The following is a 72089-nucleotide window of genomic DNA, read 5'->3' on the forward strand; positions in this document are numbered from 1 at the left end:
TTCCACTGCAGAAACACCCTTTTACACATAGAAATGATAATATCTTTGATAACATAACATTTGCACAAACAAAATAATATGACAAAAACTATAACACTGCAAATTTTTAAAACGATAAAATACTTCAAAAACGTTAATGTGCTAATGTTGTTAACGATATTTATCAGGCTCTTTTTTTCTGCTTTGTGGCAGCGGTGATGGTGACAGGGGTGGCCTAGCGCCTTTTATGCTAACGGGCCTTAGGTCTAGTTTATACAAAACTATTTTAAAAATTAAGCACTTTTTTTCATTATGCTATTTTGACTGGAGTTCCTCTTTAAGGACCGGGGATGCTGGTACTAAATACTGCCGATGTCCTGGCGGACAGAATCGACATTGTCGCTGGACACTTCACGCCAGACACTTATTGTCTCAGCCCACGCGCTCTGCCGTCTCTTTGGAGGCAGAGCTCTGTGAGCCGGTCAGGAGCTGGTTTCATTGGCTCCTGACCCTGTGATCAATGTGAGCCAATCTCTGCACACGGCAACTTAACCATAATTTTGTGAACACACCCCATCATGCTAAAATCCAGTCCTGTTTTATGACAAGCTTCAATTGGTGTACATGAAAAAATATCCCTGCAAACAGGTTTTTAATTGCACAATTTGTGAGTAAAATCAACCACAGCCGTCCTTATCAAAGCATTGACTATTTGGGGAGCAATTTTATTTAGAAAGTCAGTTTTACTTTTTAAGAAACTGTGCTGATCAAAGTTGCTACTCTTTTCAGAAACAGGTATTGCTTTGCTTGCCTGTGGTCACCTAATTGCCCTGGCTTCTGCAGGTGCATTGCTGCTGTGTGTCCCAGGCTGCCTTCCCTTTCATCTCTTGTTTTCTTCCATGAACTTCTCATTCTCTCTCCGCACTGTTTGCTGTTTGTTTGTATAACATGCTGTTTATTGTGCACTAAACTCCATTGCTGAGCCAGCTGTCTACACATCCCACCTAGGGAGCTCCACATCCTGCAGACAAACAGATCGATTTCTCTACTCAGCAGCTTTTTGCATCAGATGATGCGGATCCCTTCAATTACTCTCAAAGCATCTTGTAGTGAAATTGGCATAAGGAACGCAGAGCACATCCTGTCATCTCCTCTGAAGTACGAATCCCGTTCCACCGGGGAGACCTGAAAGTGTTCTGATCTGAAGATCCCAAATCACTGCTGTGTGAATTGTTGCGTAAGTTCAGAGGAGGGGGCTCTCTTGAAAAAATAAGGGGGCTACCACAGCTCGAGCAATGAATCAGAAATATAGCCTGGAATACAAGTTCTTTACACTACGGCGTGTTCAATGACAAAATGTGAAAATCATTGTAAAACCTTGGAGGGAGGCCTTTGAAGAATGATCAATCCAACAAATAGGTCATGATTTATATATGCAGACCTAGGCCTTTTACAATAGGCACTGTTGTTTTTTCAGATTGCGATAACTATCAAATTTTCATTCTGTTTTGGCTCCGCAGAGATGTGCTATTTGGATTCTTGCTGCTGGATATATTCTGGAGCACCTTTATAAGTTGCTATCCTTCTTATATTCTCATCGTAGATTCATTACATTATTCTCGGAAAACAGGCTCAGGTAAACACTGCTCCTTGTAACAGTAAGCAGCTGCTATTTGTGTGAGCTGCAATGTGTCAAAGGCCTGTTAACCTTACAGCACAAATTTCATTCAATGAATAAGCTATTATCTAACAGTTCCTGTACCTGCACCGTACATGAGAGTTAGTCTGCTAACTGCAAACTTTTCTTTATGGGGCTTTAAGAGGTCACCTTAGGTAATGCCATTTAAAAAGGATTCTAAGACAGGGACCTTCTGACTTGGGTGGAACCTTGCTTTCTGATCTTTATATATATTTATACTGGTTTAAGTGGATCTGCAGGATATATGATCAGAAAAGTTAAGAATTATAGTCTTTAGAAATGATTGTATTTCAAAGCCCAATGTAGTGAGCAATGGATTATTATTTTGATGAAAAAAACAAAACAAAATACTAACTAACTTTTTGGTAACATATTTAGATTGTCATTACCAGTGGCGTGACTACAATTTATGGGGCCCACAGCGAAACTTTGATGAGGTCCCTCAATATTCACACCCCTTCCCTTGCCTCCTCTTAATGTTCTTCACAGCCTTGGGGCCCATCTCACAAGGGTCATAAATGAAGTGTGGCTATCAGGATCTTCACACCCATATCAAGTGTAGCCACAAAAACACCTGATCGGGAGTATGGTCCCCTGTTTTGAAGGAAAGGAATGTTAGTTGAGGCTTTCCAAAGCTATGTGCTGTCCTCTAGTTATGTCCCTGGCTATGACCAGAGAGGAGTGAGGTGTGAGATCAGTTTTTTTTAAAGGTGGGGGGGGGGGGCTGTGTAAGCATGGGTGTACTAGTCCAGGAGGCTGCTTCCTTCCATTGCCCTCCAGTCATGTTGGAATATTGGATATGTAATGTCAAGTAGCCTTCAGCCCCAGAGCACTCTGAAAGATCAGCTGGCATTCCTGCTCACTTCACAGAAGGGCAAAAAAAATCTCCAACACTCATTTGCATTACAAGCAGTAAAGTTGCTGGTATTACTGATAAAATTAAGAATGTAAATAAGGGTGAGGTGGGCGAACGTTGACTAAATAATTTATAAGTGGTTCTTGAAAAAATAAGCTATTTTATACGTTATATTTTGGAACCTTTCCATACAAGGCACTTTTGTGGCACATTTGAGATATGCCACAAAATTTTGTCACATGCACAAAATGACCACTTTTGACCACTTTCCTTATCCTCATTCCATCCAATTTGGAGGGACATCTGATCTGGGAAGGTTTTTAGTATTACAAAACATTTTGCCTCTTCTAAATAATAAACTTCTCGATGCTCCTATGGAATGGTAAAAGTCCATTATGAATTTTTTGTGTGTCTTTCTTCTTATTCATTAGTTTATCTCTGAGATCTTTTGACACTGCCTTGTTACCCATGGTTGATTGATTGCTTTCAGTAGCACAACCAACTACTGATTTACTCCTGCATTAGCTGATTTCATGCTGTACTAATCAAAATTATCCCAATGTATCACCTGTGGAATCAATTAGCTTGGTGTACAATTAGGAAGGTGATTAGTTACATTTAGCTGAGTTGACAAAAAAAATTCAGGAGAAGGTGATACGTTACCTCTTTCAGTTATTATGTTTTTTATTTTTCTATTTTTTGCTGATCTATTGCCATTATATCTTTTGCAGTGCAGTTAAATTTTTTAAAGAATAAGATAATGAATCATTTCTATACATCATGTAACAAATAAAACAGGGTATACAGTATACAGTGATTTATGGAAAGACTGGACTTGGAGTGACTAAAATTTGGTGGGGTAATACTTAGTGATCAAAATTAATTCAATTTTGAGTTGGGTTAAACATCTATTTGTCTCTACCCACTTTTAACCATAGTGCTTGTTTGACTTTATAGTCCCATTCCAGTGAGGCCTGCTTTTGAGCTTCAATGTGTGGTAGTATATCATTAGAATGTTTAACTGTTTTGTTAAATGCTAACTTTATGCATGTTTATTGATACAAACATCTTTATCCGTATCCCTCTTTTGTCCTCCTCTATGGTGTGGGAAAAGTTCCCAATCTTATTTTTTCTTTAATTCAGATGAATATACACATAGAAATCCAGATTTTAATTTTATATGTATAAGAATATTATCACAATCCCTTTCTATGAATTCTGGCAATGCTAAATTATCTGGTTATTCATGTATATTATCAAACACAAGATGATCTGCAACAGAGCTCTGTCCAGATGAATGCTAAAACGAATCATGTCAGATGTGCGCATTATACTTGCAGATTATAATTTGCATACCTTTTGTGTGTAGATGGTGAAATATAATAGTATAGTCAAGAAGCTCAAAGTTAAGAAAGTGGAAAAGATAAGGTCAATGGAAAAATGCAAATATACCCGGTTATTTTAAATGCATTTATTGATAGTGTTTGTTATAGTGCTTGCACATGGGTACTTTCTGCCACACTGACTTTAAAGAAAACCGGACATTCAAGACTTAAAAGGAAGACTATCATTGCTGACCACCTTCTCAAAGTTTTAGTTTGCAGATCCCCATAAGCTAATGCTACATGCATATGATGGATTACTTTTAACCTAAACAAGCATGCAGTGACATTTTTTTTTTCAAATTGACTATATAGACACAGCTCCATGCTCTGTCGAGCTACATGTTCTGCCTTAGGGAGAGGGGAAAGGTTAGTAAGAGATGTCCTGCTGTGACATGGAGCAGGACTACAATAGTCATTACTCAAGGTCAGCCAAGGATTTAGCAAGTTCATAGATCCCCAGAGTGGAGGCTGCTAAAATCAGGGGACATCTGTAGACATGGTAAATTGTCTAAAACAATATTGACCAACTGGTTGGAGTTAAGAAAATTTAGCTCATGCCAAAAGCATAACACATTGTTTAGTAAGGTTCCTGAAAATAGTATACTGATATGGAAAGTCTGGACTAAAAAAAAAAACAAAAAAAAAAGTGGCACCTTTCTTAGAAGGCTATCAAAGGATCTGTGCACATTGCAAAGATGATGTAGCAAACATTATTTCAGCTTTTGCACCTTTTTTTTGTAAGCATCCTTTCCATCAGAAACAGTCCCCTTTCCCCCAAAAGCGAATCAGCTAATTTTGGCGCTGCACTGATCATATGGGCACCACCATAGGCTGTAATTAAAATTGCGGCCATAACAATGCACAGTGACTAATTTTGGCACTGATGATAGGTAAAGCTCAATTAGAAAATAAAGAGGTAATTTGGCCGCCGGCAATAGTTGGTACCAGAATTGTGTATCTCCCCCAAGTTGCAACAATTTGAACAGATGTAAATAATGCACTGGCGAATTGATAGGGGGGGGGGGGGGGGGTCTGAGGGCAATCTGAGCGTGTAGGCGGGTGATTGGGTGCCTGCAAGGGGCAGATTATGGTCTGATCTGATGGGTAACAGTGACAGGTGGTGATAGGGGGTGATTGATGGGTGATTGATGGGTAATTAGTGGGTGTTTAGGGTAGAGAACAGATGTAAACAATGCACTTGGGAGGTGATCTGACGTCAGATCTGCGGGCGATATATTGGTGTGGGTGGGTGATCAGATTGCCCACAAGGGGCAGGTTAGGGGCTGATTGATGGGTGGCAGTGACAGAGGGTGATTGATGGGTGGCAGTGACAGGGGGTGATTGATGGGTGATTGACAGGTGATTGACAGGTGATCAGTGGGTTATTACAGGGAAGAACAGATGTAAATAATGCACTGGCAAATTGATAAGGGGGGTCTGAGGGCAATCTGAGCGTGTAGACGGGTGATTGGGTGCCCGCAAGGGGCAGATTAGGGTCTGATCTGATGGGTACCAGTGACAGGTGGTGATAGGGGGTGATTGATGGGTGATTGATGGGTAATTAGTGGGTGTTTAGGGTAGAGAACAGATGTAAACAATGCACTTGGGAAGTGATCTGACGTCGAATCTGCGGGCGATCTATTGGTGTGGGTGGGTGATCAGATTGCCCACAAGGGGCAGGTTAGGGGCTGATTAATGGGTGGCAGTGACAGGGGGGGATTGATGGGTGATTGACAGGTGATTGACAGGTGATCAGTGGGTTATTACAGGGGGGATAGATGCATACAGTACACAGGGGGGGGGGGTCTGGGGGGGGGGGTCTGGGGAGAATCTTAGGGGTGGGGGGATGATCAGGAGGGAGCAGGGGGCAGTTTAGGGAATAAAAAAAAATAGTGTCGACAGATAGTGACAGGGAGTGATTGATGGGTGATTAGGGTGGTGATTGGGTGCAAACAGGGGTCTGGGGGGTGGGCAGGGGGGGTGTCTGAGGGGTGCTGTGGGTGATCAGGGGGCAGGGGGGGGAGATCCGTGTGATTGGGTGCAGACTAGTGTAGCTGCAGCCTGCCCTGGTGGTCCCTCGGACACTGGGACCACCAGGGCAGGAGGCAGCCTGTATAATAGGCTTTGTATACATTGCAAAGCCTATTATACGCTTTGCATGCAGATATGTGTATTACTCCGACCGCCGGCGCTGCTAAGTGGCCAGCGAGCTTGAGGCTAAATCCCCGGCCATCGATCCCCGGCGGAGGATCGCGTCACAGATGACGCGATCGCTCCGCCCATGCCCGTACAAGGACGGTCCTTGCGGGATCCACTTTCCGGCCTCCCCTGTGCAGTGGGCGGTCGGTAAGTGGTTAAAGTGGAATATAACCCTGCATTTCATCTTTGCTCCAAAACATTATTTACAGCATATTATATGCAACCAGCATTTTTTTTTACTAGACCGGCATTCGAAGGGTTACACACAGAGCTTGAAAGTTGAGTGCAGTGAATTGCAGACGCATCCGAACTTTAGATAATGTTATCTTGTGTTTACTTAAATGTATCAAGTGAGGAATGTGACACATTCTCCGACTGTGGAGAAGCTGCTGGAGACAGAGAGACACTGAAAGCTTGTCTGCCTGTAAAACAGCAACAAATAAAACCAGTTATTAATAAAATACAAAGTCAGCTCACAAAGCAAAAAACTGTACTTTTGGAAACCTATAACTTCTAAATGAATAATAATACTTATGCACAAATGCAAATATAATAACCGTATGGCATATAAAAAGTAGGTAAACATGTTTTTATTGAATATTATGTCAGGGTTTTAAACGGCTTTAAGTTGTTTTCTTTTTCTTTCTCTTGTTTAACCTATCTTTCTACACTCTTTTTTTGTTGATCTGTAACTCCCATAACACTCTTATTAATGTGCAAGAGAACTAACATTTTACCAAAGTGAGAACTTTAATTAAAAAGAACTGAAATGGAGACACAATGCAAGTGCTCTCAAGGCACCTGAACTCCTGGAGTTGCTACATACAAGAATGCTAGCCTCTACTTAGAATTCTACATAAAGACCACTTCTGGAGCCAGTATTTTAAATTCATAGCATAGAAAATAATTTTGAATATTTTAAACATATATTTGTATAAAAAAAACTAGTTTTTATTTGGCAGTTATTGTATATTCTGGCATATAAGACTACTTTTTAACCCTTGAAAATCATCTGAAAAGTCAGGGGTCGTCTTATATGCTGGGTATCATTGATGCAGGGTGATACGCCCTATCCTGTTACCGCCTCTCAGATCTCGCTGCTGAGGACTGTTGTGAAGCGGTGCAGGCGCACATGTGCGGGATCTGAGAGGCAAAGAAGGAGGTAAATAGGTTACAAGCATGGGCCAGAAGGGTGAAAGAGGCGTGTTTTATGGGCACAATGCAATCTATTCTTCCATACCGCTCTTATAAACAGGGAGACAAGGAGAGCTGACAATCCACTTAGGGAGAGTTGACCAATTCAACTAGTCAATCGCCTATATACTGTTATATACTGGGTACCACATACAGTACAGCACCAGTATCTGTTCATACATAGCACCAGAATATGATTTTTTTAAATTATTTGGTATGCGTTGGAAGAGGGGTAGTCTTATATAGCAAGTATATCTCAAACTCTATATTTTAACTGGAAAAGTTGGGGGGTCGTCTTATATGCCCAGTCGTCTTATACGCCGGAATATACGGTAAGAAAAGGGAAATATGTGATGCAGATTTTCATTGATGTTGATCTCCTTGATGAGAATTTTTGTGTGTCTGCTCACTTTCTACTCTCCCTTCTAGCCATGCGGAGTCCATGCCTCATTTGCTCAGTCAGCAATAATGTTCCATGTAGCAAAGAGAAGGGTGTCCCTTTACCACGCCTTCACTCTGATTGGCAGTCTACATAATGACAGCCAAAATAACCTGCCCATGAATTAAGCCTTTAATGATATGAAGGAGAAGCCACTCAGTATCACAAGGCAGCATGGTACCATGGTGGTTAACACTGTTGCCTAACAATAGTCCCAGATTTTATTTCCGACCAGGACACTCTGTGTGTGGTGTTTGAATGTCCTCATTGGGTTTACTCCAAGCACTCCACTCTCTAATACTATATCAGAAATCTAAGATGATGTCCAAGGAGCACGCATACACACACATGCATATTATAGTAGTTAAAGTGGACCTGAACTTTTGCACAGGACAAAAGGAAAACATAGAGAAATGCACACTGTTTGCTTTTAGAGCGTTTAGCCTGTTTAATCCACCTGTATTTGTGTCTAATCACAAGTTGTAATTTGATCTCTCCCTGTGTCACAGGACTGCCATCGCAGAGAATGCAGATAAGCTCATTTGAAAGCACAGGATGGTAACAATATGTCTGCTTCCATGAATCAGGAAGTAGAAACAGTGCAGATTTAGTTTAGGATTTGTATCAGATGTAACAAAGAAATGTTTTTTTGTTTAAAGGTGGTTATGCTGTTGTGTATCTTATAGAGCGGAGCAGAAGTTCTGAGTTCAGGTCTGCTTTACATACAGTAAATGTGGTCTAACTAGCCACTGCCGTCCATAGCTGCCTATTTGCCTTGAGACCTACAGGAGCAAACATGCTTAATTGTTAGTTTTTTTCAAAGTGATTGATTGATTGATTGATTGATAGATTCATTCATTCATTCATTCATTCATTCATTCATTCATTCATTCATTCATTCATGCATTCATTCACTCATTCAGCCACTTCTGTAATGGTAGGTGCTAAAAGGTGCTGTAGTTGAGAATCTCTATGCCTCGTTAGTTGCCCTCCATTGTTTAGAGATACTGCATTTCTTGGTTTTGCCACTGAGTATTAACACTGGCCTAGGAAAATATCTGTGCATAGGCTTGGGCTTGAAGAATATATACATAAAAAAAACTATCTTACATCACATCTACTATACACTTATCAACAAAGATGTTTTCAGTCAGTCAGTGAAGGAAACATTTGTTTTATCTTAGACATATAGCGGTTGATGCACTAAAGTGCAGTAATATTTCTGCATGCAGACAGCCCATGCCACGACAATATTACCGCTACTACCGGCAGACTGTACCACGAGCTACGCAATTACAGTATAATCTCATTATAGTACACTCCAAGGGGCCGGGAAAACTGGTTTACTATATCAGAAGTATATTATATTAGAAATTGTCCTAGAAATGACCCAGCATGCCCTGGTACATTCTCTGCAGCAAAGGATTGACTCTGTCCTTTCGTTGGAGGCACAGTACAAGCTCTTGCATATTTGGTGGACTACAAGCTTAAGTATACCTTAGGGCTGCCTGGCCAGGCGGAATATATTGCCGGTACAGTATCCATGGCTCCTTAAAAATTACAGCCGCCATTGAAATGAAGTAGCCACTCGCTTCCTGTAAGGTGCGCTGATACCTCTGCAGCACTTACCTTGCAGCACCAGCCTGAAGAGAGCTGCCGACCTGGAGAGGTAGTTTACTGTGCCCAAATGTGTACTAATACTGAAATTTATTATAACAAGATTATACAGTACCATGATCTGCAGTACTTGAGTAGTGCAAACTTTTCTAAGTTATGCGCCTTACTAATAATAATGCTTGTTAGTAATGCCCGTCACTGTATCAACACCTGGTTGTAAAGAATTGCGGAGATGCCGCCACGCGGTCTGGCGGCGGGGCGGCTGTCTCCGCGTTCAGACCAGCAGTTTCCGCACAGCAGCATGCGTCTGATTTGTCTGAGCCTTCTAGTGCACACAGATGGAGAGCTACGTGCGCACGCGCTGGGAGGCAGGACCTTTATGCCAGGAGGAGAGGGATCAGGTTGGTCAGCTGATCCCAGCGCAGACTGTCATTGGCTGAGTAGCGCTGGGTGGCGCTGAGGAGCGCTGCACTATATATAGATCTCGCTGGTCAGTCTCAGGGGGCTGCCGTTGCGAATACATACGTGTGAGCACTCAGACCATAGTCAGATCCCAAAGTGTGTTAGAACCAGGTGGACCTGGGAATTCACACTTAGCCAGATTACGCTTGTGTCATTACTGTGTTATACTTTAGACCAGTTCCAGGGTGTTGTGACCAAGGACTTCACACCCAAGCTTAGAGATACTGTGTCATTGCTGTGTTATATTTTAGACCAGTTCCAGGGTGTTGTGACCAAGGACCTCACACCCAAGCTTAGGGATAATGTGTCATTGCTGTGTTATACTTTAGACCAGTTCCGGGGTGTTGTGACCAAGGACCTCACACCCAAGCTTAGGAATACTGCGTCATTGCTGTGTTATACTTTAGACCAGTTCCTGGGTGTTGAGACCACGGACCTCACACTCTAGACTAGGCCTCTGCTTTATTTGTTATGACCAATTGCTCTCTCGACCTCTCTCCTGCTTTCTGATTCGGTACCTATGCATATCTGCCTACCTGTTGCCAAACCCTGCCTGTACCTGGTTACCGAATCAGCCTTCTGTCTCTGTACCTTATCTGCTCGTGTGTTGCCGACCTGGCCTGGCCGACCCTTCTGGCTGTCACTCATACCTTGAGGGTTCAGTCTGTCTGTACTACCTGCGACACTACCCCGCCAAGTGTCAGGTAGCTGCAGAGACCTCCTGTTCCTCAGAGAGGCCTCTCTGCAGTACAGTCAGGGGCTCTATCCCTTAGGAGTCCTTTGGCTACAGTATAGTCTGATTCCCAGTATTGCAGGGAATCACTGGCTCGCAGGTTATCTCTATCCCATTTCCTAGGAGATAGTTCACACACAGCCAAGGGCCACCTGCTCCTCAGGTGGTCCATGCTCATTGTTATCAGCGTCTCCCACCCCACGGGAGACAGCCTACTGTTGCACCAAAACACTTACCCTTTATCAGGTGTCCAGAGGTTAGTCAAACTTGTATTATTGGCGATTCTGCAGATCATCAATAATCGGGTATATATCTGTATTGTTGGTGATACTGCAGATCACCAATAATTCGATTCTCTCTGTGTACTGACACCAATCGTTACACTGGTCTTCTCAAGTACCGTGGGCAGCACAAATATCATAACTTGGGGTACAATGCTGCTGGTAGTATGGTAATGGTAATATTGCCATGCGCTGTCTTAACACAGCAATATTACGCACTTTAGTGCATCAACCCTATTGTACCTTATGATTATTTGTCCACATAATTAAAGTGACGCTGAAGCCAAAGAAAAACTTATGATATAACGAATTATATGTGTAGTATGGATAATTAGTATTAAACATTAGTAGAAAAGAAAAGAGACTCATATTTTTATTTTAACCACTTAACGACCGCCCCCAGCCGATGGGCGGCGGCAAAGTCCGGGCCCAAACGACCGCAATACGCCCATCGGCGGGGGCGGCTGCGGGAGTGGCTATGCGGCGATCGCGTCATTCGTGACGCGATCAGCCGCCGGGGACTGGCTCCGCCCCCCGTTCGCCGTAACCCGCCGGCCGTTCGGAAGCGCCGGCGGGTTACTGGCATCCGGATCGCCGCTGCAACAGTGTATAATAGGCTTTGTAATGTATACAAAGCCTATTATACTGGCTGCCTCCTGCCCTGGTGGTCCCAGTGTCCGAGGGACCACCAGGGCAGGCTGCAGCCACCCTAGTCTGCACCAAACACACTGATTTCCCCCCCCCCTGCCCCCTGATCGCCCACAGCACCCCTCAGACCCCCCCCTGCCCACCCCCCAGACCACTGTTTGCACCCAGTCACCCTCCTAATCACCCATCAATCACTCCCTGTCACTATCTGTCAACGCTATTTTTTTTTTAAGTCCCTAATCTGCCCCCTACTCCCTCCTGATCACCCCCCCACCCCTCAGATTCTCCCCAGACCCCCCCCCAGACCCCCCCCCCCCCGTGTACTGTATGCATCTATCCCCCCTGATCACCTGTCAATCACCTGTCAATCACTCACTGCCACCCATCAATCAGCCCCTGATCTGCCCCTTGCGGGCAATCTGATCACCCCCCCACACCAATAGATCGCCCGCAGATCCGACATCAGATCACCTCCCAAATCCATTGTTTACATCTATTCTCTCCTCTAAACACCCACTAATTACCCATCAATCACCCCCTATCACCACCTGTCACTGTTACCCATCAGATTAGACCCTAATCTGCCCCTTGCGGGCACCCAATCACCTGCCCACACGCTCAGATTGCCCTCAGACCCCCCCCTTATCAATTCGCCCGTGCAATATTTACATCTGTTATTCCGGGTAATAACCCACTGATCACCTGTCAATCACCCATCAATCACCCCCTGTCACTGCCACCCATCAATCACCCCCTGTCACTGCCACCCATCAATCAGCCCCTAACCTGCCCCTTGCGGGCAATCTGATCACCCCCCCACACCAATAGATCGCCCGCAGATCCGACATCAGATCACCTCCCAAATCCATTGTTTACATCTATTCTCTCCTCTAAACACCCACTAATTACCCATCAATCACCCCCTATCACCACCTGTCACTGTTACCCATCAGATTAGACCCTAATCTGCCCCTTGCGGGCACCCAATCACCTGCCCACACGCTCAGATTGCCCTCAGACCCCCCCCTTATCAATTCGCCCGTGCAATATTTACATCTGTTATTCCGGGTAATAACCCACTGATCACCTGTCAATCACCCATCAATCACCCCCTGTCACTGCCACCCATCAATCACCCCCAGTCACTGCCACCCATCAATCAGCCCCTAACCTGCCCCTTGCGGGCAATCTGATCACCCACCCACACCAATAGATCGCCCGCAGATCCGACATCAGATCACCTCCCAAATCCATTGTTTACATCTATTCTCTCCTCTAAACACCCACTAATTACCCATCAATCACCCCCTATCACCACCTGTCACTGTTACCCATCAGATTAGACCCTAATCTGCCCCTTGCGGGCACCCAATCACCCGCCCACACGCTCAGATTGCCCTCAGACCCCCCCCCCTTATCAATTTGCCCGTGCAATATTTACATCTGTTATTCCGGGTAATAACCCACTGATCACCTGTCAATCACCCATCAATCACCCCCTGTCACTGCCACCCATCAATCACCCCCTGTCACTGCCACCCATCAATCAGCCCCTAACCTGCCCCTTGCGGGCAATCTGATCACCCACCCACACCAATAGATCGCCCGCAGATCCGACATCAGATCACCTCCCAAATCCATTGTTTACATCTATTCTCTCCTCTAAACACCCACTAATTACCCATCAATCACCCCCTATCACCACCTGTCACTGTTACCCATCAGATTAGACCCTAATCTGCCCCTTGCGGGCACCCAATCACCCGCCCACACCTCAGAACGCCCTCAGACCCCAGCCCTGATCACCTCGCCAGTGCATTGCTTGCATCTATTTCCCCCCTCTAATCACACCTTGAGACACCCATCAATCACCTCCTGTCACCCCCTAGCACACCTACCCATCAGATCAGGCCCTAATTTGCCCCGTGTGGGCTCCTGATCACTCGGCCAAACCCTCAGATCCCCCTCAGACCCCCTTCCGATCACCTCCCCAGTGCATTGATTGCATCTATTTTCCCCTCTAACCGCCCCCTGAGACACCCATCAATCACCTCCTGTCACCCCCCTAGCACTCCTATCCATCAGATCAGGCCCAATACATCCTGTCATCTAAGAGGCCACCCTGCTTATGACCGATTCCACAAAATTTGCCCCCTCATAGACCACCTGTCATCAAAATTTGCAGATGCTTATACCCCTGAACAGTCATTTTGAGAAATTTGGTTTCCAGACTACTCACAGTTTTGGGCCCGTAAAATGCCAGGGCAGTATAGGAACCCCACAAGTGACCCCATTTTAGAAAGAAGACACCCCAAGGTATTCTGTTAGGTGTATGATGGGTTCATAGAATATTTTATTTTTTGTCAAAAGTTAGCGGAAATTGGATTGTTATTGTTTTTTTCACAAAGTGTCATTTTTCACTAACTTGTGAGAAAAAATAAAATCTTCTATGAACTCACCATACCCCTAACGGAATACCTTGGGGTGTCTTCTTTCTAAAATGGGGTCACTTGTGGGGTTCCTATACTGCCCTGGCATTTTAGGGGCCCTAAACCGTGAGGAGTAGTCTAGAAAACAAATGCCTCAAAATGACCTGTGAATAGGACGTTGGGCCCCTTAGCGCACCTAGGCTGCAAAAAAGTGTCACACATGTGGTATCGCCATACTCAGGAGAAGTAGTATAATGTGTTTTGTGGTGTATTTTTACACATACCCATGCTGGGTGGGAGAAATCTCTCTGTAAATGGACAATTGTGTGTAAAACAAATAAAAAAATGTGTCATTTACAGAGATATTTCTCCCACCCAGCATGGTTATATGTAAAAATACACCACAAAACACATTATACTACTTCTTCTGAGTACGGCGATACCACATGTGTGACACTTTTTTGCAGCCTAACTGTGCTAAGGGGCCCAAAGTCCAATGAGTACCTTTAGGATTTCACAGGTCATTTTGAGACATTTGGGTTCAAGACTACTCCTCACGGTTTAGGGCCCCTAAAATGCCAGGGCAGTATAGGAACCCCACAAGTGACCCCATTTTAGAAAGAAGACACCCCAAGGTATTCTTTTAGGTGTATGATGAGTTCATAGAAGATTTTATTTTTTGTCACAAGTTAGCGGAAATTGATATGTATTGTTTTTTTTTTCACAAAGTGTCATTTTCCGCTAACTTGTGACAAAAAAAAAATCTTCTATGAACTCACCATACTCCTAACAGAATACCTTGGGGTGTCTTCTTTCTAAAATGGGGTCACTTGTGGGGTTCCTATACTGCCCTGGCATTTTAGGGGCCCTAAACCGTGAGAAGTAGTCTAGAATCCAAATGCCTCAAAATGACCTGTGAATAGGACGTTAGGCCCCTTAGCACACCTAGGTTGCAAAAAAGTGTCACACATGTGGTATCGCCGTACTCAGAAGAAGTAGTATAATGTGTTTTGGGGTGTATTTTTATACATACCCATGCTGGGTGGGAGAAATCTCTCTGTAAATGGACAATTGTGTGTAAAAAAAATCAAATAATTGTCATTTACAGAGATATTTCTCCCACCCAGCATGGGTATGTGTAAAAATACACCCCAAAACACATTATACTACTTCTCCTGAGTACGGCGGTACCACATGTGTGGCACTTTTTTGCACCCTAAGTGCGCTAAGGGGCCCAAAGTCCAATGAGTACCTTTAGGATTTCACAGGTCATTTTGCCACATTTGGTTTCAAGACTACTCCTCACGGTTTAGGGCCCCTAAAATACCAGGGCAGTATAGGAACCCCACAAATGACTCCATTTTAGAAAGAAGACACCCCAAGGTATTCCGTTAGGAGAATGGCGAGTTCATAGAAGATTTTATTTTTTGTCACAAGTTAGCGGAAAATGACACTTTGTGAAAAAAAACAATTAAAATCAATTTCCGCTAACTTGTGACAAAAAAAAAAAATCTTCTATGAACTCACCATACATCTAACGGAATACCTTGGGGTGTCTTCTTTCTAAAATGGGGTAATTTGTGGGGTTCCTATACTGTCCTGGCATTTTAGGGGCCCTAAACCGTGAGGAGTAGTCTTGAAACGAAATTTCTCAAAATGACCTGTGAAATCCTAAAGGTACTCATTGGACTTTGGGCCCCTTAGCGCAGTTAGGGTGCAAAAAAGTGCCACACATGTGGTATCGCCGTACTCAGGAGAAGTAGTATAATGTGTTTTGGGGTGTATTTTTCCACATACCCATGCTGAGTGGGAGAAATATCTCTATAAATAGACAATTGTGTGTAAAAAAAATAAAAAAATTGTCATTTACGGAGATATTTCTCCCACCCAGCATGTGTATGTGTAAAAATACACCCCAAAACACATTATACTACTTTTCCTGAGTACGGCAATACCACATGTGTGGCACTTTTTTGCGGCCTAACTGCGCTAAGGGGCCCAAAGTCCAATGAGCATCTTTAGGCTTTACAGGGGTGCTTACAATTAGGCACCCCCCAAATGCCAGGACAGTAAACACACCCCACAAATGACCCCATTCTGGAAAGTAGACACTTCAAGGTATTCAGAGAGGAGCATAGTGAGTCTGTGGCAGATTTCATTTTTTTTTGTCGCAAGTTAGAAGAAATGGAAACTTTTTTTTTTTTTTTTTTTGTCACAAACTGTCATTTTCCGCTAACTTGTGACAAAAAATAAAATCTTCTATGAACTCACCATGCCTCTCACTGAATACTTTGGGATGTCTTCTTTCCAAAATGGGGTCATTTGGGGGGTATTTGTACTATCCTGGAATTTTAGCCCCTCATGAAACATGACAGGTGCGCAGAAAAGTCAGAGATGCTTGAAAATGGGAAAATTCACTTTTGGCACCATAGTTTGTAAACGCTATAACTTTTACCCAATCCAATAAATATACACTGAATGTTTTTTTTTTTATCAAAGACATGTAGCAGAATAACTTTCGCGCTCAAATGTATAGGAAATTTTACTTTATTTGAAAAATGTCAGCACAGAAAGTTAAAAAAGTCATTTTTTTGACAAAATTCATGTCTTTTTTGATGAATATAATAAAAAGTAAAACTCGCAGCAGCAATCAAATAGCATCAAAAGAAAGCTGTATTAGTGACAAGAAAAGGAGGTAAAATTCATTTAGGTGGTAGGTTGTATGACCGAGCAATAAACCGTGAAAGCTGCAGTGGTCTGAATGGAGAAAAAGGCTCTGGTCCTTAAGGGGCGAAAAGACTGTGGTCCTGAAGTGGTTAAGTTATATATCTTTTTTTTTTATAACATTGCATCATTTTCTAATATTTGCAGTTTCAAAACTACACTCTGCATTTCAAACTAGGAAACAGAGCAGAGCTAATGACTCTTTGCAGTAAAGTCTTATCTTAAGTTGTCTTTTACTGTTTCTCTGATGTATAAGTGCTTCAGAAAATAGCACTGTTCTCTGACTAATTTAGTTGGAGAGCTCAGAGAAGTTCTTTTTATAACAAGTGAAGTTTCTTAAAGAGAGTCTGAAGTGAGAATAAATCTCGCTTCAGACCTCATAGATAGCAGGGGCACGTGTGCCCCTGCTAAACCGCCGCTATCGCGCCGCTAAACGGGGGTCCCTTCACCCCCATATCCCCTCGTTTCAGCGGGGGAGCGCTTCCTGGTTGGGGCAGGGCTAACCGCCGCAGCCCTGCCCCACGCGCTTCTGTCAGCGCGTATCTCCGCCTCTCCTCCGCCCCTCTCAGTCTTCCTTCACTGAGAGGGGCGGGGGAGAGGCGGCGATGCGCCGCTGATAGACGCGACTGGAGGCAGGGCTTCAGCCATTAGCCCTGCCTCCAGGAGCGACCAAGTCTGCGACCAAGTGTCGCAGTGGGGGGTTTGGGGGTGAAGGGACCCCCGTTTAGCGGCGCTATAGCGGCGGTTTAGCAGGGGCACATGTGCCCCTGCTAACTATGAGCTCTGAAGCGAGATTTATTCTCGCTTCAGAGTCTCTTTAACTCTTCCTGTACTGTAAACAATATGAGACTCATATATTGGCTACTAATGTTCTATTTCTTAGTTGTACTACACATACAATTCATTATATCATAAGTTTGTTTTCACTTCAGATTCCCTTTAAGTAGACTATTTGTCTGAATCCTTCATTTACATAGTTCCATATATGGTCATTAAAAAGGTTCCAGGAGGTGAAATGTCTGAAAACTGTTTATTGCTCTGCTGGATAGTGTACTGGTTAAGGGCTCTGCCTCTGACATAGGAGACCAAGGTTCAAATCTTTGCTCTGCCTGTTCAGTAAGCCAGCACCTATTCAGTAGGAGACCTTGGGCAAGACTTCCTAACACTGCTACTGCCTATAGAGCACGTCCTGGTGGCTGCAGCTCTGGCGCTTTGAGTCCGCCAGGAGAAAGGGGCAATATAAATGTTTTATGTCTGTCTGTCAATTATTTTAGGTACAGTATTCTCTGATGTAAACATAAGACTTTCCTTATCCCGCAGCAGCATCATAGCTCACGGGACATAACTGTGAGCTACACATTTTAGTTTAAATTATAGCTAATTTGTTTCAGATTGTCAAACTTTCACTAGATATGAGTGATTTGAATCTTAACTTTAAACTTCATCAAAAGCAATCAGCACTTTCATCTGCATATGTTTCTGGGATCAGTGGCTAAGTACTGCAAACCTTACAGCTTTAAAAACCTGCTCATTAATTGTAAGCATTGGAGCAAGTGGCACACTATCTTAAATATGTTCCATCTAATCCTGCTCTAAGTGATCACCTAGCATTGCTTCTATTATCCCAGAGCATCTCAATGTTAAAAGCACTCGGCCCAAAAAGGATTCATTATGCCACAGGAGTGTGAAATCCACTTTTTGTAAGCCAAAATACAGCCAGTCACTCTGACTTAGTGAAATAAATCCATTTTAAGCAGTATAGAAGTAATCTAATTACTATTGTCCAGCAATACTTATTGTGCCTTGGCATTACTGACTCTCCATCAATACAGCATAGTGCACCAATGTCAGATTACTATCTCTATGTTTCCCTGTACTACCCTATTAGTGTTTACTGTCAAACTGTATCCCAGCTGATATTGCTTTACTTGCTTAATTAAATTTGTGTGGTTCTGGTTCTCTGTGACTGTTCCTCTAGTTCATCTATAACACCTCTACCGTGTTGTCCTGCATGTGACATAAAGGGGCAGAGAGCTTCTTTAAAACCACTTCTAAATCAGCAACAGTATAGCTACGGCCCTTGAGACTTCATCTTAGCTCTAGGAGCGTAGATATACATAATCTGCTGCGATCACCTGCACATGCATTCATGATGCCACCCGCACAACCACTGGGAATGGGAACGTGTTCCCAAAGCCAATCAAAGTGCCTGACTGCTTGAATGACTACTGCCATTCTAATGGCAGTGTTCATTCATTCACAGAAAATTTGTAAATAAGAAACTTATTCTACTGTTGCCATGTCACCTCAGATCAACGATTCTGCTCATCTGAGATGACAGCAGCTTTCCTTGACTGTGAGACTGTGAGTTTCCTGGGGATTTCTCTGTTGATATTATTTTTTTTTTATTTTATCAAATAGACCTCCTAGCCCATTAGCCCCTTGATTCCCTTTGCCAAACCCATCAACCCCCTACACCAACTTTTGTCAACTTCTTCCCCATTGGCTACCTACATCATTTGTGTGTATTTTGTGGCTTACACACTGTTTTCCCCCTACCCTCATTTTCACCTTAAAAAAATTGTATATATATAATTTACCCACCTGCCTGTCTTAATATAGTAAAAGAGAGAGTAAAGGGTCTGTATAGGGTAGAAAAGGCGTGAGCTAATCTGAAGAACAGTAGTGAAGGGGAGGATTCTGATGTGGAGTGGCTTCCAACTGATGATTCTGAGTCCCTGACTGAGAACAACAGGGACTCAAGTTCTGAATCTGTGGTACCACCACCAGCTCAACCAAGAAGAGAGGTGCAGGCTACAGGCTCCGTTGCTGCCATAAGCAACAACAGCGATTTAACAGGTGAAGGCCCAACACCTTACCCGGATGGGAGAACAGCAGGCAGTGTGGCTACTGCCAGTGATAGCAGCCAGTGAGGTCAGAGGGTTGACAGGCAAAGGTAGAGCATGTAAGCAAGGGTGCTACAGAGACATGAGGTGAAAAAAGAAATTAGTCACCCCCAGCGGTAACCCTCGAATATGGAGGCCCCTAACATCCCCGCTTTTCAGGCCAGAAGAGGCATATTAATTTTGAACTGTTTAAGCCGTTTGATTTTTTTCAACTGTTCATGACAGATTCATTGCTTGATTATATATGTGCACAGACACATTTGTTTGTCCAACAAATTAAAACAGCCAGTCTTACTTCTCCTTTTGCTGCAAAGTTGAGCCTCACAAATCCCTCGGAATTGAAGGTATTTTTTGGGGCCTTGCTTGCATTCAACATGGGCCTCAATAAAAAAAAACTGCAGCTACGCCATTATGGTCAACAGATACCTTCCACAATGCACCAATGTATTCATCAGCAATGACCAGAATGTGTTATGAAATGCTGCTAAGGTGCCTGTGTTTTGTCAACAATGCTGAAAATATACTTCTTGAGGACTGAACCCATGACCATTTATTAAAAAATAAGGCCTCACCCTCTAATAAACCACCTTACTGCCAGATTCCAGAGTGACAAATCACTGTTAACAAGTCGCTAGTCCTCTTCCATGGGGAATACTATTTCAGCAATTTCCACAAACCACCTAAAGTGAACCTGAGATGGGGACTTATAGATAAAATATACATACCTGGGGCTTCCTCCAGCCCTCTTCAGGCTTATCACTCCCACGCTGTCCTCTTCAGACTCCTCGTTTATCTGCAATTAGTCTGGGAAACTCCTCCCGTCCCCCTGTGTGTGTGTGTGACAGGTGCACATTTGTAATACCCATCACTGCATATACCTACCTGTTGTGTTCAGTGCACCCACCTACCTATGTGAGCGCACGCAGTTTGATATTTATTACCACCAGTCGCTGTACCTGTTCACGGTACGTGTGTGTGAGACAGGTGCACATTTTTAATACCCAGCACTGCATATACCTACCTGTTGTGTGCAGTGCACCCACCTACCTACGTCAGTGCACGCAGTGTGATAATTAATACCACCAGTCACTGTACCTGTTCACGGTACATGTGTGTGAGACAGGTGCACATTTGTAATACCCATCACTGCATATACCTACCTGTTGTGTTCAGTGCACCCACTCACCTACGTGAGCTCACGCAGTGTGATATTTAATACCACCAGTCACTGTACCTGTTCACGGTACGTGTGTGTGAAACAGGTGAACATTTGTAATACCCATCACTGCATATAACTACTTGTTGTGTTCAGTGCACCCACCTACCTACGCGAGCGCATGCAGTGTGATATACCACTCTGTGCATACCTGTTAACTGCACCTGTGTGACTGCACATTGTATTAGTCAAGTCAGTGCATACCTTTCACTTCATCCCCCCCCCCCCCCCCCCCCGATATGGACAAAATGGACAAAACAGGTAGAGGTAGAGGTAGAGGCAGACCCAGAGGAAAGAGGAAAGCCACCCGGCAGGTCTGTGCAAGGTCGTGCTGATGTGATTTTGTGCGGCTCTGGACCAAAGTACAGTGTTCAGAAGAAGGCACGTCCCATCAACTCCAAAGTTTGTCAGGACGTGGTTGACTATTTAACACAAAACACCTCATCTTCCGCAGCCATTAGCGCTACTACAAGCACCACATCCGCTGCATTTGACACTTCGCAGGAGTTATTTGGTGGGGAAATCACTGATGCACAGCCATTATTATTACAACAAGATGAAGGCGCTAAGGAAGTTACACCTCCTCATATGTCTGAGTTAGAAGACACTATGGACGTAACATGTGAGGAGGAGAATGATGAAGTACCTGCTGTTGGTGCAGTTTATGAGGTGTCTGAGGCAAGCGAAGCTGGGCAGGATGATTAATATGATGATAAGGATACCACGTGGGTTTCCAATAGTGGAGATGAACAGGGGGACAGTTCAGAGGGGGAGTCAGAAAGGAGGAGGAGGAGACAAGTTGCTGAAAGAAGGAGGGGGAGCTCGTCATCAGAAGCAGCTGGTGGCAGTGTCCGGTGCAATGTATCGCCACCTATGGACAGCCAGCCAACATGCCCTTCAACGTCAGCTGCTGATGCCACCATAGTGCCATCAGCGGTTTGGACATTTTTTAGTGTGTCTGCCTCAGATAGGAGCAAAGCCATCTGTTCTCTCTGCCTCCAAAAATTGAGCCGTGGAAAGGCCAACACCCACGTAGGGACAACTGCCTTATGAAGGCACATGCAGAAAAGGCACAAACTGCAATGGGAAGAGCACCTGAGCAAAAGCAGCACACAAAAGAAAGCCACCCTTCTTCTCCTCTTCCTCCTTCAGGTGCAGCATTTTCAGCCGCTTTCTCCCTTACACCTTCACAGCCACCCTCCTCCACTCCACCTCTGACCTTAAGTGGTTCCTGCTCCTCTGCCCACAGCAGCCAGGTGTCTGTGAAGGAAATATTTGAGTGGAAGAAGTCAATTTCTGCCAGTCACCCCCTTGCCCGGCATCTGACAGGTGGCTTGGTGGAACTGTTAGCTCGCCAGCTGTTAGCTGGTGGACTCTGAGGCCTTCGGTAAATTTGTGGCCATTGGGACAACACAGTGGAAGATACCAGGCCGCAATTATTTCTCTAAAAAGGCGATACCCAAACTGTACCGTGAAGTTGAGAGGCAAGTGGTGTCATCTTTGGCACACAGCGTTGGGTCAAGGGTCCACCTGACTACGGATGCCTGGTCTGCCAAGCACAGGCAGGGCAGGTACATTACTTACACAGGGAGTACGTGCCTGTGCAGAGGAACAACTTGTGACACCTCCACGGCTTGCAGGCAGGCCTCCTGCCACCTCCTCTCCGCCTGCAACATCCTCTTCGCTGTCGTCATCCTCCTCCTCCTTGGCTGAGTGGCAGTTCAACTCTACTGGTGCTGCGATCTCCTCTTCAGCTACACAGCCCCAGCTCCCCAGGGCCTATGCTGCATGCCAAGTACGATGGTGTCACGCCATCTTAGACATGACTTGCCTCAAAGCGGAGAGCCACACTGGAGCAGCTCTCCTGACTGCTGTTAACAAACAGGTGGAACAATGGCTGACCCTGCACCAGCTGGAGATCGGCAACATGGTGTGTGACAACGGCAGCAATCTCACTTCCGCTTTGAATTTGGGAAAGCTGACACATGTACCCTGCATGGCACATGTGCTGAATTTAGTCATTCAAAGATTTGTGTCAAAGTAATCAGGCTTAGAGGACGTCCTGAAGCAGGCCAGGAAGTTGGTTGGGAATTTCAGGCGGTCTTAACCGGCCATGGCACACTTTGCCGATATTCAGCGGAGAAGCAAGTTGCCGGTAACACGCATGATTTGCGATAGCCCGACTCGCTGGAATTCAACCCTCCTTATGTTCTCTCACCTGCAAGAACAGGAGAAAGCGGTCACCCAGTACCTCTACAACTACAGTAGAAGGACACACTCTGGGGAGATGGGGATGTTCTGGCCCAACAACTGGTCACTCATGCGAAATGCATGCAGGCTCATGCGATCGTTTGAGGAGGTGACCAACCCGGTGAGTCACAGTGAAGGCACCATCAGCGACTTGATCCCATACGTTTACTTCCTGGAGTGTGCCGTGCGTAGAGTGGTGGATCAAGCTGTGGAGGAGCGTGAACAGGAACAGTTACAGGAGGAAGTGTTGTGGGATCAATTCTCATCAGAACCAGATGTTTCCTCAACACCTGCGGCAGCACAGAGGGGGGAGGAGGAGGAAGAGTCGTGTGGGGAAGAGGAGTCAGACTCGGATGATGAGGAAGGTGTTTCTGTGGAGGAGGAGGTGGCGGCAGAAGAACAACCGCAGCAGGCTTCACAGGTGCTTGTGCTGCTCAACGTTCCCGTGGTATTGTTCGTGGCAGGGGAAAGGAAGAGGACTTACCTGATGTCACTGAGGTAGAGCAAGAGGAGATGGATAGTACGTCTGGATCCAACTTTGTGCAGATGGCGTCTTTCATGCTGTCCAGCCTGTTGAGGGACCCCCGTATAAAAAAACTCAAGAGGAATGAGCTGTACTGGGTGGCCAAGCTACTAGACCCTCGGTATAGGCACAAAGTGGCGGAGATGTTTCCAAATCACCAGAAGGCAGAAAGGATGCCACACTTGCAGAACAAGTTGGCAACTATGCTTTACAATGCGTTTAAGGTTGATGTCACAGCACAATGCAATAAAGGTACCACTGCCAGTAACCATGTCCACACAGGCAAGGACAGGACGCTCAGGGCCGGATTTCTGGCAAGGCCACATAGGCCATGGCCTAGGGCACCAGAAGTTTGGGGGCGGCTCAGTGAGGGGCAGTAAAGCTGTTCTATGCAGCCATCCCTATCTACAAGGACAGCTTTAACCTTTGAACTCTCTGTCCTGTACTTGTGTCGCCCCTGCAAGACCTGTAAGCTCTATCCTGCAGGTATACTTCAGCCTAACTCTCATGGTGACTCAATGGGTCCATCATTAACGACTCGAGATGGCAAACATAAAAGTTCTTAAGGAAAACATAACTTATAATCTTTACGCGTATTACTGAAATGGTTATTGTCTGTGACTTCCAATGATGGAAAGTAAGTCGAATTCTCGGGCACATAGAGATAACAACCATACGTATAGTTGGCCTTGGGCGGTAATTAGTACAAATCCGGCCCTGAGGACGCTCCAGCGATCTCATGGTGATGTCAACATGCGGTCATGCGGACATTCTGTAGTCCAGCACCTCACCTTAGCCCTTCCAGATCCACCCTCCACCAAAGCCTGGACTGGCAGGTAGCCGACTACCTGGCCTTTAGTGTGGATGTAGACACTGTGAGCAGCGATGAACCCTTGGACTACTGGGTGCGCAGGCTTGACCTGTGGCCAGAGCTGTCCCAATTTACCATCCAACTTCTGTCTTGCCTGCCTCAAGCATCCTGTCAGAAAGGACCTTCAGCGCAGCTGGAGGCATTGTCACTGAGAAGAGAAGTTGCCTAAGTCACAAAAGTGTTCAGTACCTCACCTTTATCAAAATGAATGAGGCATGGATCCTGGAGGGCTATTGCCCGCTAGAGATGGCCCGAACACCCGATTTTTGGTTCGCGAACCGGGTTCGCAATCCTTCGACAAAAGTTCAATTTGCGCAAACTTTCGCGAACCTCAATAGACTTCAATTGGGCGGCAAACTTTGAAAACTAGAAACATTTATGCTGGCCACAAAAGTGATGGAAAAGATCTTTCAAGGGGTCTATCACCTGGAGGGGGGCATGGCGGAGTGAGATAGATGCCAAAAGTCCCGGGGAAAAACCTGGATTTGTCGCAAAGCAGCGTTTTAATGGCAGAAATCACATTGAATGCTAAATTGCAGGCCCAAAGTGCTTTAAAACATCTTGCATAATGTAAACATCAATCAGGGAGTGTAATTAGAGTACTGCTTCACACTGACACACCAAACTCACTGTGTAATGCACCGCAAACAGCTGTTTGCATAGTGACGGCCGTGCTGGACTGGTACGCACCATGACGAGAGTGCAGGTGATGGCGGCTTTCGAGCCCATATGGTTGCCGGGCTGAGGTAGCTGAATGACAGAACAGTGACTGTCCAGCTGATCAAATTTGGTCTGTCCAGTGTCCACAATGAAGCAATGACCTTATTATCTTGGGTGTGCCACCCCCCCCCACCCCCCCGAGACACTCATATAGCCGGCGGTCATTGCTTATTGTGATACACAAGCCCCTTCACCGCAGCAAGGTAATGATCACAAAGGGGAATGGGCATCTCCTCTACTGGGAACATACATGGGATCCTTATCATCATCATCATAATCCTCCTGCCCAGCTTTGTTTGCCTCAGACACCTCCAAAACTGCACCAACATCAGGTACTTCATCATCCCCTTCCGTACATGTTAAGTCCATAGTGTCGCCTAACTCAGACATATGAGGTGGTGTAACTTTCTCAGCGCCTTCATCTGGTTGTAACAATAATGGCTGTGCATCAGTGATTTCCCCACCAAATAACTCCTGCGAAGTGTCAAATGTAGCGGATGTGGTACTTGGAGTAGCGCTGGTGGCTGCGGAAGATAAGGTGTTCTGTGTTAAATAGTCAACCACGTCCTGACAATCTTAGGAGTTGATGGGACATGCCTTCTTCTGAGCACTGTACTTTGGTCCAGGGCCGCATGAAATCACATCACTATGACCTCGCACAGACCTGCCGGGTGGCCTTCCTCTGGGTCTGCCTCTACCTCTGCCTCTACCTGTTTTGTCCATTTTGTCCATATCGGGGGGGATGAAGTGAAAGGTATGCACTGACTTGACTAATACAATGTTTAGTCACACAGGTGCAGTTAACAGGTATGCACAGAGTGGTATATCACACTGCGTGCACTCACATAAGTATGTGTGTGCACTGAACACAACAGGTAGGTATATGCAGTGATGAGGTGGGTGCACTGAACACAACAGGTAGGTATATGCAGTAATGGGTATTACAATGTGCACCTGTCACACACAGACAGGTAGCGGACAGGCTCAGTGACACTGCGTGCGCTCAACTCACATAGGTAGGTGGGTGCACTGTGAACAACAGGTAGGTAGGTATATGCAGTGATGGCTATTACAATGTGCACCTGTCACACACAGACAGGTAGTGGACAGGCACAGTGACACTGCGTGCACTCAACTCACATAGGTAGGTTACCTCTCAAGCCCGCTGTCTTGGTGTCACCCTGGACTCCGCACTCTCCTTCACTCCCCACATCCAAAACCTCACAAAGTCCTGCAAATTCCACCTTCATAACATCTGTAAGATTCGCCCTTTCCTGACCTCTGCCATCACCAAACTGCTCATCCATGCCCTCATAATTTCCCGCCTCGACTACTGCAATGCCCTTCTGTCTGGTCTCCCTATGACCCGAATAGCCCCACTGCAGTCCATCATGAATGCAGCAGCCAGAATTATCCACTCCTCCCATCGCTCCAACAGGGCGGCTCCCCTCCGTGAATCCCTCCACTGGCTTTCTATCCAGTCCAGAATCAGATTCAAGATATTGTGTCTGACCTACAAATCCGTTCACAAATCCTGTCCAACCTACATTTCTGATCTTACTCAGAGATACACACCAAGCCGCTCACTCCGCTCCTCCAATTAACTTCGCCTGACCGTCCCCTGCATCACCCAGTTCCATGCACGCCTCAAGGACTTCTCAAGAGCCACTCCAACACTATGGAACTCCCTACCTCCACCCATTAGGGCAGCCCCCTCCTTCAACACCTTCAAGAAGGCCCTCAAAACTCACCTTTTCACTCTGGCCTACCACCCCTCACAATTGCTCTAAACCCACAGCTGAACACTGGTCCGCTACCTCTCCTGTCCCTACCTCTCCCTATAGATTGTAAGCCTTTGGGCAGGGTCCTCCTCCTTTTGTGCCCTACCCAATCATGCATCTCCATTACTGTAAACCCATGCAATGCATTTCAGTGAACCTAACTTACCTAATCTCCATGCTCCCATCCAAAGACTGACTAAGCATTACCTTGTACTCATACTGTGCTGTGTGATCTGGTTTTTCTTGTATTCCTGTATTGTCATATTGCTGTATGTGACCCCTAAATATTGTCTGTAACCTAAATTAATGTCCAGCACTGCATAATATGTTGGCGCTTTATAAATACAATAAATAATAATAATAATAGGTGGGTGCACTGTGAACAACAGGTAGGTAGGTATATGCAGCAATGGGTATTACAATGTGCACCTGTAACACACAGACAGGTAGCGGACAGGCTCAGTGACACTGCGTGCGCTCAACTCACATAGGTACGTGGGTGCACTGTGAACAACAGGTAGGTTAAGTATATGCAGTGATGGCTATTACAATGTGCACCTGTCACACACAGACAGGTAGTGGACAGGCACAGTGACACTGCATGCACTCAACTCACATAGGTAGGTTACCTCTCAAGCCCGCTGTCTTGGTGTCACCCTGGACTCCGCACTCTCCTTCACTCCCCACATCCAAAACCTCACAAAGTCCTGCAAATTCCACCTTCGTAACATCTGTAAGATTCGCCCTTTCCTGACCTCTGCCATCACCAAACTGCTCATCCATGCCCTCATAATTTCCCGCCTCGACTACTGCAATGCCCTTCTGTCTGGTCTCCCTATGACCCGAATAGCCCCACTGCAGTCCATCATGAATGCGGCAGCCAGAATTATCCACTCCTCCCATCGCTCCACCAGGGCGGCTCCCCTCCGTGAATCCCTCCACTGGCTTTCTATCCAGTCCAGAATCAGATTCAAGATACAGGGCCTGATTCACAAAGCGGTGCTAACAGTTAGCACGCTAGTGAAAAGCCCTTTATCACGCCTAAACTCTGTTTAGGCATGATAAGTTTAGGTGTGATAAGTTTAGGTGTGATAAGTTTAGGCATGATAAGTTTAGGTGTGATAAGTTTTTAGGTGTGATAAGTTTAAGCACCAACTGGGTTAGCACCGCAGTGCACAGCTGATCAAAAGTTTTGCGCTAGCAAAGTCTGGTGCATTTTGCATAGAGTTTAATGGCGCTGCTTTGCGTGCGGGACTTTGCGCGCAATCTAAACTTATCTAAACTTATCATGCCTAAACTTATCATGCCTAAACTTATCATGCCTAAACTGAGTTTAGGCATGATAAAAATGGTTATCATGCCTAAAGTCTTTAACTGGGTTATCACCGCTTTGTGAATCGAGCCCATTGTGTCTGACCTACAAATCCGTTCACAAATCCTGTCCAACCTACATTTCTGATCTTACTCAGAGATACACACCAAGCCGCTCACACCGCTCCTCCAATTAACTTCGCCTGACCGTCCCCTGCATCACCCAGTCCCATGCACGCCTCCAGGACTTCTCAAGAGCTGCTCCAACACTATGGAATTCCCTACCTAAACCCATTAGGGCAGCCCCCTCCTTCAACACCTTCAAGAAGGCCCTCAAAACTCACCTTTTCACTCTGGCCTACCACCCCTCACAATTGCTCTAAACCCACAGCTGAACTCTGGTCCCCTACCTCTCCTGTCCCTACCTCTCCCTATAGATTGTAAGCCTTTGGGCAGGGTCCTCCTCCTTTTGTGCCCTACCCGATCATGCATCTTCATTACTGTAAACCCATGCTATGCATTTGAGTGAACCTAACTTACCTAATCTCCATGCTCCCATCCAAAGACTGACTAAGCATTACCTTGTACTCATACTGTGCTGTGTGATCTGGTTTTTCTTGTATTCCTGTATTGTCATATTGCTGTATGTGACCCCTAAATATTGTCTGTAACCTAAATTAATGTCCAGCGCTGCATAATATGTTGGCGCTTTATAAATGCAATAAATAATAATAATAATAGGTGGGTGCACTGTGAACAACAGGTAGGTAGGTAGGTATATGCAGTAATGGGTATTACAATGTGCACCTGTCACACACAGACAGGTAGCGGACCGGCTTAGTGACACTGCGTGCACTCAACTCACGTAGGTGGGTGGGTGCACAGTGAACAACAGGTAGTTATATGCAGTGATGGGTAATGTGCTCCTGTCACACACACAGGTAGTCACTGAATGTGCTGGGCCTGGCTGGCAGTGGCACATACACAGTATGAATTATCAAGGCTGTCTATGCAACACAAGTGTCAGTGGGACACACAGAAAAAAAATAGATCACAAGAACAAGATTCGCTCTCAAAAAAGCTGTTGTGGGGTGCTATTTTAGCAATAAGAATCAGCAAGGAGCAAGCTAAGAAGCCTACAAGAGCCTAACTTATCTTTCCCTATGAGAGAGTCTGCAGCAGCTGTCCCTTCTCTATTTACTGCAGGCACACAAATGAGTAAAATGGCCGGCGATGCCTGCCTTTTATAAGGGGGGAGTGGCTCCATCAGGGAGTGTAGCCTGACTGGCTACAATGTGCCTGCTGACTGTGATGTAGAGGGCCAAAGTTGACCCTAATGGTGCACTATGGGGGCGAATCAAACTTCCAGTAAAGTTTGCGGTTCTCCGTGATCGCGAACCCCCAGAAGTTCGCCTGGAACCGTACGCGGGCGAACCATTCGGGCCATCTCTACTGCCCGCCCGAAGACTAAGAGACTAAGTCGCCCCCCACACAGCATCTCTGCCTGCATGCCGCTTGACTGCCTTCTCCGCCACCACCAACAGGGTCCAGGACTCCAGGCGGATTCCTGAATTTTTAAGGCCGCTGGCAGCTATACTACTTCTTCTGGTGCGTGTACATGCCTGCCTAATTTTTCTGGCTGCACTGCAGCTGCAACAACAAAACAAAAGGCATGTACATGTGCCAATTCCCCTTTGTGATCATTACCTTGCTGCTGTGAAGGGGCTCGTGTATCACAATGAAGCAATGACCGGCTATATGAGTATCTCGGTGGGGGGGGGGTTCTGGGAGGGGGAAACCCAAGATAATAAGGTCTTTTCTTCATTGTGAACAGTCAAAATTTGATCAGCTGGGCAGTCACTGTTGTTCTGTCATCGAGCTACCACAGCGGCTTGAAAACGGCTACGGTCTGCGCTCTTGCCATGGTGCGCACCAGTCCAGCACAGCCGTCACTACACAAACAGCTGTTTGCGGTGTGTTACACAGTGAGTTTGGTGTGTCAGTGTGAAGCAGTACTCTAATTACACTCCCTGATTGATGTATACACATACAAGATGTTTTAAAGCACTTTAGGCCTGAAATTTAGCATTTATTGTGATTTCTGCCATTAAAACGCTGCTTTACGTCAAATCCAGATTTTTCCCCTGGACTTCGTCTATCCCACTTATCCATGCAAAAACTCAGATGTTAGACTCCTTGAAACATCTTTTCCATTACTTTTGTGGCCAGCATAAGTGTTTCTAGTTTTCAAAGTTCGCCTCCCCATTGAAGTCTATTGGGGTTTGCAAATGTTTGCGCAAACCGAACTTTTGCATGAGTTCGCATTCGCGGAACCGAAAATCGAAGGTTTGGGCCATCTTTACTCTTGTGTAATAGCTGGACTTTATTCTACATATGTGCTTCTGGCTGGGATTCTGATATTTTGTTTATCGAAGGAGAAACAAGTGTCCTGTATTGTAGTAACATCTGTCCAGCACTCTGGTTGGATTCCTAGGTTCAAGAAAGGGATGAGGATTTCTGCGAGGAACAGCAATAAAAACATACTCCTTCTGCTGATTGCTTGGCAACAGTTGGGGCTTAGTGACAAGGATTAAAATGTTTATCACATTCCAGATCTTGCAAAACTTGACAATATAATATATTGAAATGTGTTCGGTTTATAAACAGATTTATCTTGCACTGGCAAAGCACCAGCAGCAGCAAGTTACACTGACTAAGCTGTCCTTTGCATGATAATTAGGATTCAGGAGGTCACCAGATACTAAACCGCAGACTGATTCTCTGCTAATAATAAACAATATCTATTAAATGCAGCTCAAAGTGTTTTCACACAGTCAGAAGAAATCAAAAGACATCTTGGGCTGACTGTGTAGACAGTTTTCCTGCATAACTCCAAGGTTACACAGGATTTATATATCTCTTTATGAGAAGTGACATTTAAAAAGAATTCATTAAAGTGAACCTAACTGATTTAAAGAGGAACTGTAACCAAGAATTGAACTTCATCCCAATCACTTTTTCTCGGATGGACCTGGGTCCTGACATCACACTGTGGGAAGGGTTTCACCACAATACCAAGTTGGTCGTAGATTTTGCAGGGGTGGGTTTGTGGGGTAAGGGACCCCCGTTGTGCGGCGGGATATCGGTGGTTTAGCAGGGGCACACATGCCCCTGCTGAATATAAGAGAAGAAGCGAGTTCTTTACAGTGTCTCTTTAAACTCATCCTGGTAGCTTCCAGGACTTCTATCCTCTTGTACATTTTTGCACTGTATAAATGTGATGCCAAACAGAATACCGAGGTTAGCCATTCAACACAATGAGATGCCATCACTCTCTTACATTTGAACAATCATGTTGATAGTTTTTCATCTTAAAGGGGAACTTCAGCCTAAACAAACATACTGTCATTAAGTTACATTAGTTATGTTAATTAGATTAGATAGGTAATATAATTTTTTACCCACCCTGTTTTAAAAGAACAGGCAAATGTTTGTAATTCATGGGGGCTGCCATCTTTGTCATGGAGCAGCCATCATTTTGGTTGAAAGGAGGTGACAGGGAGCAGGAGACACAGTTCCAACTGTCCTGTGTCCCGATAACCCCTCCCAGCTGCACGTGCTAGGCTTCAAATGTCAAATTCAAATTGTAAAAAAAATAAAAAATTGCACCAAAACAGCAGAATGAGAACAACAACATCAGAAATCCCATCATGCTTTGCACAGCATCAGGGGAAAAATGCCCGGGCAGTTTTCTTCTGTGCAGCTAAAAATGAGGCTTGTATAAGAGAAACAAAGTTCTGATGCTGTGAAACTGTTAAAGAAACACCAGGCCTTTTCAGTGCTGCTGAGTCGATTTTTAGTCTGAAGGTTTGCTGTAAAGTACTCAACATGCACAGCATGTTTTTAAAATGGGAGGATTTTAAAATTTCTTCAGGTAGGCAGGGCCGGCACTGCCATAGAGGCAAAGGGGGCAATTTCCCCAGGGTCCTGACCTCTTCAGAGGCCCCTGTGCTGCCAGACCCTGGTAACTATTCTCCCCTCCCTTAGATCAGATCAGATGTCCCGTGTTGCCCTTCTCTTCCTTTTTGATGCTATATCTTCTGCTCTTGTCCACTCTCTCCCTCTGATGTAGGATTCAGACAGTGACAATCACACACCCTCTGTCCCATTGACAGGTGCTGCAATTTTACCCTTACTAGTGCAGGGGCAGCTCCAGCCGTTAACTTATTTCCCCAATGAGGCTTCCCCCATCCCTGTAGCAGCAGGCAATCCAGCGCTGGCTCCCCCTAAGCCTACCACAATCCTTCCCCGACAAGCCTGACAAGGCTTGATATATTTACCTCGCCGGGATCCAGTGCAGGCACAGTAGCAGCTCTTCCTTCGGGCTAGGTGGAAATAGCCGAGCCCGATTGTATACTTTATACTGCACAGGCGCAAAAGGACTCGCGCCTGTACAGTAGAGTGGATCGATCGGGTTCTGCTATTTCTGCCTTACCTAAACAAAAAGCCACTAGTACGCCTGCGCTGGATCGTGGAGAGGTAAATATTTTCAGGGGACCCGGGCAGGCTAACGGAGGGACACCAGAGAATAGGGGAAGCCTTGTTAGGATCCAGAGGTAAGTATCCCCAGAGGGGTATTTTTTTCATTACAGGATGTCTTTAACCTCCTTGCCGGTTTTCCCGACCTGAGCTCGGGGTAGAAAAAAGCAGCTGCTATCGGTGATCCCGAGCTCAGGTCGGGGTAGGCATTGCAGAGCTTTACCTGTAGTTTTGGAGTCCCGCGCGCGATCTCGCTGCGCAGCGGGACTCCAGCCTCTCTCCCCGGCAGTGTGGGGTCTTTCCCTGGCCGCCGGGATCCCCCATGTCCCCGCTATTCTTCCGGGGACCCGGCAGCCAGTTGGAGCAGCGCAGCCGTGGTGGCAGCAGCAGAGCGGTGGTGGCAGCGTGATGTCATCGGGGGCGGGGCTAATATTGAAAACGAACTTCTCTATATTAGAGAAATATAGAGAAGTTCGTTTATATGTATATTAGCGCCATCTTGTGGGCAAAGAGAAAACTGCAGCACAGGAGCCCAGGAAGGTACTTTTTTTTTTTTTTTTGCTGCAGATCTCCCTGCCAGAATGATTTTTTTCAGGTTTTAGGGTCTGAAAGAGTGCAAAAAAATTGCACCGCTTTTAGACCCTAAAATCTGGAAAGAATCAGACCGCCAAGGAGGTTAAGGAAGCAAAGAAACCCTAGACTACAGCTGATATATTAAATTGTAAGTTATGCTGAAGGACAGTTAAAGAGGAACTCCAGTGAAAATAATGTAATAAAAAAGTTCTTCATTTGTACAATAATTATGTATAAATGATTTAGCCAGTGTTTTCCCATTGTAAAATCTTTCATCTCCCTGATTTACATTCTGACATTTACTACATGGTGACATTTTTACTGCTGGCAGGTGATTTCTGTGAAAGAGGTGCTGCTTGTTTTTTTTTCTTTTGGGGGCAGTTGGACCCAGCTGTAAACAGCTTTTGTTTCCCACAATGCAATCAGGTTTACAGACAGAAAACTGGCAGGACCATGGTCCTGACATCATACTGTGGGAGGGGTTTCACCACAATATCAGCCATACAGAGCCCCCTGATGATCCGTTTGTGAAAAGAAAAAGATTTCTTATGGGAAAGGGGGTATCAGCTACTAATTGGGATGAAGTTCAATTCTTGATCACAGTTTTTATTTAACCCTTTCTAATCCTTTACTTTGGGGGGTCACTCACATCCCTCAGCCTCTCATTTTTTTCCAGGGTGCTGAGGGAGACGTGGTTGATCTGGATGAAAGAAATGAGACCAGGGTTCTGGAGGTTCAATAATTTACACAGTAGTTGTGGAGCAGGCCCCAGCATCAGTGGAAGAGGTAAAACCAGCACCAGCTCACGCACTGTAGTTCTGCCTTCACGTACATTTGAAAAAGGCTCCTGGAAAAGGGCTCCTGATATAGACGAATATAGCTTAATTCGGCTGCAAAGGGTGCCTGGTGTAGCATATATGCCAAATTCAGCTACAAAGGGCGCCTGGTGTCAGGGGCGTAACTAGACATCACTGGGCCCCCCTGAGAAACTTTGGATGGGACCCCCGCGAAACTTTGGATGGGGCCCCCACCCTCCTTCTTTCTGCACAGGAAAACTGAGGACCAATGTGTTTTCCCCATGCAGATAAAAACACTTAGACTTAAAGGAAACATCAGGCAATCTAAGCTACCCCCAGATCTACTTACCTGGGGCTTCCTCCAGCCCCTTGCAGCCAACAAGTCCCTTGTTGCAGCTCTGCTCCCAGTACATACATACGCACACAGCTGTATTATTTTACTACATAAGAGCACATGCTATATGGAGGAACAACAATGACATGCTGAACATAAGATATAGTATTCATTGTAACTTTGGCAAAACATTCAGAATGTCACTGATTGATACTGTTATTACAAGATTTTGGATTTCATTGAGACAACAAGCTCTCAATGAGGCAGGGACAGTCAGACATTAATCTCCACTCCACTGTGTTGTAAAAGTAATCAGAGGCCATAAGGTCATTAGCCTGTGTGTGACAAGAATCTAGGAATTCTTTTGGAGTGATGGCTGAAAAGGGAAAGTCTACAACTTTTTTTTCAAAATGTGACTCCTTTGTTTGTAAGGTTGTACATAAAGTCATCAGAACTTTGCAGCAGTGAGGGACAGATGTGTTTTACGAACCCTAGGGAGCAGGGACAGTGTACAAATTCCAAAGTGCGTATGAGTCCTTATCTGTGTAGTGGACACATTTAGTCAAAATAACAATTGTGCGAGAGCAGAAAAGTGGCACAGGAGATGGTGGACACACGTTCCTGTTTGAAATATGTTCTGTAACCAGGAAATTTGGGAATCTATGAAAAATCATCTTTTATAACGTTGTCAGTTACATTTAAACTTTCCTTGAAAAGCATTTACTGCCTTTGCCATGTTTGTTGTATCCATGTGCCCGCTCGAGAAACTTAAGACAGAGGTCATTTAGTGTTGAAGTGAGATTTCCTTTTTCTAAGAACTAGATGACTTCTTGCAGTAGCTCCTGAAAATACTACTTGATCTTCCCTTTACTCAGTTTCCTCACTTCTTCACAGAAAAAAGACATAAGGCGCATGAGGATGCTCAGATTCACACTCTGGCTTTGCAGTGCTACTGTTCAAAATTTAAATCTCAGGCAGGTTACTATTACCATCAATTTTGTATTTTCTCTCCATGGGACTATTCTGGGCATTATGGTTTCCTTCTAAATTGTGAACAGACAAGTAAATTGGTTTCCTCAAAGTGGCCTTGGAGTATGAAATGGACATGAGACTATGATTACGGTTGAAATTAAATTGTAATCTCCTCTGAAAGAAAGTTAGTAACCCTCAGAGGGAACGTTAAAGTGTACCAGAGACAAACTAAATTAAAAGATGTATACATAACTGGGGCTTCCTCCAGCCCCATCCACACAGATCGCTTCCACGCTGCCGTCCTCAGTCTTCTCCAGCTCCGGTACCATAGTACTGCGCAAGCTAGCTGCAGAATAAAAAGTAAAGATAATTTTTAAAAAAAGTCCATAGTAACACTAACATACAGGACTTGATTCACTAAGAAAAATAGCATGCCTTATCAAAGTTAGCACGTCTTATCAAAGTTTACACGTCTTATCCGAGTAGCATAGCAAGTGCTATGAACCCACAGGGGCTCAGGGCAGGACGAGTGGGGCTCTCATCATTGCCAATTAGCAGGCATAAGTTCGCTATGATACTCTGATAAGGCGTCTTAACTTTGATAAGACGTGCACATTTGATAAGGCATGCTAATTGTCTTGTCTTAGTGAATCAAGCCCCAAGTCTGTCATTTTTACTATTATTATTATTATTATTTTTTATCTTTTGAAGAATATATTTCTTATCATTACTTGTTTGACAGTTTTTTTTCCTTTCCCAGCGTAAACAAGGAAGAGTGAAAAAGGGAAAACATTGTTGTTCTTTACATTAGCACTGAAGCTGCACTGATGAGATAAAGCACATATGTGCATTCTGTGTGCGTTCTTATTTCAAAACTTTTTTTTCCTGCTGCAAGATGTACTTTAAAGAACTGAGTCTTGAGATTATGAAACTGACACTTGCTTGTAAGTTCTCTTTAATGTATTTATTTTTGACAGAGAAACACACTATGTGAATGGGTCACAAAACAAACAACTTCAGTAGAAATGCTGATCTCAGCTCTTACTCTCCGAGGGGATATATGGCATTTCTGGTGAAGGAACCTTCTCATGGATGCCTGACAGTTCATTAAATATTTTCTGGTACCCTGCTTCTTGATTCAACTGATGTCAGAGCAAAAAATAAAAAAAAAATATTAAAAAAATAAAAACTGACAATAAATGCTTTTTTTCAGGGAGAAATTACTTGATTGGTTCAAAAGTGTCTAACACGCAGCCTGCTGCTAGAGTGAAAAAGTCATCTGTTTGGAAAACAAAGCAGTATCTGAGGATGATACTTAGGGAATGTCTAACTTTTGTTAAACTGTTGAAGTAGTTTAGAAACTTTGACAGTGATCATAAGGGGCTTGACAAGCTGCTGTGATAGGTGACAGTTATGCGTATGATGTGTGCTTATGACTGATAATTGGAGTTTGAAATGGCTGATACAGGAAAGGACACATGGAAAACAACAATACAGAGCATAACAAGACAGGTTTTTGCATATATCTCTCAGTAATTTTTTTTCTTTTTTGCTTTCACAGTATTTTCATAACCTGCATAATAAACGTGCATTGTTTGATGATGGACAAAATGCTGGTCATTGAGATTATGTGAACTTAGCTCCCTCCCCTTCCTAGGATGTCCCAGATGAAAAACACTTTAATCAATAGAGAATTGGGTATAGCATACAAAAACACTGGAATTAAGAAACAATCCCTATTGACCCTTTCAATGGTACTATGAGAGCAGAGAGCAGCAGCGTGACATCACACAGCAACCATGGCATAGTGCGGTTTTATATGAAGGAGAGAGGAGTGTACACCATATTAAACGAGTTTAGCTGGTCTGAACTGGGTCAGCTCGGCTATCCGGTGAGCGCAATTTATATCAGCACTAGATGTGGGTGTACTGACACTGTCTGCTAAGGAGGATCACTGTGGTTAATATAGTCGGTGGAGGAAACGATTCAATTTGTTTATACCAGATTACACTATGTGCCCTCCTGTCTTTTATGTTTGAGCTGCACACAGGGGGAAGCACAAGCCTCAGAACAAGATATTTGCAGTTGAAAGTGCGTTTGCTGATATCTATCCTATCAGCCACTGGACATCAGTTAGAGTATATTTATACTACTGTTGCCTAGGAGTTATTATGTTTACAAGCTGTAGTTTGGTCCAATCAGAGTGTTGTAGAGACATTAAACTGCTTGTGGTGGACTTTTGCCAATACAATTGAAGTTTATATTCTGACTGTATATTTAGGATATCTGAGCTGACAGAGGGTGTGAGCACTGTACATAATTCTTGTCTAATTTGATATAGGGTGGCGATACCCCCCCCCCCCCCCCCGTGTGTATAGCGATCCACTAATCTGTTGAATTTGTAACTAAGCAATCTTTGGAGGAGCGCCTATACCACTATTTGCATTAGAGACAATAGTACTATGGTACCTAAAATATAACTTGTCTTGCTGATTACTTAAAAAGTTAAAAACGAACTATACAAAAACCACCACCCAAACTCAAATGAAGGATAGCCTAAAAATCATGTTATATGCTGTAGACTCGTCCTGCAGGTTTGTCATCTATTGCAGTAACTTGGTTGGTTGGTCACAAAGTCCTAACCAGTCAGATTCCCGATCCCCACATTAGAGGAGTCACTCAGCACAAGTGATCGAATATAAAGATTTTTCCAACATGTCTGATCGGATTTTCGATTTGATCGTTTTGGGTGAAAAAATGGGAAAATCAACGTTTTTATTGTACTGTGTATGGGTACCATTAGTAAGTTTCTTGCAAAATCTGCAGCCAATTTCATCATGTGGCCATGTTCTGCATGTAATTTTGAAGCATGTTGAGACTGTAAAAACCAGGGAATAAAGATTACAGACAGTCACTATTGGTTACAGTAAGCACTATTTTGGGGGGATTAGGGGATAGGGTTTAGGGAGGTAATGCATTTCAGTTAGGATAAGGAGGTTAGGGTGGGCATAGGTCTGTATGTTGGAAGGAGAATAGTGCTATACTTAACAAAGCACTGTAGATTTGTCCTGGTGGTGGTGGGATGGGGAAGTTAAGGATGGCCATTAGAAAGTAATTCATGCTAGTAGGAGGGTCGAGGGTATAGGGTTAGGCATCAGGATAAACATAAGAATAGGAGAAGGGGTTACATTAAGAGCAAGATTAGGTGTTATAAAGGAGAAGGGCAAATCCGACTGTGGGTACAATGGTTTAACCACTTTATCAGTATGTGATGATCTGCTCGGCTGCCTGTGCAGGCAGGCAGTTTTTTGGCCATTGTTTGGGTTTGCATGCTGCAGGACTCTGGAAAGAAGAGCTTCTGTCAGTTTTGCAGCTTGTGCTTGCTGAGGAATTTGCATACGTTGTCATGCAAATTGCCTGGCCACATTCATTGGAGGCGTGTACTATAAGTACTATGTGTTTCCCACAATGCTTGGCTGGTCATAAGGATTTCGTCCTGTGTAACACTCCTGGAGGATAGTGTCAGCCATGCTCTTTGTTTGAAGATCAGCTTAGAGTAATTCCTGGAAACTGTGCTAGGCAGGTTCCCTAGTGCAGTTAGGATTGTTTATCTGTTTTGTTTGTCTGTTGCGATTGTCCTGTCCCAATGGTGGTCGACAGGAAATCGTTCTGATCTCTGTTCTTGGAGTATAGCTGGTGCAGCGGTTGCTACCAGCTATCTCTTCTGTTCTGTCTCCCTGGATCGCGCTAGCCACTTTGCACTAGCGCTGTGGATCCTTCTGTTCTGTCTCCTTGGATCGCGCTAGCCACTTTGCACTAGCGCTGTGGATCCTTCTGTTCTGTCTCCTTGGATCGCGCTAGCCACTTTGCGCTAGCGTTGTGGATCCTTCTGATACTCTGTACCTGGATCGCACTAGCCACTTTCGTTAGTGCTGTGGATCCTATCTCTCGCTTGTCCCTGTTTTCGTGTGTCTGTCTTGTCTGCTACGACCGCTTGCTGGAGGCTCGGTGAGGTAACCGTTAAGCAAGCGTTCGCGTCCTCTGTTTCATGTTTGTCTGTCGATGGTTAGTTAGGCGTGCTTGTCTCTATTGTGCTTATCACGTGGAGGCCGCACATAACCGCGTGCACTGTTGTGAATGAGTGCGGTGTTCGCGGTTAGCTAGCGTTTGTTATTTTCCGCATCTCCTCATTGTATGATTTGCTGTGCCTTTGCTATCCTCGTATTCTGTTCTGATCTGCCTTGTGTCACTTCTGGCAATCGCCTTTCTTGCTGTTGTGTTTCTGTTTCGTATCTGCTGTTGTGTGTGCGCGGTCGCGGGGTGGCGACTAGATTGGCGCACACACATACAATCTGTCCCTTTGCTCGTTCTCATTCGCAATCGTTTCTCTTGCGATTGCGTTCTGCGCTTCGTACAATTCCTGTCTGGCATTTGTGGAGGTACAGAGGATTGGTTCCTCTGCACTCCCCAGCGCCATCTGCCGACAGGAATTTCCCTCTACGGGTGCATAGCACCTTTTGCTGGGTGCCTGAAAATATACGCTTGTGGAGGATTTCCGCCGTATCAGCGCACGCGTTGTGCGCTGATCACGGAGAAAGTTCCACAATCGTTACACGGTATTCATCAGTTATTTTGACCTTTATCACTCATACATTCAATTCACCATTTCTCCTAAAATAAGATTTCTCCTAGGAAATAATTTTCTTCTGTTTAGAATATCTTTTCAGCATTCTGCAATTGAAAAAGTACCAACATGTAGGCGAAAAAGTGTCATACAAATATGAGTATTTATTACTGATGACTTAAAAGGCATTGGGCCTGATCCAATTCACTGTCTTGGGCTATATTGCTGGGGGATTTTTTGGTGGGGGGATTACTTTTTATGATTTGTACACTGTGTGTTCTATTTCTTGACAAAGCTCTTTTTATAGAGTGAAACTAGTCCTGGTTGAATGACACCTGTACTGTAATTATTGTAAATTTTTCACCCAATCGCTACCTCAGCTTTATACCTTCTGTGAAGGCATTTTATGGCCAATTACTACTATGTAGGAGTATCTTGGTTGATTGTGAGTGATGGGAATATTGTATCAATCATTCACTGCAGATACACTAACCATACTCTTAAATGCCAGATGCCTGCACTTGCATATGTATTAGTACCCTGCTGTGATGTGAATAGCTACACCCCAGTATTTGTTGACTGATTTTAAGCCGCCTGGGGGGATCAGCAAAGACCTCTCATTACACTAGCGGCGGGCTTTTTAGATGTGTGTATATATATATATATATATATATATATATTTAATGACGAAGGTGAGACTGACCTATAACGGCTAATATGTGCTGGGTCCCTCCCCATATGTGTATATATATTTATGTAGAGACCTGTTGATCACTGGTGTACACCACTATAATACCCAGCTAACCAACAAAGTGACCTCCCTACGTCACTATCTTTGTACATATAGGTCAGGTCCCCTGTTGGGACTGATCCAATTCACCTAAGTTTTCTCCTAGGTGATCTTTTCCCATTTTATCAATAAAATGCCTTTTAAGCCACCTGGAAGCATGAAAATACTTTTGCCAGTACTTTTTCACCTACTTTTTGATACGCAATTGCAGAGTGCTGAAAAGTTAATTTAAACAGAAAATATAAAATTATCTCTTAGGCAGGGGACACACTTGTCTTTCAGTTTTCTGCGCGCATTTTTCTGCATACTTTTTCTGCACACCAAGCGTGTCTCTATGCAGGAAAACGTGCGCGTTTTTTCACAGCAGCTGATGTAATTGATAGAAAAAACTGACAAAATGTGCAGAGTCATGATGCAGAATGTCAGTTTTTTTTCTGAGCGCGAACAACATCTTAAGTGTGGACTAGCTCATTGATTAACATGAGTTCTCAGTTTTTCTGTGCAGAAAACGTGCACGAAAACAGTCAAGTGTGTTCCCTGCCTTAGTAGAAAACTTAGGAGAAAAAGTAAATGGGATCGGGCTCATTGGCCCATATTTATTTAAGTATTTATATAACAACGACATATTATGCAGCACTGTACAGAATATATTGTCTTGTCACTAACTGTACCATCATATGTCTATGTATGTATCGTGTAGTGCATGTATCACAGGCTAGGACCAATTTAGGGGGAAGCCAATTAACTTATCTGTATGTTTTTGGGATTTGGGAGAAAAGTGCAGTGCCCGGAGGAAACCCACGCAGACAAGGGGAAAACATACAAACTCATTCAAGTTGTTGATCTGGCTGGGATTCGAACTAGGGATCCATCGCTGCAAGGCAAGAGCGCTAACCACCACGCCACCGTCCTGCCCATATGAAATAAGCTTTTTCTCCTGAGTTTTCTCCTTAGTAATTTTTTCAAACTTGTCAAATAAAATGCCTTTTAAAACACCAGCAGCAAGCAAGAAAATACATAAAATAGTTTTGATAGTACTCTCCCGCCTACTTTTTGGTACTTTTCCAATTGCAAAGTGCTGAAGGGTTATTCTAAATAGAAGATGAAAAATTATCTCCTAGGGAGAAAAAAAATAATTGCATATTGTCATAAAATGCCTTTTATACCACCAGCAAGCCAGAAAATGCTCAAAACAATTTTGATAGTACTGTTTACCGACTTTTAGGTACCTTTTCCATTGTAAAATTCTTAAAAGTTATTTTAGAGAGTATGGAATTTATCTCCTAGGACATAACTCAGGAGGAAAAGTCCATGATACATTTTATTGATAAGATGTGAAATACCACCTAGGGGAGAACTTAGGAAAAAATGGATTTGGATCAGGCCCACATGTCTGTAGATTTACACATTTTTTATAATCCAAATAAATTGTGTATTCCAGTTACACTATGACACTGTGACATTACTTGTGATGACCTTCTGCATCACCATTAAGGCTTGCTGTTGCTGCCATCCATGTGTGGTACCACATGAGAATGTTAGAATTATGTTTACATACAGTCAAGGGCTCTGATGTTGTTCCCAAGACAGGCTGTATTTGGGCTTTACATTGTGACATTTATGTCTCTCTGCCATACAAATAAAATGCTGCATTTTAACCTGCAAGTCCCACAGGGCTGAAGCTGTAGCTTTTGGTCACCATGCTAAAGAACTCCATGTACGATTTTAGCTTACTTTCCTTGAAGTAACTGCTAACATTTTTTTACTGGCCAACATTAAAATGATGTTTTTTTGGGGAGCAGACCAATGCACTCCTCTCACTGCTAAAATTACACCAGCTAAAAATAAAACTGCAAGAAAAAGCCTTTTACTTTGATTGCTGCTTCTTTAAAAAATGGATCACAACAACAAGAACAACAAATAACATTTGTAAAGCGCTTTTCTTCCGTAGGACTCTGATCACTGATATAAATAAAGCTATTTCAAAAGAGGAACAAATAATGTGCTTCCAAATAAAAACATAATTGGTGGAAGTGGGAAAAATGTCCCTTAGTGATTTCATAACACTGTATGCATAAGTAAGATATATATATATCTCCTATATTACCTGTCAAATCACATGCCCCTTACCCACCGATGTACATGGTTTTTATTTTAAATCTTTCTTTTTCTTTGCTACAACAAAGTAGTTTAGAGCAAATTCAAGCTGCATACAATTTGTATTTTATTTGCATGCAATGTCAGAATTATTTGCATCTTATTGACCATCTGTACTGACCACTTTTATTTTTCCCCTGATGCTGTGCGATGCATAAAGAAAAAGGATCCGCAAACCAGATAAGGTTGGTGAAAAAGCTGGTATTCCTTATTGGTAACTCCACATGACAGAGGACAATAAAACCACAGGATCAACTGACGCGTATCGGGCTTACAATCTGCCCTTAGTCATAGTTAAAGTGAACCTGTTAAGGAGAGGGTTTTATGTAGGTGGGAGGAGAAAAGTCTCCACCCAAATTCTCAAACAGCCAACTCTCTTAAAGAGACATTGCATACATTTAACTAGAATTCAAATACATATATAAAATCTACATATAAATGTACAGAAACACCTAATATCATTATATCAACAGTAAGAGTTTAAAAATAATGTTAAAAAGTCACTGCTTGGAAAAGAGAGAAAATGCATATATGATATTCTAATATTTCAACTATATTTGAGGAGTTGACACAAGGTGTCAATAATCATATACAAGGTTCAAATCCCAACATGTATTGAGACCCTCAGGAGTACAGGTGGCCATCCTATGTTTCCAATAAGCTTCATGTTTGAGAAGTAACCTTTGTATATCCCGCCCTCTAGTTGGACAACGTACTCGTTCCACCTCCTGAAAACTGAAGGAAGACAAGTCACCTTTATGAATAGATTAAAAATGCTTGGATACTGCTGATTTGTCGAAAGTTTTCCACTTGGTTCCGCAGTAATGCTCTGCTATTCGTGCCCTTAGGTTGCAAGTGGTGCCTCCCACATATTGGCCTCAATTCACGGAGCATTATCAAACGTTTATCAAACACTTTATCAAACGTTTGATAATTTACCTCATGGGTAAAATCTCACTAAGGTGTTATATATTTGTTGAACGTTTTATCGGTAAAACATTCTATAAATATATAACACCTTATTGAGTTCAAAATTAGATTTTACCCAGGAGGTAATTTATCAAACGTTTATCAAACGTTTGATAAAGTGTTTGATAAAACTCCGTGAATTGAGGCCATTGTATTTAACAAGTTTGACATGAGATGAGATAGTATAATTGGTATTACAATTGATATATTGTTTTATAGGGAAACTCTTGTTAGCCGAAAAAGAAAGGATAGTAGTGCCACGTTTGTGACATGCACAATAATTGCATGTAGAGAAACTGCAGGGGTAGGAATCCACAGTGGCGAGCCATGTGGGAGTATGAGTCACAGCCGGAGACCAGAACAGGCTTGGAGACAGAATAGACCCCAGGGTCTGTGCCCTCCTAGCAGAGAAGCGACACCCCTTATTTAGGATCAACTTAAAGAACAACTGTTAGCCATACAATGCATTAATAAAAAAAACACATAAGCAAGTAGATAATTACTTGCTCTACTTACTTAACAGATGTATTGTGTTGTCCACTGTTTAATTCAGATTTTAAAAAACATTTGTAAAATCCAGTGACTTCTGGTTCTGGTGGTGGCCATCTTGGATCCGATATGTTTAAGTATTTCCCCTGGCATCCCCTCTCCTCCCCGCACTATTACAGAGCAGAGCAGAGAGTGATAAAGGCAGCACAGACCGACTCACCTACTAATAGTTCCAAGCACTGAAGTTCCCATGCATAATCTCTGCACTACCACTGGAGGCAGTGCAGAGAGTATAGACGGGAACTCCAGCGCGTGGAACCATAAGGAGGTGAGTCTGTGTGTGCTGGCTTTATCCCTCCTGCTCTACTCTGTAATAGTGCGGGGAGGAGAAGGAATGCCGAGGGGGTATGCAGGGGGAGAAAGATGCGGCTGGAGAGCAGACATAGCACACTGCAGGAGGGGGGCCGAGGACAGTGTCAGGGGACAGCTTCTGGCCCCCCTTCCTGCGCCCTAGCAGCGACGAGAGTGACAGAGACTTCAGCCAATTAAGGCTTAATTTGCATGTGACGTCACTTCTCTTTTGCGGCTTCTACTCTGCGTACCACATTAAAGCCAGGGGCATGAGTAATAAAAAACAACCAGCAAAAAGGTGAGATTGATTTTAGACCTTTATATTGCCCCTTTAGCATTGATTTTACTTGTAGAACTAGGGATGGTCGTAGTCAGCCAACTTTGCTACGCTGGAACTACGCGTAGTTCTACGCAATTACGCTTCACAAACTACGGTTTCGAAATCAGAAACTTCGCTACGTTTGCATTTCGTAGACTACGCGTTAAAATACGCAAACTTTGCATAGTGCGAAGCGTAGTGTATGCGGATGCTTATGCCCTTATGCGGATAAATTCGCTAAAATAATCCGCTAAATATGCACATGGGTGAACTATTATATGCGTACATTCCACCTTCCAATGCGGAATTGTATATGTATGGAAGGGCAATAATATTTCTGCGCATGTGCAATGATCCCTATAGACGCAGTTACCGCACGTGTAGTTGACTTCGTAATACATACGTCATAAGCAAAGCTTTGAATGGTGGTACTATGACTACGCGGAAATACGTACGCGATGCTTTTAAACTTCGTCTATGAACTACGATGCATAGTTGCGGACTACGACGCGTAGATTCGCACTGCCGTAGTTTACGAGCAACCCTGTGTAGAACAGCTACTTATAGAGAATTGATTTTAGATTTTATGCCTAACAGTTACTCTTTAAGTCTTGAGTCTGAATGCAAGACTGGAAGATATTTTTTCACTATATTAGTGATTTTACTGAATCCCAGGCTGTATTCAGTGACAAAAGTCACCTTTTCCACTCCACCCTGGCTCCGACTTCTAGCTTTTAAAAGCTCACCATATGGTCTCCTAGTACCCCTGAGGCTGTTGGAGCTCGGACTCCCCTGAGGCAAATACATTTTTTAACCTTATATTTGTGTCATACTTGAGGTAAGCCACCTCTTAGGGCCCTTTTACACTTAATCAGTTGCTCTCAGTTATAACTGAAAGAAAACTGATTTTCAAAGTAATGCCCATGGTTTCCTATGGCACCTTTCACACTTAACGCATTTTAACTGAAATCTTCTTCCCAATGCACTGCTATGGAAAAAATGCGTACCAACGCCCACTAACGCATACTAACGCACACTAACGCACACTAACGCACACCAACTGATTAAGTGTAAAAGGGGCCTAAATCTTTCATGATTGAATTAGGCATAGTTTAAGCTGTAGTGCTTGGTGGTTATGTATGCACTGGATAACACAGGTTACTGCAGTCTTTTGTTTTTTAGACTTCAATGTGAGGGAAATAAAACATGATCGAAGATGAAACATTAAAGATGGCCACACACAATACAATAAAATTATTACATTTATGACAATCCAATAAAAATAGTCAGCTGTACAGAAAAATTAGAAGGTTGTTTTCTTATTTCATACAAGTTGAATAAGATATAAAATCGTAGTAGCGAGTAGCTGATTTTTTTTATCAGTTTTTATAAAAACTTAATGGTGTAGGATAAATTGTCAATTTCTTGATTTAGTGACCCAAGCAATTTGAATTTGTTTAATTTTTTTTTTCATAATTTGTTATTTTTTTCATAATTTGGGAAAAAATTAACAAGGGTGTAATACAGTGGTCAGATTTTAAAATTTAAAATCGATCAGAAAAATATATTTCCATTCTCAATTTGAAAACAAATGTAAAACAATGTATTGTGGTGGGCCACCTTAATGAAGAGGTGTTGATGAAACAAGGATCTGAAGCTCTGTATCAGCAAAACGATAATATTATCTTTAAGAACTAGGTGTACTCAGGTAGGCAGCTTTGACACTTATGAAACTTAGGATGTCTTCTCACATTGGAGTGTCAATTCAGATCATGGCACTTTCTGGAGGTGTGATGCTATACATTGATGTTCTAATTTGGTATTTATGTCCACAGTGCTGGGTGACATGACCCTCTCTATCTGTGATAGTATACATACAGTACAAACAAGCCTAAGCTGAAGCCCTCCAGGCATGCTTGATAACTTCAGCTCTAATCTTCCATGGGAAATGTCAACGCCTTACAGAGTCTTGTGATAAAAAACTCAGTGGCCAATAAAAATGAAATCACCTGTCTCCTCATCCTCCCATCAGTCCTTTTACTATTCCTATACCGAAATGTCACCATCATTATCAGTTTCTGGCTACTGTTGTCTTTGCTGATTCAGGAGGTAGCCATTGTCTACTGCAGTAATGAGGAATCTAGTGCTCGAAAAATCAAGTCTGCCATGTACAGCCTTATCTTCAGTAGATAAAAGGTGCACAATCGTCATCTTGACTCCCGTTATTGCTTATTATTCATGATGGCATGTCTGGATTAGAAAACAAAAGTGCATTCTTAGTTGCCCACTTGTCTACAAGCTAAACTAAATACTAACCTGGCTCAAATCCTGGGCTTGCAGTTATATAAATAAATACTTATTAATAAAACCTTCTTGTAGTGAGTAGGGAGGATACAGAGCATCCACTAATTCTTCTACACACATCATTTGTACTATGGAAGATTATCTGCATGTCCTGTTTGTGTCGTAAGGTTGATGACAATGCCTATATTTAGAAACAGAGACAGATGCCATTGGTTGTGGATGGATTAATATAATAGGAAACAGCAGCGGTGCTGTGATTTGGAAGACTGATATACAGGAAATCTTTGTAATTTTTGCTCATGACAACAAGCTCCCAGTTGCTAACTACTGTATTATTATTATGATTATTATTGATTTATAAACCACCAACACATTCTATGTCGCTGTACAGAGTGAGAAACAAACATGGAGTACACAATGATATTGACAAAGTAACAAAATAATACAATATTGGTAGGCATAGCAATTACAGTGAAAAATGTAACATGATTATTTTGCATATGATGAAAATCATACTAGACACCTAGGCTTATAAGAGAGAAGCCACTAGTTAAAGAAATGTTGTTGATTGCCTTCTTCACCATGCAAACAACCCTTTCAATGACAGTGGCCAAACCATTATTACCGCAATCAATGTTGCCTGGCAGGAATCAGGACCAGATCCTTTCGGTGACATTGCAGGTCTGAGGCTGTGCAGATGCATCACTACTTGCGGGCACGCAATGTGTTCTGTTCTATGCATGGCCAGGGCTTCCATAGAGGCAAAGGGGGCAATTGCCCCAGGGCCCCAGAGCCTGTTGGGCCCCACAAGGTGCCCCTCTTTCCCTCCAGCTATGGTGACCCATTATAGTGGGAATGCTGTGTGTTTGCTATGTATAGGAAAAGAAGAAGGTGAATAAATGGGAACCCCATTAATGCTATGATAAATGCTGATATTGTGGTGACGGACGGGGGTACAAGGATTGCATTGTTCCTTGCAGCTAGCCTTTGGTTGAAAGGGGGGGTTTTCAGGGGGACCCCAAAGTTACTTTTGCCCCAGGCCAGGGCCCCATTGTAGCTAGAACCAGCCCTGGTTCTATGCAGGGGGCTGGAGTGGCATGGGAGTAATGCCACATGGTGGGGTAAGTGAAGAGAACAATGCTCTTGGCTGTCACTCTGCCAAAGTGATTGACCAGGACAGATTGCTGGTAGAGTTGGGCCGAACGGTTCGCCTGCGAACGGTTCCATGCGAACTTCCGTGGTTCGCGTTCGCGTTACGCAGGCGAACCTTTGCGGAAGTTCGGTTCGCCCCATAATGCACCATGGAGGGTCAACTTTGACCCTCTACATCACAGTCAGCAGGCACAGTGTAGCCAATTAGGCTACACTAGCCCCTGGAGCCACTCCCCCCTACTAAAAGGCAGGCAGCGGCGACCATTACGGTCACTCGTGTGCCTGCATTAGTGAGAGTAGGGCGAGCTGCTGCACACTCTCTCTCATAGGGAAAGATTAGTTAGGCTTAGCTTGTCCCTGGCTGCATACCTGTTCTGTGAACCCACCACTGCATACCTGTTCTGTGAACCCACCACTGCATACCTGTTCTGTGAACCCACCACTGCATACCTGTACTGTGAACCCACCACTGCATACCTGTTCAGTGAACCCACCACCGCATAGCTGTTCTGTGAACCCACTACTGCATACCTGTTCTGAGAACCCACCACTGCATACCTGTTCAGTGAACCCGCCACTGCATACCTGTTCTGTGAACCCACCACTGCATACCTGTTCTGTGAACCCACCACTGCATACCTGTTCTGTGAACCCACCACTGCATACCTGTACTGTGAACCCACCACTGCATACCTGTTCAGTGAACCCACCACTGCATACCTGTTCTGTGAACCCACCACTGCATACCTGTTCTGTGAACCCACCACTGCATACCTGTACTGTGAACCCATCACTGCATACCTGTTCAGTGAACCTGCCACTGTATACCTGTTCTGTTCAGTGAACCCGCCACTGCATACCTGTTCTGTTCAGTGAACCCGCCACTGTATACCTATTCTGTTCAGTGAACCCGCCACTGCATACCTGTTCTGTTCAGTGAACCCGCCACTGTATACCTGTTCTGTTCAGTGAACCCGCCACTGCATACCTGTTCTGTTCAGTGAACCCACCACTGTATACCTGTTCTGTTCAGTGAACAGTTTGGTGTGTCAGTGTGAAGCAGTACCTTAATTACACTACCTGATTGATGTATACACATGCAAGATGTTTTAAAGCACTTTAGGTCTGTCATTTAGCATTCAATATGATTTCTGCCCTTAAAACGCTGCTTTGCGTCAAATCCAGATTTTTCCCGGGGACTTTTGGCGTGTATCCCACTCCGCCATGCCCCCCTCCAGGTGTTAGACCCCTTGAAACATCTTTTCCATCACTTTTGTGGCCAGCATAATTTTTTTTTTTCAAAGTTCGCACCCCCATTGAAGTCTATTGCTGTTCGCGAACTTTAACGCGAACCGAACCTTTCGCGGAAGTTCGCGAACCCGGTTTGCGAACCTAAAATCGGAGGTTCGGCCCAACTCTAATTGCTGGCCGAGCAGTTGGGAGGAGTTGGGGGCTGCTGTACACACACCAGCCTCTGAGGCTCTGACCCTTCTCAACCCCTGTTGACAGAGCTTTAAAGCGCTAGTACTACCTTCCATTTTCAGATGCATATGATGGTAAATTTGTATTACAGTAATTAGCAATGCACACTGATGTTTTCATTACGTGTCTGTTATTTCACAAATAAATATTGAAATACTCATTAGCTGTTTGCTTTAGTTCCTTCTTTTCTATTGAATGGAAGATTTTTCTCCAGCATTTAGCAGATCCCCTGACCCCCCCCCCCCCCCAACTCCTCCCTCTGTTGAGATAAATTTATCCATAAAAAAATATTCTATGGATAAAAAAAAATGCTGTGGACATGATCATGTAGAAAAGGAATGTATTAAGGGTCCTAAAGCATTAGGACTGAATCTGCATTAAATAATAGGGATGAGTGAAATTGTCACACTGTCTAACTTCAGATCAGTCCACGGAATTCTTGTGAATCAATTTAGCAAAATTGGCATTAAAATGGCTCCAGCCATTTGCATTGTAGTGTGAATTGTGTATTGTGTGTGTACAATGATGATGATGATTATTATTATTATTGTTATTAATATTATTATTATTATTTACAACTGTGGAATCTTCCCTAGTACTTTTACATAGTGTACATAGTCATGTTATTATTATCTATTGGATTTATATAGCTAGCGCCAACAAAATTTGCAGTGCTGCTTAATAAATAAATAACACTATCCCTCCCCCTATGCAAAACCCCTTATCAAGGACAAAGTGTTATTCCCCTGTCAAGGTGCTTAGAAGAAGGTGGATGTATTTACCTCTAGGTATGTGGTGGTAAGCCTTAAGGGATAACTTTTCTGATCGATTTTCTGATCACTTTTATACAAAATCAATCAGAAAAATGATCGGAAATCAGATTGCAACTGTTGGAAATGATCCATTTGATTTTCAGTCCGACAGGAAATTGCATGGTGTGTACCAGGCATAAAAAGGGAGCCTACAGATATCCACCTCCCCAGGTATACTCCTTACCTGTCCCTTGAAAGAGTCTTTCTTACTATCTGTAACGTCTGAAACTGTGGCGGCTGTGGATGCGCAGGATAGATCTGCAGCCGCCTTTGTTCCTTGTTCACAGGCCTTATCCGTCCCGGCGGCGTCCAGCACGCTGGGAACGGCATTGTCTCTGGCTCATAGGTTCTCTGTATCGCGTGGGCGCGCGCGTAGAGTTGAGCCGAAATTTTCGTAATTTCGCATTACTAAAATTATGCATGCGAAATTTGCGATTACGATGCGAAATTACGGTAGCGTAATTGCCATTAAAATCGTAATTGAAAATACCGTAAGCGTAATTTTCAATGCGTAATTTCGCGTTTCGTTCATGCCGTAATTTCGCATTAAACGCTACCGTAATTTCGCGTTAAACTGTAACGCTCCGTATAATATAAAAAAGCCGCCGACTTTAAGGGTTAATAGCAAAGCCCCCTTAAATGCTAAGAGCCTCAAATTTGGAGAATATATTAAGGAGATCAGGAGGAATAAGAGGACATTTTTTTTTTCAAAAAAACCTTATAGTTTTTGAGAAAATCGATGTTAAAGTTTCAAAGGAAAAATGTAAACATTTAAAAACCCGCCGACTTTAACGGTTAATAGCAAAGCCTGCTTAAAGTTTAGGAACACCAAATTCCCAGGGTATATTAAGGGGATCAGTGGGAATAAGAGGAAAAATTTTTTTTTCAAAAAGACCTTATAGTTTTTGAGAAAATCGATTTTTAAGTTTCAAGGGCGAAAATGTCTTTTAAATGCGGAAAATGTCAGTTTTTTTTGCACAGGTAACAATAGTGTATTATTTTCATAGATTCCCCCAAGTGGGAAGAGTTTTACTTACTTCGTTCTGAGTGTGGGAAATATAAAAAAAAAACGACGTGGGGTCCCCCCTCCCAGACCTCTTTAACCCCTTGTCCCCCATGCAGGCTGGGATAGCCAGAATGCGGAGCACCGGCCGCGTGGGGCTCCGCACCCTGACTATACCAGCCCGCATGGTCCATGGATTGGGGGGTCTCGGAAGGGGAGGGGCAGCCAAGCTTTCCCCTCCCCCTCCGAGCCCTTGTTGAATCCAAGGACAAGGGGCTCTTCTCCACCTCCGATGGGCGGTGGAGGTGGAGGCCGCGATTTCCTGGGGGGGAGGTTCATGGTGGAATCTGGGAGTCCCCTTTAAAAAGGGGTCCCCCAGATGCCCACCCCCCCTCCCAGGAGAAATGAGTATAGAGGTGTAACCCTGTGTGTGTGTCATTGCAACAGACACACACACCAAGGGTTACAGATGCATTTACTTTTTGTGAAAGTGCTGCTGTAAAGGGAACCTGCAGGTGCTGTCAGGTGGAGCCCATGAGCAGGAAAGAAGAGAGAGAAGCTGGGCATGTGCAGGGAGGAAGTAACAGTTGAGTTTTACAGTTGAAGGCTAGTGAGGGGGAGGAGTCAAGTAGCCATGGAGACTGAGGTGATGAGGCAGCAAGAAAAAAAGTGTGTCACGATACTATACTGTACTGCAGCAAGAAATACGCTTGATTTGTGAGGAAATAGAGTAGAGACACGAGAAGAGACCAGCCATTGGTGAGACGGTCTGAGCAAGGCAGAGGCACAGACAAGTAAGCACTTACCGGAAACTGAACTAAGGAAGAGAAAAAGAGCTGCAGACATTACATGAGAGGAGAGAGACCACTCACAGCTACAGGCCGGTAAAGAGCAGCAATACTGGAGAGATAAGCCAGAAGAGAAACAGTAAGCAATAAGAAAGAAAGACAAGGATATTAAAATGTACCTGTAACAGAGAGAGATAACAGAAAACAGCAGAGACATTACAGTGACACAGAGACAACAGGACAGCAATGCATACAAGAGTGACACAGAGCAACAAGTGACAGGATTACAGAAAAGGAGTGAAGACTGCAGTGCAGTGTCTGAAGAGATTGTGTGACAACAGCTGGCAGACAAAATACAGAGAATACAGCGGTGCTTCTTATACATTAAGTGATCATTCACAATTATCAATTCAACATATTTGTCTCATCCTGGATGTTGCTAGGTAACCACCAGACATTTCTCTACTTTCCCTTCTGTCCTATGCAAGAATTCAGATCCACTTTAAAAAGACAGCAGTGAAGAAGTGACAAATAGCAGAGTGCTGTGTATGGAAAATTCTGGCAAGTAAATGCTAATAAACTGAATTACTTATATGGTTCCTGAACTAGCCCTGATCCTAACAGGCTGAAGATAAGAAGTTTATGAATGTTTTGTCACTAAACTATTTTTTTTATCCATATCATTTAATACAAATATTTCTTAAAAAGAACTTGATTGGTGTCTGGAGGATTTCTTTACAGTTAAAGCATTATAGAGGTGTTACATTTGGCGTACAGTCGGCAGGATATTACCTAAGTGCCTTAAAACTGGAAGATGGAGTCTCAGCCTACACTACCCACCAGAAAAGATGCTTCAGCTACTCAGGCTGCAGGAGAATGGTCAGCAAGCTACACATCAGTGTTGACCATGACTGCTATTGGGATGTTAGCTGCATACCTACCAAGGTTCAATGGTTATAATATGGCCCTGAGAGAGTGGAGTGAAAGAATAGAGAGTGGTGTGCAGGCTTATAAAGTGCCCATAGAGCTGCATATGGAAATAGCAGTTATAACTTTGGAGGGAGATGCTCAACGAACAGTAATTAATGCTAAATTGCCCACACCAGTATCGCTGAAACAAATTATCGAGGTATTGGAAGACATATATGGAGATCCTACAGAGCTGCATTTATGGAGAAAGAGATTTGTTGACAGAATTCAGAAGGATAACGAAAATATTCCTCAGTTCGCCAATGCCTTACAAGAAATAATGAGTGGACTACAGATAAAAGAGGAAAAGGAAAGAGGACAAACTACCACAGATTCTGCTGTGTGGCTGAGAGATCAGTTTATATGGGGATTAAGGAGCAACTTTATTAAAAGATCCTTAAAACAGAAAGTAGAATATTCTCCAAGTTTGAATTTCCGGACACTTCAAAGCTTAGCTATCAAGCTCAGTCAGGAGGAAGAAACCAATAATACTCAGGGGAAATTGAGAGAAATAAAAACAACACTCAAAGAACTAAGTGAAGAGTTAGCCAAAATGAAACAAAACATGGAGAAAACTGAACTCAGAACAGAACATTCAAGGTGGAGATATAGAAACACGGAGGAATCAGGATGTTGGATCTGTCACCATAGTGATCACACTGCAAGAGACTGTGGAAGAGGTTTTCAGAGAAAATCAAGGAATTCTGCAGTGGTGGTCCGCATGGCAGGACAAAAGATGAAGGCTTCAGAGAAATGGAAGGAAGATAAGCTAAAGAGAAAAAATAAGGTCATCGCAACCAAAGTTCTAGGCATTGTCAAATGGTTTCATGTGCGAAATGGATACGGATTTTTAAATCGGAATGACACCAAAGAAGATGTGTTTGTGCACTGGTCTGCCATGAAGAAGAACAACCCCAGGCATTATCTTTGCAGTCTAAGAGATGGAGATTTGGTTGAATTTGACGTTGTGGAAGGACGGAAAGGTACAGAAGCCGCTAATTTAACTGGCCCTGGTGGAACTCCAGTTCAAGGTAGCAAGGATGCAAGACGTTGGAGACCATATAAGCCTCAGGGACACTATGGTGATTATCACTTGAAGAGCTTCTTGTACAGCCAGAAACAAGGAGGAGCAAAATACCCTGTACAACCTACTTTATATGAAGAATTTAGACAGAGGTGTGCTCCAGATTCATCTGTTCCTCAACCAGGAAGAACAACAAGTGATACTGAAAGTTTTCTGGAAGCTGGAACTAATGAAGGAAACAAAAGTAAGAATCCAGATGAACCTATTATTCATGCTCAGGGTAGAGCACCAGAAGATTTAGGCCATCAGAAGGCTGAAGACTGTGAAAGTAGTCGGATAAATAGAGAAATACCAGGACCTAGTCAGCAAGTAATGATTAACGACTTCTTAGTAGGAGATGAAGTATTACAACATAGAACAGATACTTCTCGAAGAAAGGAAGTGGAATTGTATTGGCAACCGATGCTACAACCTCAACGGCTCAAGCGTTCTAAACGGACACAGTGTTCATCGGAAACCATTCAGCTTACAAACGTCAAGGTAGCTCAAGGCAAAGAGTTTGAGAAGTCAGAGAAGGGAGAGCAAAGGTGCTCTACACAAACACAACTAGACCACGAGTCAAAATGGAAAAATACTCAACATTCCCCACTTCCTGAACAGTTCGGATTATATGTAGACACTGTGACTTGGTTAAAAGAAAAATTGTAGGGACTACAATTTGAAAAAAAGGGGGTGAATGTAACCCTGTGTGTGTGTCATTGCAACAGACACACACACCAAGGGTTACAGATGCATTTACTTTTTGTGAAAGTGCTGCTGTAAAGGGAACCTGCAGGTGCTGTCAGGTGGAGCCCATGAGCAGGAAAGAAGAGAGAGAAGCTGGGCATGTGCAGGGAGGAAGTAACAGTTGAGTTTTACAGTTGAAGGCTAGTGAGGGGGAGGAGTCAAGTAGCCATGGAGACTGAGGTGATGAGGCAGCAAGAAAAAAAGTGTGTCACGATACTATACTGTACTGCAGCAAGAAATACGCTTGATTTGTGAGGAAATAGAGTAGAGACACGAGAAGAGACCAGCCATTGGTGAGACGGTCTGAGCAAGGCAGAGGCACAGACAAGTAAGCACTTACCGGAAACTGAACTAAGGAAGAGAAAAAGAGCTGCAGACATTACATGAGAGGAGAGAGACCACTCACAGCTACAGGCCGGTAAAGAGCAGCAATACTGGAGAGATAAGCCAGAAGAGAAACAGTAAGCAATAAGAAAGAAAGACAAGGATATTAAAATGTACCTGTAACAGAGAGAGATAACAGAAAACAGCAGAGACATTACAGTGACACAGAGACAACAGGACAGCAATGCATACAAGAGTGACACAGAGCAACAAGTGACAGGATTACAGAAAAGGAGTGAAGACTGCAGTGCAGTGTCTGAAGAGATTGTGTGACAACAGCTGGCAGACAAAATACAGAGAATACAGCGGTGCTTCTTATACATTAAGTGATCATTCACAATTATCAATTCAACATATTTGTCTCATCCTGGATGTTGCTAGGTAACCACCAGACATTTCTCTACTTTCCCTTCTGTCCTATGCAAGAATTCAGATCCACTTTAAAAAGACAGCAGTGAAGAAGTGACAAATAGCAGAGTGCTGTGTATGGAAAATTCTGGCAAGTAAATGCTAATAAACTGAATTACTTATATGGTTCCTGAACTAGCCCTGATCCTAACAGGCTGAAGATAAGAAGTTTATGAATGTTTTGTCACTAAACTATTTTTTTTATCCATATCATTTAATACAAATATTTCTTAAAAAGAACTTGATTGGTGTCTGGAGGATTTCTTTACAGTTAAAGCATTATAGAGGTGTTACAGAGGTACTTGTACCCCTTACCCATTTCCTTTAAGAGTTAAAGTAAATAAACACACAGACACTTAGAAAAAGTATTTTATTGAACAAAAAACATAACCACGAAAAAAGTCCTTTAATATTCTTAATTAACCATTAATACTTACCTGTCCCTTTAAATAAATGATCCCTCGCAATATCCTCGGAAATGTTCTATCAGTTACAATGTAACAAAGTTATTACAATGTAACAACTTTGTTACATTGTAACTACGCCGCACCCGACGTCACTCACCGCCGCCGCTGCCGCCGCGTCTGTGCTGCAGGACCCGACAGAGCTCTGAGCTATATAGCTCAGAGCTCTCTAAGCATCTTTGTATTTGGGCTCCAAGGAACCCCATTGGTCCTTAGCAGACCAATGGGGTTCCTTCTGATTTAAAGGAACCCCATTGGTCTGCTAAGGACCAATGGGGCTCCTTGGCTCCTTGGTTATGATGGAAGAAGGTGCGTCAGCTGACCTGCCGGTCGGCTGACGTCAGGAGTGACTCGAGCCGCTAGGATTGGCTGATTGCTAGGGGGCGTGGCGCTGGGCTCTCCTCGGCTTCTTAAGCCTTCACTGTTCATTGGCAACTCGTCTGCTGTTGCGAATACACTCGTGTTAGCGCTCAGACCTAGTGAGGTTCCAGTTGATGATAGATGTATATGCAGTGTTTGCGATATACATCTATCTACAGTTAGTTATTATTACATTGTATTTCTGTTAACCTGTGTATGATTCTGGCTACTCTCTGACCTTGCTATTGCTAAACGATTCTGTACCTCTGCCTTTCTGACTTTAGTTGCTGAACCTCTGCCTGATATTAACTACTCTCTTGCCTGCTGTTTTGGTACTGTCTCTGCCTGCCTGTTATCGTACTTTGCCTGTCTGACCACTCTACTCACCAGTGGGCCCTAGCCACTGGTGGGGTGCTCTGGCCATTAGAACCCACCAGCCCCTCTGGTGAGGTTCAGACTCACTTGTATAAGCTCCAGTGACTGTTAGTACCTTGCCAGCTCCTCTGACAAGGTCTTGCTAAACTATTCAGTCACTGGTGCAGTTATTACCTTCTCAGCTCCACTGGAAAGGTCTAGTTTAACTATTCAGTCATATGTACTGTCAGTACATTACCAGCTCCTCTGGTAAGATTTAGCCAAACTTCTTTAGTTCTTTTATTATTAGTGAAACACAAACGAAAATGCGCCCAACCACCGGGAGCCCGATCTGGTGTAATTATTGTCGCCTTATTGAGTTTAGGGTGAAGTAATTTCGGTGAAAATATACTTACAAGTCTGGGTTGCTCCAGAGGCAAACACTCATTAGAGCAGATGGAGAAATACCGTCCCCACTCGGCCTTTTCTTGTTAGATGTCGGTCGCAACTCCAAATGAAAAAATATTCGTCTCGCTCTACAAGCGGGGCGAACAAACCCTACTAAGTAGGGTGCAAGTATATCAGTAGATAAGACAGGAGGCGCCCAATTAGAAATTTGTATAAATTGTATCAGAGCTTGTATCTGACGACATGTGCTCTTAGTAATGAAAACATTGATTCGTAATAAAATTAAAATATCTTTTCATTTATTATATGCGATCAGCACTGTGACAATGCGTTTCTCGGCATGATGCCGCTTCCTCAGGTCAAATAAGTGCCAGCTCCGGAGCGAGCTGGGTACAGGCGCACCTATACCCAGCTCGCTCCGGAGCCGGCACTTATTTGACCTGAGGAAGCAGCATCACGCCAAGAAACGCGTTGTCACAGTGCTGATCGCATATAATAAATGAAAAGATATTTTAATTTTATTATGAATCAATGTTTTCATTACTAAGAGCACGTGTCGTCAGATACAAGCTCTGATACAATTTATACAAATTTCTAATTGGGCTCCTCCTGTCTTATCTACTGATATCTTTCATTATTAGTACTTTCCCGGTTCCTCTGGTAAAGGTATTGTTAATTGTGTTGATAGAGTCTATACTGTTGCAGCTAGTACCCACCAGCTCCTCTGGTGAGGTCTAGCACTGTTCTCACAGCTAGTACCCACCAGCTCTGCTGGTGAGGTCTAGCATTGTTGTTGCAGATAGTACTCACCAGCTCCTATGGTGAGATCTATCCATTTATTCTACTGTTGCATCAAACACCACACCTTACTTTCATCTAGCTATACTAGTATTATTGGTGATACTGCAGATCACCACATAATCAGGTATAGCGTCTGTATTATTGGTGATTCTGCAGATCACCAATGATCAGACGTCTGAGTTGCAGCACCCAATCGTTACAGAACAGCAGACCAGAAATAATATGGAGACACTGTGCAATCAGGTGGATCTGCTGGCTACCAATGTTAATGAACTCATTAAAATGGTTAACATGCAGCAGATCCAGATTGGCCAACTAATTCAAACAGTTAACCATTTGAAAGACCCTAATGCACAAGTGCCCTCCCCTCATGTCATAGAAACCAGGGTGCCTCTGCCTGAAAAATTTGCGGGGCATTCCTCTGATTTTCAAAATTTTAAACACATGTGTTTATCTTATTTTGAATTACGGACAGTATCATCAGGTACAGAATGCCAGAGAATTACTTTAATTAAGACGTTATTATCTGGTAATTTACAGTCCTGGGCCTACAATCTCCCTCAGGAAAATGAGGCTTTGACCTCAGTTGACGCTTTTTTTTAAAGCAATGGCAGTTATATACGATGATCCTGATTTAGCCATAACGTCAGAAAGGAAATTGAAGACACTCAGGCAGGGGCATAATCCTGTTGAAACGTATGCAGCTGAGTTTAGGAGATGGGCAGTCTCAGCCAGATGGGGGCAATACGCACTCTTAGATTGTTTTTTGTCGGGGTTATCCGATGCAGTTGCCGACTTGATGTTGGGGCACCCCGAACCTAAATCATTAGACGAAGCCATCTTACTGGCTGTTAAAATTGATCGGCGAGTTCGCTATCAGAAGCAAGCTTGAAGTAAAGGTCCAGGGAGATATGCTTCTGGTACCTTTTCAAAATAAGTGCCGGCTCCGGAGTGAGCTGGGTACAGGCGCTCCTATACCCAGCTCGCTCCGGAGCCGGCACTTATTTGACCTGAGGAAGCGGCATCACGCCGAGAAACGCGTTGTCACAGTGCTGATTGCATATAATAAATGAAAAGATATTTTAATTTTATTACAAATCAATGTTTTCATTACTAAGAGCACATGTCGTCAGATACAAGCTCCGATACAATTTATACAAATTTCTAATTGGGCGCCTCCTGTCTTATCTACTGATATCTTTCATTATTAGTACTTTCCCAGTTCCTCTGGTAAAGGTATTGTTAATTGTGTTGATAGAGTCTATACTGTTGCAGCTAGTACCCACCAGCTCCTCTGGTGAGGTCTAGCACTGTTCTCACAGCTAGTACCCACCAGCTCTGCTGGTGAGGTCTAGCACTGTTGTTGCAGATAGTACTCACCAGCTCCTATGGTGAGATCTATCCATTTATTCTTCTGTTGCATCAAACACCACACCTTACTTTCATCTAGCTATACTAGTATTATTGGTGATACTGCAGATCACCACATAATCAGGTATAGCGTCTGTATTATTGGTGATTCTGCAGATCACCAATGATCAGACGTCTGAGTTGCAGCACCCAATCGTTACAGAACAGCAGACCAGAAATAATATGGAGACACTGTGCAATCAGGTGGATCTGCTGGCTACCAATGTTAATAAACTCATTAAAATGGTTAACATGCAGCAGATCCAGATTGGCCAACTAATTCAAACAGTTAACCATTTGAAAGACCCTAATGCACAAGTGCCCTCCCCTCATGTCATAGAACCCAGGGTGCCTCTGCCTGAAAAATTTGCGGGGCATCCCTCTGATTTTCGAAATTTTAAACACAAGTGTTTATCTTATTTTGAATTACGGACAGTATCATCAGGTACAGAATGCCAGAGAATTACTTTAATTAAGACGTTATTATCTGGTAATTCACAGTCCTGGGCCTACAATCTCCCTCAGGAAAATGAGGCTTTGACCTCAGTTGACGCTTTTTTTTAAAGCAATGGCAGTTATATACGATGATCCTGATTTAGCCATAACGTCAGAAAGGAAATTGAAGACACTCAGGCAGGGGCATAATCCTGTTGAAACGTATGCAGCTGAGTTTAGGAGATGGGCAGTCTCAGCCAGATGGGGGCAATACGCACTCTTAGATTGTTTTTTGTCGGGGTTATCCGATGCAGTTGCTGACTTGATGTTGGGGCACCCCGAACCTAAATCATTAGACGAAGCCATCTTACTGGCTGTTAAAATTGATCGGCGAGTTCGCTATCAGAAGCAAGCTCGAAGTAAAGGTCCAGGGAGATATGCTTCTGGTACCTTTTCTGCTTCAGTGTGTTCCTCTCCACCTCGTGATGAGCCCATGAAGATTGGGCAAACCAAGCTCACAGAGGTCGAGAAAAACAGGAGACGCAATGAAAAATGATGTCTTTATTGTGCTGAGAAAGGGCATATAGTAGCTGCTTGTCCCAAGAAGGCGGAAAACTCTATTGCCTAGGAGTAGCTGGAGGTACCTCTAAGCAATAAACGTTTATTACTCCCATGTTATATCACCTGGAGGGAGCAGGTTCACTCCACTCAGGCGTTTAGAGACTCGGGTTTGGCTGTGAATGTCATGGCTTATGATTTTGCTGTCAAATTTGGTTTTCCTTTAACTCCTGTGAGACATCAGGTACGGACTACCGCAGTGGATGACTCCCCTTTACCAATTAAACAGTCCATCACCCAGACTCCTGTGTTGTTGTGTCAGTTAGGAGTCTTGCATAAGGAACAAATACTGTTTCTGGTACTCAAAATGTCCACCTCCACTGTCATTCTGGGTATGCCTTGGCTTAAAAAACATTCTCCTCAGATTGACTGGAGTTCCAGACAGTTGTTAAGCTGGTCTCCTTATTGTCATCATCATCATTGTCTGGAAAATGTTACCTTAGCCGCTACTGAAATTCAAATGGAGGGGACTCCTGAGTCGTCCTCGGAACCCCCTGAGATGGATTCCTGGGTGGATTGGGTACCTACTTTAAGCCCATTCCAACAGGACGTCCCTGAAGGGAAACCAGATGGGGTTCTATTCGTTCCATTGCAATTCAGATTTAAGATTCTTCATGCATTCCATACCCATAAAAATGCTGGTCATCCAGGGATTGCTCGCACACAGGAGTTGTTAGACCGTTGCGTCTGGTGGCCTTCACTAGTGTTAGATTGTAAGGAATTTGTCAACAATTGCTCCGTTTGCGCTAGGAGTAAGTCATCTAGATGGGCTCCTGTGGGTACCTTACAGTCCCTTCCAGTGCCTGAGCAGCCCTGGACCCATGTGTCCATGGACTTTGTGGGCGAACTGCCTAGATCAGAGGGTAAAACAGTCATATGGGTGGTAGTCGATAGGTTCAGTAAGATGGCTCACTTTATTCCCTTGGACGGACTCCCCACTGCACAAGAGTTGGCAGGGCTCTTCATCCGTCACATTTTCAGACTGCATGGAATTCCGGAAAATGTGGTGTCAGATAGGGGAGTCCAGTTCGTCTCCAGGTTTTGGAAAGCCTTCTGTCATCATATGGGAATAACTCTATCGTTTTCCTCCAGCTACCACCCACAGACTAACGGGCAGACCGAAAGGGTCAACCAATCTTTAGAGCAGTTCCTTAGATGTTATGTGGCTGGTGCTCAGATGGATTGGGTCAAATTCTTGCCTTTTGCGAAATTTGCCCATAATAATTTGAAATGTGCCTCCTCGGGATTCTCCCCCTTTTCAAGTGGTAACGGGGAAATCACCGAAGTTCTCTCCGCTGCCGGTGGTGTCATCACCTTTCCCGACCTTGGAGGAGTGGCAAGGGACATTGAAAAAGATCTGGGGAAAAGTCAAAGAGAATTTGAAAAAGGCTTTTTCTACCCAGAAAAAACAGGCGGATAGGAAGCGTTCTGTGGAGTGGAATTTTCTCCCAGGAGATTTAGTGTGGGTTTCTACTCGACACTTGGCCCTAAAGCAACCCTCTGCTAAATTGAGTCCCAAATTCATAGGGCCATACCCTGTGTCCAAAAGGGTCAACAATGTTACCTATGTTGTCTCGCTCCCACCCAGCTTCAGGGGTGGTAGAACGTTTCATGTATCTTTGTTGAAACCTGCTGTGGTGGATTCCTCTCCCCATCTCCCCCCCCCCCCCTCTGGGTTGTTGATGGAAAAGCAGAGTATAAGATAGAGCAGATCTTGGATTCTCGGGTGGTGCGTAACTCCTTACAGTACCTGGTCCACTGGAGAGGGTATGGTGCAGAGGAGAGGTCTTGGGTACCACTTTCTTGCATGCATGCAGAAGAACTCAGGGAGGAGTTTCATAGATTGCACCCTGCTAGGCCGGGTGGATCGTGTCCGGAGTCCACGGCTAGAGGGGGGTACTGTAACGTCTGAAACTGTGGCAGCTGCGGATGCACAGGATAGATCAGCAGCCACCTTTGTACCTTGTTCACAGGCCTTATCCGTCCCGGCGGCGTCCAGCATTGTCTCTGGCTCATAGGGTCTCTGTATCGCGCGCGCGGAGACAGGACCTTTATGCTGGAAGAAGGCGCGTCAGCACCGCACCGCTAGGATTGGCTGATTGCTAGGGGGCGTGGCGCTGCTCTCTCCTCGTCTTCTTAAGCGTTCACTGTTTATTGGCAACTCGTCTGCTGTTGCAAATACACTCGTGTTAGCGCTCAGACCTAGTGAGATTCCAGTTGATGATAGATCTATATGCAGTGTTTGCGATATACATCTATCTATAGTTAGTTATTATTACATTGTATTTCTGATAACCTGTGTATGATTCTGGCTACTCTCTGACCATGCTATTGCTAAACGATTCTGTACCTCTGCCTTTCTGACTGTAGTTGCTGAGCCTCTGCCTGATATTAACAACTCTCTTGCCTGCTGTTTTGGTACTGTCTCTGCCTGGCTGTTATCGTACTTTGCCTGTCTGACCACTCTACTCACCAGTGGGCCCTAGCCACTGGTGAGGTGCTCTGGCCATTAGAACCCACCAGCCTCTCTGGTGAGGTTCAGACTCACTTGTATAAGCTCCAGTGACTGTTAGTACCTTGCCAGCTCCTCTGACAAGGTCTTGCTAAACTATTCAGTCACTGGTGCTATTATTACCTTCCCAGCTCCACTGGAAAGGTCTAGTTTAACTATTCAGTCATATGTACTGTCAGTACATTACCAGCTCCTCTGGTAAGGTTTAGCCAAACTTCTTTAGTTCTTTCATTATTAGTACTTTCCCAGCTCCTCTGGTAAAGGTATTGTTAATTGTGTTGATAGACCCTCCAGCTCCTCTGGAGAAGTCTATACTGTTGCAGCTAGTACCCACCAGCTCCTCTGGTGAGGTCTAGCACTGTTCTCACAGCTAGTACCCACCAGCTCTGCTGGTGAGGTCTAGCACTGTTGTTGCAGATAGTACTTACCAGCTCCTATGGTGAGATCTATCCATTTATTCTACTGTTGCACCAAACACCACACCTTACTCTCAGCTAGCTATACTAGTATTATTGGTGATACTGCAGATCACCACATAATCAGGTATAGCGTCTGTATTATTGGTGATTCTGCAGATCGCCAATAATCAGACGTCTGAGTTGCAGCACCCAATCGTTACACTATCCTTGTTGTGAGTAATCCAAGTCTCAGGAGCTGCCCCAATCTTCAAAATCCTTAGGGCTTTTCTATGTATCTTTATTCAAGAGCCATCAATAACTGTACACACTACTCCCACTAGCGGTTAACATTGGTCCATTGACCACACTAATAAGAATCCTGAGCAAGGAAGTATTATTGCTGATGCTGGTCAATTGACCAATTGGGAGCCCAGATGGTAGATGTAAAGATGTGTTATCCTTCCTTTAAGATCAAAAGTGCAATGATGTGCAATAGGGAATGTTCATGCAACGTCTACAGGAGCCCATTTAGGAATAAAAAGATTGTGAAAGCTTCAAAGGTTTTCACTTCAGCAATAGAATTTTTTTTGGAAGGGCTGTCACTCCTCTAGTGGGTCTTGAATACCTGGAATCAGTTCATTGCAATTTCATTCTCCAAATTTACTTGAGGTCGCCCACAGGGTCAAAAATCCCAAACTCGCATGGCCTGCCACTAGGTACGGCCAGTGAGGTTCAATTAATTTTGAGTTCATACGAATGATACATAAAAATATGCATTAATGTGCACAAAACTACTATACAATTTGCATCAATTTGTCATTATTTGCGTCTCATTGACCATTCCTGACTAGAAGCTGAATCTGTGTATTGCTGCACTACAAATAGAAGCAAAGTGGACCAACACCCAATGGGGAGAAGACATGTGCCAAGCAGAGTAGATCCCATGATCCTCCAGGATCAGCAGTATTCAAAGGAGTAGCCCACAGCACCACATCTTGTATTAAAGCTTGTTTGTTGGTATCAAAGTTAAAAAATAGCAGCTTTAAAGACAGACGCTGTTTCGGACAGACTTGTCCGGTTTCAAGCTGTATAGGTTCTCTCAAAGTACAAAATGGTGAGACAAGCAAATTTATATCCACATAACCCCACCCCTCCACCAGCTGAAAGAGAGGACCTGATGGGGAACTGCCACCTGACCTGCACATGGCTATTTTTTAACTTTGATACCAGTAAAAGAGCTATAATACAAGACGTGGCGCTGTGGAGTACTCTCTTGAATATTGCTTCACTACAAAGAAATAATAGTTCACATAAACAAGCTAATAATAACTAGCATGTGAGTAGCTTCTAAAAAGGGACTTTGTCTCAAACTCACATGAAGCAAACGGTTGTGCTGTACATACCACTTCCAATAAAACTGAAATTGTTGGTTCCACACATCCATAGATATATGACGGCAATCCCAAAAGCCACCACAAGACTTTTTCCATCAGTTGGTACCTAGTCTAGCAATGGATGCAAACAGTAAGTGCATCTACTCGCGTCTATGTGGTCAAAAAACGAATCTGACTTAAGGTCTGAACACACTGCCCTTTCTTCAGTGACGCAAGTGGGTGTGCATTATCAAAGCAGGTGACTTAGGTGCTGGGTCTAGCAGATGTGTAGATGTCTTGCGGCACCGAGCAGGTGAGTTGGGCACTTAATACCAGCCAATCGGCTATCACTAGCCAAGCGGCTAGTAAATTGGTTAGCACTATTAGGCGCCAGAAGGGAGGTGACTGCTTTGTAGCTCATCAGTGTGCCTATCAGACACTGCAGTCTATGCTACTTTCTGATGTACTTCCATAGCGCGCATCAAGCCACATTGCTGAAATCCAATTAACAATGTGGCAATGTGCTCAGGCCCTTATTGTTATTTTAAAAACAGAACTCTGGGAAGTGAGTAAGATAGAGAACTTAAAGGTCTAAATTGCCACTATGTCGCTGTTGATGATTCATATGACGGGAAATACTGCAGAGGAGAAAACAGAGAAGGACAAAGGATGTTATTATCATTACATGTATTTTAGGAGGAATGGGAAAAGCAGACCATGCCGATGTTGCTGCCCCTTGGGGGCGAGACTGATTGTGCTTCTAGCAAACATGTCAGTGTAACTGACCATGATGATGAAAAGTGTCAATGAAAAAATGCAGTGAAATGTGGAAGTGTCACAGCTCAGGCTGAGACTCCAACAGGATTTATTACGATAAAATTCAACAGACTTGTATAGAAATTACACTTGAAATTTCAATTATTGTCACTTGGCTAAAATGTAACTTTTCTCCGTATGCCCATTACTTACACACAATAATATTGTACAGCACAACTGTAAATTAATACATTTTGGGCCTGATCCAATTTACTTTTTCTCCTAGGAGATCATTTTCATCTTCTGTTTAAAATAACTTTTCTGCACTCTGCAATTGAAAATGCAATTGAAAATATACCAAAAAAATAGGTGAAAAAGTATTGTCAAAATTATTCAGAGTAGTTTCTTGCCTGCTGGTGGTTTAAAACAGGGGTCCCCAACCTTTTCGGACCTGAGGACCGCTTTGATGCGAGACATTTTCTCCAAGGCCTGGAAGACCGGGATGGGGAGAAATCAAGCACGCTGCTCGATGTCCCTCCAGTGCCCCCCCCCCCCGCATAACAACACAGCCCATAATCAGCTACTCAACTGAGACATGTGTGCAGCCCGGCCCAGAGAAGTCACCCAAGGGGATCAAATCCTGATCCTAGACGGGTGACATCAGTTGCTAGTGTGTAGGCAGCTTAAAATGTATCCAAGAGCATAAATCAGAAAGATTTTATACTTACCTGGGGCTTCCTCCAGCCCCATACACAGGTGCGCATGCACAGAAGAGCCCATCTTGCAACAGAGCCAGATTACCGAGGTTGACTGTGGCTGAACGGAGCCACCCGGGAGGACAGCGAGGGAAGCAGTGGTGCTTATGGGGCTGGAGGAATCCCCAGGTAAGTATAAAATCTCTCTGATTCTAAAATATTTGGTGCTCAAGTCAAGGCTGCAAGCAATGTGCTTCTGTAATTGTAGAAGTGGGAGCACTGAACTGTAACTGGAGGAGACAGTACATAAAGTCAGGTCAGTGGCAGTACAGGGGAGTGGAGTGGGAAGACACAGACCCCAGTTTATAGAATGGAATAAGCAGTGCTGCTAACCAAATCCTACTGCCAGCTGGTGGAAGACACATGAATAGGAGAGGGGGTTTGTCAGTCAGAACTCTGCACTTTCACCTACGGTTCTGAAGCAACCAGAGCAGATCCGTGCATGCTGCTGAGTGACAGGCTGTCACTGAGGCAACGTGTGCTGTGTGCTGCTTGTCTGCTCTGTGTGCTTCTGAACCATAGGTGAAAAAGTGCAGAGCTCTAAAGAAATCCCCTCTCGTACTGCCTGTGTCTCCTCCCAGCCCAAGCTTTGCAGCTCGTCTCCCCTTCTATTCCAGTCTTGGAAAGCAAGCTAAAATTACCTCGCTACTGCAGAGTCAGGACTGATGGAATAATGACAGCTGTATCTTCACTGTGTCATGATCCTCCTCCTGGACTAGGCTGCCTCACTCTTCCAGGCTGCTTGAACTAGCCGGGTTTTGTGTGGGCATGCTTCATTGGCTGCCTCTCTCCCTTTCTTTGTGCCAGAGCCTCACTGATTGGTAGGAAGGGAGGGTGGGACAGAGGAAGAGATTTGTATTGGCTCAGCCACCCCGGGACCAGCCTCTGTCTACTGGCTGGAGGCTTCCGGGTAGCACGATTGATACATTTTATTGTAAGTTACAGCCAGTGAACCGTGGCTGCACTGCAGTGAAGCAGGGGACCGCGGCCCAACAGAACATGTCCTGTGGCCCGGTATTGGGCTGCGGACCGGTGGTTGGGGACCCCTGGTTTAACCACCCTGGCGTTCTGATTAAATCGCCAGGGTGGCTGCGGGAGGGTTTTTTTTAAATAAAAAAAAAACTATTTCATGCAGCCAACTGAAAGTTGGCTGCATGAAAGCCCACTAGAGGGCGCTCCGGAGGCGATCTTCCGATCGCCTCCGGCGCCCAGAATAAACAAGGAAGGCCGCAATGAGCGGCCTTCCTTGTTTTGCTTATACCGTCGCCATAGCGACGAGCGGAGTGACGTCATCGACGTCAGCCGACGTCCTGACATCAGCCGCCTCCGATCCAGCCCTTAGCGCTGGCCGGAACTTTTTGTTCCGGCTGCGCAGGGCTCAGGCGGCTAGGGGGGCCCTCTTTCACCTCTGCTCGCGGCGAATCGCCGCAGAGCGGCGGCGATCAGGCAGCACACGCGGCTGGCAAAGTGCCGGCTGCGTGTGCTGCACTTTATTTGATAAAAATCGGCCCAGCAGGGCCTGAGCGGCAGCCTCCGGCGGTGATGGACGAGCTGAGCTCGTCCAGACCGCTCAGGAGGTTAAAGGGCATTTTATTGATAAGATGAGAAATATCACCTAGGAGAAAACTTAGGAGAAAAAGTGAATTGGATCAGGCACATTGTAATCTATATTACGTTCCCAACATGTTAGGCCACTGCACACCATTGCAATATTCAGTATACTTCGAGAAAAAGTTGGAAAAAAAGTTTGTTTCAGTCATTCTGAATGTCAACAAAAATCTGCTGCCATTGTTGATGTATTCATTCACTTGTTCCCTTGGTACATTCAATGCAAAATCCAATTAAATGAATTATCCAGTATAATACTCTCTCCCACAGGGCAGTAAATCCTACTATGATAGTCATGATCAAATATTAAAGTACCTCTGAAGCCAGTGGCAAAACTATATTCCATGCCCCCACCTAGCAAAAGTTTGATAGAGCCCCATAATGTTCACACCCCTTCCCTTGCTACCCCTTGGTGCTTTTCACAACCTGGGGATCCATCTTACAAGGGTCAAAATACAAGTGTAGCAATTGTGATCTTCACACCTCTAACAAGTGGAGCCACAAAAATGCCTGATCTGGAGGATGGTTCCCGGTATCAGGGGATGGAAAGGTTGGTAGTTGGGGCCCCCCACATCTCTGCTCCTCCGCCTCACCTGCAGTCACAGAGGCTGTTCCCCTCTAGCTAGGCCCCTGCCAGAAGCAGAAAAAAAAGTAAAACCCATTGTGGGCGCTTGGCTCAGCTACAGTACAGACCTGCATTGTACTTACTCCAACCTATTGCCTGATGAAGCGGAGCTATACCTGTAAAATGTGTTGTTTTGTTCCCTGTAACATGTACAAAAATGTGCTTCATTTAAAACTATTGGCATATCTTGTGACTGCTTGGAGGAGGTGAGTCCACCACTGCCTCCTCAAGTTTTAAACTCTTTAGATACTGTTATTCTTTTGCTGCCCCTGTATCCATACTATGTTGTACAAATCCACCCTTGGTGGAGGGGTGTTACCCCCTTTATTTCCTTATCTACGGAGAGGGACTTCTTAATCCTGAGTGGGGCCAGATCTAATCTCCCCACCTGCATTTACAGTGGTTGCATACTGTATGTGGTAACCCTGACTTGTGAGTAGAATTTTTTTTACTCTACCATCTTAACCTCTACTACCAGTACATACTACACTAATATCAGGCTCTCAGTGTCCCCTTTTTTGTATTTTTATAATAGGGATCATCTTGTTTTTTTTTTTTTTTGTTTTTTTTTAAACCATTTTCACATAGAAATTTTTACTTTCACTATTCAAACCTTTCTATAAAATATATTATATTTTCAAAAAACACGCATTTCTGTGAAACTGAGAACTTCTGTGAAAATGTTTTTGTAACGTCCTGTGCATTTATAGACAACTAGGGATGGTCGGAAATGCTGATTTCCGATTCTGAAGAAATTTAGTTTTCCGCAAATGCTGATTACTGATTTTGTGGATTTCCGATCTTTTCCATTTTCTGATTAGTGTTTTTTTGGGTCATTTTTAGCATTCTCTGGTTGGCTAAATACTTCCAAGTTGACTCTGCGTTCTCTGTTTGGTCCAATGCTACGGGATGTGTGATTGGGCTAAAATTACCAAATTGCGGTAATGCAGTATTTCCGCAGAAATACGATTTCCGAGTTTCGTTTTCTGATTTCCGAGCTCCAATCATAAATACAGAATTTCCATGAAAATGTGAAACTTTGATATGGCAAAGCTAAAATGCCCATATTAACTGATCACTGGATTACAATATAGCTGTATGAATACCTGTGAGCACAGTCACAAGGAGAATCAGTAACGAGCATGGCACGGTTATAGGGGGCAGAATGCACATCTTCATGAATTCTGATACGCTCAACAACATAGCACAGAATAATTATTAGAAGAATTTGGGTGCTTTTTTTTCTTCATTGAAGTGTTAATTAGTTGATGATCAGATCTGACTGCCATTATTAATCCAACTCGTCATTGATAATTATATCAGCAAAGCGGCTAGCATAGAAATATGGCCAGCTCTGAGTGCTAAGGGATCTCGCAGGAGAAACTGACCGAGCAGAATACCTCGTTAGGCTAATTAAGCCACAACCTGTCAGGCTAATCAAGACTTTTGTTACCATTGGGGTTAATTAACTGTGCACTACTAGATGCTATACTGACACACACACACACACACACACACAGATACACACACACACACGCAGACACACACACACACACACACACACACACACACACGCAGACACACACACACATACACACACACAGATACACACACACACCACTTATATACGCTACATACTAGCACTATTCCTTTTTTAATCACTTTTTTTTTGCTTTTTTTTGCTTTGCATTATAATGTCAGGCACATCTGTATTTCTGGTATGTCATGTGATCCGTGCCTTCGCACACGCTTTTCCATCAAGATTTAAGCAATTAATATTTTGAATTTCTTTTAAATGCACAGGAGACCAAAAGGCTTATGGCAGATTAGCTGTCTTCCCCAAAAACTTGCTTTAGACTGTGGAAGAAAAATTGGATAGCGAGCTTAAGGTAGATTGTTGAGGGACAAAGATGATGTAAATGATGATTGATGGTAAAGTATTAAATTTTCCTCTGCAAAGTGCTGCAGAAAAAATGCCAAAGCTATATAAATGCTTGAAAGAAATTCATGTATATTTTCTCATCTCACTTTGTTTGTAGGGCATAGCGTATACTTTATCCATTAGCAAGCTCAATCTACTATTTTCAACATATTATATTTACTGTGGGATCATTAATGACCTTTTCAGGTCACATATTATATCCAGAGCAGGATCATCCAATAGGCAGGTGCTTGGAACCTAGTAAATATCAAGGGGCTGCAGCTTATCAAATGGACCACAAGGGGGCCCCAAATCTACCACGACCTAGGGCCCCATTACATCTAAATCCATATATGATTATATCACTTGAGAACTGTTCCTTTATATGTTTTTTTTTATGTTCATAAGGTAAAGTAAAGGTTCTCAGGAGTAAACAGCATGAGGATTTATTTGTCAGCACATAACATGCTCTTAATACATTAAATGTAACTAGTTTGGGAGGATAATACATTCCTGTTACTGTTGGGAAGCATAAGTGTGAAGTATAATTAGTACTAAAATGTTGGTTAGGTTTGTCTAGAACAGGGGTTCTTAAACCTGTCCTCATGGCATTCCCAGCAGACAGGGACACAACAGTAGCCCCTGCAGCCCCCGCCATTGTGGGGTGGCCCGGGGCCTAAGGTGGTTCTGGGGTGCAGAGTAGCAGCAGTGGAGCTTTATACTTTGCCTCATTCCAGTGGTGGGACAGGTCCTCCTCACTCCTCATCATTGTAACCTTCTATGCAGCCTATCACCTGGAACTATACCACATATCACATGACTTGCAGTAATGGCGGGAGCCACAAGGTTATAAGCTGCATGGTGCTACCCTGAAGAGGAGTGAAAAAAGCCTGTCTCAACACTGGAATGAGGTAAAGTATGAAGCTCTGATTGATCTGCAGGAGCCCAGACACTGGCTGCTTTCTGCTATTTTCGATTTTGAAAATATATTTGCGAAAACACATTTTATTTTGCTATGTGAATTTTTGCCAAAACAGCAAAT

This window comes from Hyperolius riggenbachi, chromosome 6 (genome assembly GCF_040937935.1).
Source record: "Hyperolius riggenbachi isolate aHypRig1 chromosome 6, aHypRig1.pri, whole genome shotgun sequence".
Classification (NCBI taxonomy): domain Eukaryota; kingdom Metazoa; phylum Chordata; class Amphibia; order Anura; family Hyperoliidae; genus Hyperolius; species Hyperolius riggenbachi.